A 60,948-nucleotide genomic window follows, 5' to 3' on the forward strand; every position below is an offset into this window, starting at 1 on the left:
CAAAACCTTAAGCTTTAACGCTAGATGGGTTAAAATCATCTTTGAATTCTCTTGAAACTTGAATTTTTCAGATTGGATGTTAATTTTTTTAGATTAAGGCTTGTGAAATTTGATGTTGAAGCAGCTTAGTTTTCTTCTTTAAAACTATGTAATCCAAAGAGCTGTCATAGTTTGTGGTATGTAGAATAAAATTACTCTATATCATATCAGCAATTGAAAAGGGTCTGTTAACTTAGAATCTATTAACTCAATCTTTTGAAGAATTTTTAGGTCACCTGAGACTTAGTCTCATGGTGATCAATTGCAATCCCCTTTCATTGTGCATTGTGCATCTTGTGTCAGTAAACTTTTAACATAAAATTTTGACCTCCTCTGAAAAAACACCTGAAGAGATTTCAGTGCAATTTTGGATAAACTTTTTCAAGTCAAAATATAAAATGAAATAATGAATTATATGGCACCCTCCTCAGGGTTCTGAGAGGCAAGGTCAAAAGCAGTCAAATTGAACTAACTTTTAAAAATCTTCTTCTCAACACCCAGTAGGGTAGAACTAAATGCTGCTGATGGATGGTAGCATCTTACGGTGCTTTACCAAAATTGTCAGTTTTGTGGCCCCAAAATTTCACATTTCCCCTTGGGGAGGGGTAAAATTTACTATAGTTTATTAAGGAAAAGTATATTTTCAAGCATAGTTTGTTTCAATTACATTGGATATATTTCAAACTTGGTTGGAATTATTAGTGAAGGATGACAGCTTGATGGTATGTACATATTGATCCTGGCTGACCCCAAGGGGCTGATGGGTGGTGCCAAATTGGATCAAATTGACTCCAATTTCAAAAATCTTCTTCTCAACACCCAGACATGGTACAACCAAATGCTCTTTATTGTGACACTAATAAAGCTACATACCCTACAACCTTTATATTGAGTAATGCTTAGCTCAGGTGATGGTCAAGCCTACTAGGCTGCTTGTTAGACTTTTAATTTTGATATTTGAATAATAGATACAGTAACTGTTATTTGTAGTCATATATTCGTGGGTTAACTTCTCTCTTGAACTAACAGAGTGGAGATATATACATGTAACTGTTGATAATATTTATAATGAAGCATAAAGAAAAGCTTAGAATTATTTCCTGGATATTGTCTTGACCCACTTTATCAGGTTCTTATCTTCTTTTGTTACAGACCATTATTGTGCGTCTCCTTTGTTCCTGGAAATTTGAGCTTCTAGGTAACCAGGATTTCAGTCACAAATGGCTGCCAGTTTCTAAACCAAAACAGGATGTCAAAGTTCAGTTCTCTAGTCGTAATGCAGCATAGAATGTTGAAATGTTCAACTTGTGATTTATCTGCGATAAGCTATTTGTCCTGACACAAGTGACATGTCAGACAACATTTGCATTGAAATCTTAATATTATATTATATTAGATTTGAGATTATTCTGGATACAATAACACAATGACTGAATAATTGATAATATGATGTACTCAAGAACTGCATTTGAGCAAGAAGATTACTGTACAATTAGTGCTCAATATTTAATGGAAAATCTGGAAGGCTAGGGAAATTAAGAGGATTACATGAATTTGTTTATACACACACCTATGTAGATTAGCCTTGAATTACCCAGATTGTCCAATAAATCTCTGATTAAAGTGCAGAGATAGGCTTTTTACAGGATATTAAAACAGTATTTTTTACTGTATCTGACATGGATGGGCTTATTATTATAAAAAAACAGGGTTATTATTTCTTCATACATAAAGTAAAGACATTAGTCATGTCAACAGCATATCAAAATAATGTGATCCTCAGTCATGTTTTCCTATATACCGGTGATATATGTAATATATTGAAGATGTTATTTAAATTCATATATCAATTCTGTACATAATCAGAGAAAACTTGTTTTTTTAAATCTGCTTTAACAATCTTCAGTAGCCTTGTGATTTTAGAAATCGTTCTGTATCTGTAACATCTAAACAGTATTGAATAACATTTTTTTGCATATTCAGTATACAGGTATGAATAAGTGATGGTTTAATATATATTCTGTTAAAAAGAAAATAGTTTTTCAAGCTGTATGAGCAAAGGAAAAGTGAATATTCTGCTTTTCTCAAATTCCTAATTGAAGAAATTGCTGTACATATTTAAAACTAACTATAGTTTGACTCAAACTTTTTTCTCCATTTCCAACAGCTTATGTGAATTAAAAATTGATTTGGGTGCTCATAATATTACTACTTTTATTATTCATTTCAATCCTAATTTGAAATTTCTACCCTATGTATAGTTTCTCAATTCAAGCACACGAATTCAACCTTTATATAATGTATATTTATGTTCTTGTCATTGTCTAAACCAAGTTTTACTTACATTTGTGACTTTCGTGAAGTCGGAGATGTTCATTGTGAGCAATACAGGACAGACAGACCTTGTAGTAATGTGGATCATTCATTTGATATAATAGATCAGTTTAATTTAATTGCTACATTATTAGATACTATATCTTTTACATTTTATACATCACATTTGTCTTTTTCTGTAATTCAAAGATTCTGCTTCAAATGCATAATTATATAAGTTTTGTATGACAGTATTTTATGTATCTATATATAATGAACAGTTTTTTTGATATTGAAGTTATGATTAGTAATAGCAGTTCATGATATTTTTGTTTTGAGGAAGTAAAATATGTACTGTGCCATAGTTGCATTTCTGTAAAAATAGTTATTTATGTTAGTAATTGTTTTTGCAGTTTGACCAAAGACGTTAAGCAAAAAGGATACATTTTTCACAGAAGTTATGAAATTTTCATGGTATCAAATTCTAGCAATTTTAATGCATCTTTAAAAAAGATTGAAACAAATACCTGATGGAAATATTAGTCTTTAGTGTTTGATCTTTTACAAAATTCTTGTTTTGGATTTCTTGGTTTATTCATAACAACCTTGTGGGTTATTGTCATTTATAGTTTTTCTAAAAGACAACTTTTTTGTAATTATTTGTGTTAACTGATTTGATATTTACTTTTGTATGTGATGTAGTTTTAAAGCAATGTTAACTTAGGTCTGAAATAACAAGCTTAGGACTGTTTCAGAAAAAACATCTTGTCCCCAGGACTCCAAATCAAATCACTTTATCCATAGCTGGGTTTTCTACCTATTAGTTCTAAGTAAATTATGAATCAAATTCTATAGGCAGTAACCCTAGATGAATGATGTCTTACTGGAATAGCCCTAATATTTGTTTTAATGTGTGTTGTTGGGTGTTTTATACTTTTTATGTCTGTTTATGACTTTTTATATTTGATCTGATTTTGCCATAATTAAAAAAAACGTTTCATAGATTTGTTGGAGGTATAGTGTGATAGTCCTCATTATATCATAACATACTTATACTCATTTTTCCTCTATTTTTTAAAATTTGATGAAGAGAAGAATTTCACTAAACCGTGAAAGATAATTAAGAAATGTGTTCTTTAAACTTTATCAAATTATTTTCAATGATTTATTGATTTTATAGATATTTTGCTTTTCACAAACCTTGATGAAAATATTCTGGTATTTTAATGGGATTATGATATATCCTCAAAAAAATGTTTAATAGGCCTAGCATTAAACAGATGATATAGAGTAATTTCATTTATCGTAAGAAATTTGTACATATCTGTGTTTTTCTTTAATGCAGACTTTTAATGTCTTGTCTTGAGAAATCAATTTAAAACCATTCTGTATATATTAAAAAATATGTATTTTACTCGGAAGATTTTGATATGATATTCTTGAATTAGATATATACATCTGTAGGATTTTCTTTTATCTATATGTTACATATATTTTACCTATATATATTGTTGATATTTTTGTTCAAAATTTATATTATTTTGTTGATCACAACTCAGAAACATTTTATTTATTAATCAATTCCTCAAGGACCACAATGTGTCTCTAAAAAATATTCATCATTTTGTTTGGATAGATTTGAATTCAAATTGAGTTACCCTCAAGGTCACAAAATGTGGTCAAACCCTTGGCAAAGCCCTCAAGGTCACAAAATGTGGTCAAACCCTTGGCAAAACCCTCAAGGTCACAAAATGTGGTAAAACCCTTGGCAAAGCCCTCAAGGTCACAAAATGTGGTCAAACCCTTGGCAAAACCCTCAAGGTCACAAAATGTGGTAAAACCTTTGGCAAAGCCCTCAAGGTCACAAAATGTGGTAAAACCCTTGGCAAAGCCCACATGGTCACAAAATGTGGTAAAACCCTTGGCAAAGCCCTCAAGGTCACAAAATGTGATAAAACCTTTGGCAAAGCCCACATGGTCATAAAATGTGGTAAAACCTTTGGCAAAGCCCTCAAGGTCACAAAATCTGGTAAAACCCTTGGCAAAGCCTTGATTTTACGACATTTTGTGACCCCTCAGATGGAATATCCCTAGCCTACATACTGACTTATTAAAGAGTTTTATAATAAATTATTTCATCAATGGGTACATTTGTCATTTATAGTAACATTGCTACCAGGCCTGGGTCTTCATCGTCTGTCAAATATTTAAGGTTCGAGAATATTGACATCTTTGAAATTATGAGGAGGATGAAATTATAAAGTAAGAAATTGTTAAGGAGTTTTTTGTTTGTGGATTACTTTAATCCATACTCTAAAAGCATTATATATGGTAAGGTATAGCTATTTCAAATATTGAAATTAGTAATAAATTGAATTTTGAAGTCATTTGAGAAGAAGGAAGTTTTGAATATATATTGGATTGCTTCCCTCTTTTTCTTTTTATAGCAAATCAATATCACAAAATATACATTACACATATCCTTCTTTTACCTCAGTGTGCTCAATGTTTGTCTGAAGTCATATTTCTTGACGATATTATAAATTATAGATATGTACATACCAATTTCAATCATATCAAGCATATAATTCTATTTGGGGTAGTTTTATAATGGGGAAAATTGTGTGTAGTTTGCCACATTGTTGCACTGATCAGTATTTTACCAGAAGTGAATTTGAATTGAGAAATGGCAATACTCTAGTACTATACATGTAAAGTGGAATCTGTTCCTTGCATTGTGAGACATCTGTATTTCATTGATAAATTGCTACAAACACTGAACAGATTTTGCCAAATGTGGTCAAAATCATCTGTTAGAAAAGAGGAACAAGTTTTGTATAAAGAGTGCATCTTGGCCATGTGGGTCTTGAGGGGCAGGGCCCAAAAAATGGAAATTTAACATTCTTTTAAAGTTTTCTCTGAAACATCCTTGGGTAAAGGGGACACTATTTTGTATAAACGATTGGTCTGATCCCCCTTCAGGCTGAGGGGGCAAATGAATGTACTGTACATATAAGTCTTTAAAAATCCATCTTTTTTCTGTAACAATTTGACCAATTAGTCTCAAATATCCATGGATAAAGTGGACAGTACAATAAGTTATATTAATTGATGTCTGTAGTCAGATTTTGACCATATTTGGTTTGAGTTTTAAACCCCTCTTTTTATGGACAATACTTCACTTTGTCAAAGTCAACTGAAAAATGTTTCAGGTGAGTGATACAGGTCCTATGTGCTTTTTTTAGTTAATGTAGTGACATACTAAAAAACATTGGCTGTTTATTAACATAACAAAATTGACTGTTGATTCTCGTCAATGTGATATTACAGTGTACTAAATTAATTTGCCTCAGTTGTTTTTTTAAACATGATATAGGAACTTTTTTTTTGCCTTCGCATGTTTCTGTTTAGACTAGTCTTGCCTATCTAAATATTTGAATACTCATTAAAGACGTAGAATTAAGTACCATTTATCATATGGTCTAATATGGAAAGTCTAGTTCAAAAAGCTCAGAATCATTACGTGTGTCAGGAAATGTGTGAAATACTTGTTTTGAGTTACGTTGTGGTGCCTTGAAACTTCTTTCACGGATACAGATCAGTTCAAAACGATGCCATAACCTTGTCTTACATGTACTAAGTTTTAATCATGTTGACAGACAGGATGTCTAGTCTAAGATCTAGTTTTGTAATAATTGTATTAACAGAAATGTATTTGTGTATGTTGTAGTAGATGTTAGGTTCTACTTAACAGAAAGATTCACATGTGATAAGAAGTTATTTCGTCAAAGTTCTTTCTGTTTATACTCTCTATGCTGTTAATGTCACAAGAAAATACTGACAAATTGGTAAAAGATTTTACAGCAGTTGCATTCTAGTTGAAGTGACCAAGGTTGACAAGTTCTCACAGATTTTCATGGTGCAAAGTGTTGATCAGTAGATTAGTATTTACCCTAATTGAAAACGCCTGACTATAAGTTTATCCATTGGTCCATGATTGGCTGATGAATACAGTTGAAGCTCCGATTCTCTTTACAAGCTAATTGATAGGTCACTTCTTCTTGCAATGATCTTCTCTGATTGGCTTCTGAACTGATCCTGGCAAGGATTTGAAGACAAATATTTTCCATCGCTCACATATCTCTTTGACTGTGACAAGGTATTCGATGAGTAAAGAACTGATGAATAGATTTTAGCAGTTGTAGATAATTAGTTGAATCACAAGAAAATGACCATTTTGTAACCGTTGATTTGTTTTACACAAAGACATTAATAATGCTTATTGATAATTGTTTCTGTAGTCATTCCATAAATAGGAGGGCTCAAGTGACTGTTGTTTTTATATCAATAAAGAGGTGAAATGAAACAATTCTGCATTTGTTTTTAACAACATACTTTAATGTGCAATGATATGCATAAATTGATGGTCAGATGAGGTCTCTGTTTCACAATATTATTTTGCTTATAGTCCATTATCATCAGATGGTGGACTGTTCAAATCGCTCTGCGTCCTTGGTCTGTCCATCCGTTGTCCGTCCACCTGTCTATAACCAATCACTATATCTTGAGAAGTACTGGATGGATCTTTCTTAAATTTCATATAAATGTTCCCCTTGGTCCCTTTTTGTAAAAAATTAATTTTTGGTCTGATCAGAAAAACAAAATGGCTGACATATGGCCATCTTGTTTTTTGACTTTGCAAGTTTGTTATCATGATTTCTTGAGGACTACTGTATAGATCTTTCCCAAATTTCATGTATTGGTTCCTTTAGATCTGACCATCTGTAATCAATTGTTATTCTTAGAGAAATACTGGATTTGCATTTCTCAAATTGCATATGTAGGTTTCCCTTCATCCCTATTTGTACCAATTTATTTTGGGACTGATCAAATAAAACAAAATGGCAGACAGGCAGCCATCTTGGATTTTTTCAATGAAGTTTGTTATCGCTATTTCTTGAGAAGTACTTCATGGATTTTTCTTAAATTACATGTACAGGTTTCCCTTGGTCCCTAGTTGTGCTAGTTTAATTTTGGATCTGATCAGAGAAACAAAATGGCTGACATACGGCCATCTTGGATTTTGACTTTGCGAGTTTGTTATCACTATTTCTTGAGGACTACTGTATAGATCTTTCTCAAATATTTCATGTATAGGTTCCTTTAGGTCTGACCATCTGTAATCAATTGCTATTTCTTGAGAAGTACTAGATGGACATTTCTAAAACTGCATATGTTGGTTCCCCTTGATCCCTAGTTTTGCCCATCTGATTTTTGGGTCTGATAAAAAAAAGAAAAAAAAAACCAAAACGACTGACAGGTGGCCATTTTGTATTTTAACTTTTAAAAGTTGTTATTGCTAACCCTCCATAAATACTGCAAAGATCTTTCTCAAATTTCATGTATTGGTTCCTCTTGGTAGCCATCTTTAGTTTCAGTGAGTTTGTTATTCCTAAATTTCAGGAAGTACTGAATGGATCGCTCTCCTATTTCATATGTATTTCCCTAGTTGTGCCCATTTGATGTTGGGACTAATCAGAAAAACAAAAAAAAAAACTGACCATTGGTCATCTTGGAATTCACCAAATAAAATTTGTTATTGCTTCTTCTTAAAAATTACTGAATGGATCTCTCTCAGTTTTCATACCTAGGTTCCTCTTGGTCCCTAGTATGATTTTTTCGGAACGGATCAGAAAAACAAAATGGCTTCCAAGTGACCTCCTTGTATTTGGCAGTTTAAGATAATTATCACTATTTCTGCAAGTAATATTAAAAAAATTTTACCATAAAGAGCCAAAACAGAAAAGAGAACAGAAGAGAAAAGATAAAACAAAACAAAAAACAAAGATTAAATATGTTGGGTGCCAAGATATCTCTAGGATCTCGTTTTATTGGTGTATTTTGTAAAGAAAGAAGTCAAGGTAAACATCAGGTTTATTACAAAATAGATAAGTGTGTATAAATGTAGAGTTTTCCTTATTAAAAAAAAAGCATGTAAAGGTATATTCTGCCAAAGTTTTTTAAGATACTTTCTGAGAAAACTGTACAAAACCATCTACTTATAGTCTTATAGAAATCGCAGGACTCAATTTCAACAAAAAATCAACCTTCACTATTTGAGGAAATTCCAGGTCTAGCTAGATCTGTTTACAAATGTTCATGCTGCTCTGATAACTTCAGAACAGTTTTGGGCCTGAATGAAAATGGCGACCCCCGTGTAGACATGTTTGTAGTCACACTTATTTTTCTAACAGGAATATCAATATCTGTTAGTGTCATTTAAACGTAGTTTGTGTTATCATTGACAAATATGACAGGGACAATGTCTTTTACTGATACACTTACCACTGCTTACATCCGATATCATGGTTTTGTTTTTCAGCTTCGCTTCCAAAATGATCACATGAAGAATGCGCCATATTTGCACATTTTAACTTCATTCTTGTCTGGAGAGTTTCCATCAATTTAACCTGTCCAACGTGACCACGGGAAGGACATTTTAACGCTTATGATAATTTAAATAGTAATAATAACATTAAAAACGAATGGAGCAACAAAAAATCTTTGCAACTAAGGTAGAATATACTATTAAAGGATTAAATAAATAAAAAATCTATTATTCAATATTGAGTTGTGTTAACTTTCTAATAGCATATCAATAAAAGGTGAGTCTATTCAAAAGGAAAACCCAGTAACGCTCATTTCAAAGACAGTGATCATCATTATAAACATTAAAGGTGACACCAATGTTGTCAGGCTGTACACTAGACACTTTATGAACAAGGTGGATGCACCTGTAGAATGTTGTCAATCTGTACACTAGACACTTCATGAACAAGGTGGATGCACCTGTAGAATGTTGTCAATCTGTACACTAGACACTTTATGAACAAGGTGGATGCACCTGTAGAACGTAACTTTCTTTCAAGATTGAACTAAATTGATGTAAGTAAACTGTCTAAAATATATGACCAGGAAGTAATTATTTATACTGTAGTTAAATATATAGTTGGTTTCATGAAAATTAATTGCTGTGAACTTGCTGCGATGCAGAAATTGTGAAAGTTGGCAGCCACGAAATGAAGTTTGTTTTTCCAAATTAAGTTCCATACTAAAAGTCATTCTATCTGACAATATATAAAAATGTCCATGGCTGTTCTTTTTCAGTTACAAATGCAGTCATTGTGACCTGAGTATACTCACAAATGCCCATAGATGAACACTTTAGTTACAAAAGCAGTCTTTGTGGTCAAATCATACTTAACAAGAGTACCGCAAAGTGGAACAAAATATGCCCGTGAATATCCAAAACGTCTTTTGTTGGGCGTATAAAAATGTTCACACTTGTGAAGTTTCAATTATAAATGTGCTCACTGTGGCCAGATTATACAGTGTGGTTGGGTGGTACAGTGATAACACACTTGTCTTTCACCTATAAGTCTGGAGTTTTGATTCCAGGAACCGACATGAAAGGGAATGTGGTCACCTGCCAGGCCAGCTTTCCCTGGGTACTCCAGTTTTATTCCAAATCAAGACCCCATTCCAGACAATTCCATTCAGTCTAACAAGAGTGATTAATACAAGTGGTAAAAACTTGTTTCACAATAATTTTTTAATAAAGTTAAGTCTAAAAATTAACTATACATATCAATGCTTACAACTGTTTTCAGGATTTAAACACTTATAGGACATAAGACAACAACTTGTTTCTTCTGAACATGTTTGATAAATCCTAACAGTAACATTTTATCATCCCTATTTAGGATGAAATACATAGATATGAAATATAAATTCTATTCTCACCATGTACATTGTCTATTACTAATATCACAGAACATTAAGGAATATGCATAGCTCCACAAACATATATTAACAGATATATTACAATCTTTATTATTTTTCACAGTGTAATTTATTTATCTGACCATAAACCAATAATAAAGATTTTGTTCAGTAGAATCATGAAAAATATTATCTTTCATTGTCTTTAAATAAGCCCACCCCCTGACTTTGCGTAAATAGGTCAGATGTTTACCACCTAGGCTTACTGCAGCAAAACATGCTAAATATGACCCACATTTCAATATCAGCAACATTGTATGCAAGGGGATGGTATACCCGTAATAGCAAAAATATAAAAACAACACATTTTTTTTTTAAGAGATAGTTCCATATTTAAGACATCCAGGATTTTAAGGTACCCTGTTTAGTACTGTGTAGATTCTGGTTTTTGTTGTTTATTTTCAACTCTTCCATCCAGGATTTGAACAACTTCTCCATCTTTGTTCTGGCTCTGGAATTACCATTGTTGACTGTAGGTAAAATCTTGTCTGGTTTGATAAACTGTGTAAATCGTTTCATCTCCAAGTAACTGCTGTGTTCACTGTATGGGACACCTGTAAGAAAAATGATATCTTCAGTCAGATTTTAATTTCAGCTATATTACCACCATTCTGATCTCCCAGAGTTACTTCCCTTTGTTTCATTCTACCTCTGAAGTAATATGCCACTTGTTCTGGACTGATATTGGTCACATTACCTCTCTTAGTAGCCAATCACTAAGTGTTTTGCATTAGAAAGTCTCAAAAAATAACTCGAGTGTGAAAATATGGATCTTCTAGGTTTTGACCAATCAGAGCCCACCTTACATACACTGTCCAGTATGACAGAAGGATCTGCATGGAAAAGTCTCAACATACAAAGAACATTGTATAATGTCCTTATAAAACTGAACTACAAAGTACCATTAATATCATCCATGGTATCTGATTCAATACTCTTAGTTATGAATTGTATATTTGAAAAATTTACATATGTACAGAAAAAAATCAGTGAATTAGTAGATTTGTAAAACATCATATAGTGATTCACTTATGTAGAATAGTATTGTTCATTCAGGGAACATAAGACAATATGCAGACTTAGAAAAATCGAAGTTCAAACCAATAATATATTTCTAAAAAATATCAAAACATTACTGAAGTCATTGACAAGATGTTTATTAATATGCCATCTGAAGGACAACTATGACATATGTTGCAATGTTGATTATTAGATGTATGGATAAAGTAAACTAACATGAAGCTTGGGGGTTTTCTCTTTCTTTTCATCTAGATTAAAAACATGGAATTAGACCAGGAATGTATAATGTAGACCTGTAATGTATCCATACTCAACAATCTTGGTGGAAATGTAATCAAACCTCAGTATTAATTAAACAAGAGTTCCTCGGAATTGTATGTGTTGCCTGCATAAAGTGTCACGGTCACCCAGAAATTGAACTGGATGTGCAACGATCAACCATAAAGTTGTAATACCAAATTTCATTTCTATAACTATAAGCATAAAGGGAAAACTGCACAAAGCAATATTCCTGAGAAATTTTCTAAGTTGAAAGGGGCAAAACTCTGCCAAAAAGGGTCACAGACAGCCGGGAATCAAACTTAATCTGTACCCTTGCAACGAGAAGCCATATTCCAAACTTTATTTTGATAACTCACAGCATTACCGAAAAAAGTCCGGAAAGCTTTTGTACGGACGACGCTGACACATGACGACGGACAAAGTGATCCCTAAGTGTCCGCCAGCTCTGCAGGCGACACAAAAAGACTTGACATTTTAACCCAGTGACCTACAAAATTTGTCACTGCTTAACAAATTCAAGTAAATTAACAGACAAATTAAAGTAAATTCACAAACAAATTATGATGATTTCACAGATAAATTAACTAATAAATATCGGAGTGTTGTGTTACTACTAATTCCCATTGGTTAGTACTGTTAGCCTACACACAATATACTTAATTAGCAGACAAAAATGGCAGGGTGTTAACAGAAATCCTTGCAGGATAACCCAGTGGATAGAATAACAATAAGCTGTACAGCCAATGGCGGCTTAAAAATGTATTTCCAAAAGACGAAGTTCATAATTATAGAGCAGTGATTAATTTCTGCATTCTTAGTACTTGCTACATAAACAGCATATAAAAACTGCAATTGGTGTAATCATATTTAATGCAATACTTTCAGGGCACAGTACTAAAATAGATTATCTCTAAAATATGTACATTAACAGTAATCTAGCAATGAGGTCTTTGAACTTAACAATGAAGTCCAGTCTTACCTTAAAAATAACTTATCACAAAAAATATTTTTTAAGAAATAAAGAAACATTGAAGAGTAAAGCTGGAACAGCATTTTGCCACATTTCTTACCATATATGTGTATCCCATTCCTGCTGAACTTTGGCCTCAGCTGGTCCAGGGAGGTGATCTTGTTGCTATGGGTCCAACCAGTTGGTTCAAAAGCTATAACCTCTGTATAACTTTTCAGATTTGCCATGTAATCCCCAAGTGTCTAACAAAATAGAACAACGTAATGAAACCAGTGGCATCAGACTGTAATTGAACACAGACTTTGTCTATCAATAAATGTACTCGCACCTATTGTAAAATCTTATACACTGTTTTTTCATGGGACTCAATTTGTGTGGATTTTCTAAGGAAGAAGAGTAACTATGAAATAAATGAAAATAAAAACATGATTTAACAATATTCAACAGAATAAAATCTTGCTGTTACACAGTCCTGTAATGAGTACATTCTGGAAATTATTGGTGCCATGAACTTTCTTAAAATTCATGTCATATAATGAAAATTTGGTTACACTTTATCTAATTTGAATTTGTTAAGAGGTCAACTTTGGTCTGTTTTCATACGTACCTTTGGATTAAGTTTGCCCATCTGAAGGACATGAACCCTAGCTTTACTTGGACTCAAAGTGATGGACTCCTGAAGCTTACGGTCCTCAAGACAATCCAGCACTGTCTTTTTCTCCTCAGTCACACAGATCTTACTGTTCAAGGCGTTGGCAATAGCTGTAATAAAGGACACAGACCTTAATACAAAGGCCACAGATTTTGCTACAAAGGACACAGATTCTTACTTCAAAGGACACAGATCTTACTACAAAGGCCACAGATCTTACTACAAAGGACACAGATCTTACTACAAAGGACACAGATCTTACTACAAAGGACACAGATCTTACTACAAAGGACACAGATCTTATTACAAAGGACGCAGATCTTACTACAAAGGACACAGATCTTATTACAAAGGACGCAGATCTTACTACAAAGGAAGCAGATCTTACTACAAAGGACACAGACCTTAATACAAAGGCCACAGATTTTGCTACAAAGGACACAGATTCTTACTTCAAAGGACACAGATCTTATAACAAAGGACGCAAATCTTACTACAAAGGCCACAGATCTTACTACAAAGGACACAGATCTTATTACAAAGTACACAGATCTTACTACAAAGGACACAGATCTTAATACATAGAACACAGATCTTATTACAAAGGACGCAGATCTTACTACAAAGGCCACAGATCTTACTACAAAGGCCACAGATCTTACTTCAAAGGCCACAGATCTTACTACAAGGCCACAGATCTTACTTCAAAGGACACAGATCTTACTACAAAGGACGCAGATCTTACTACAAAGGACACAGATCTTACTACAAAGGACACAGATCTTATTACAAAAGACACAGATCTTACTACAAAGGATGCAGATCTTACTACAAAGGACACAGATCTTACTACAAAGGACACAGATCTTATTACAAAGTACACAGATCTTACTACAAAGGACACAGATCTTAATACATAGAACACAGATCTTATTACAAAGGGCACAGATCTTATTACAAAGGACACAGATCTTACTACAATGGATACAGATCTTACTACAAAAGACACAGATCTTACTACAAAAGACACAGATCTTACTACAAAGGACACAGATCTTACTACAAAGTACACAGATCTTACTACAAAGGCCACAGATCTTACTACAAAGGACACAGATCTTACTACAAAGGACACAGATCTTATTACAAAGTACACAGATCTTACTACAAAGGACACAGATTCTTACTTCAAAGGACACAGATCTTACTACAAAGGCCACAGATCTTACTACAAAGGACACAGATCTTACTACAAAGGACACAGATCTTACTACAAAGGACACAGATCTTACTACAAAGGACACAGATCTTATTACAAAGGACACAGATCTTACTACAAAGGCCACAGATCTTACTTCAAAGGACACAGATCTTATAACAAAGGACGCAAATCTTTCTGCTCTAATCCTCGGAAATAGCTGTAACATAGGACACAGATCTTACTACAAAGGACACAGATTTTACTGTTCAAGGCATTGGCTAGAACTGTAATAAAGCACACTGATCTTACTGTTCTTGGTATTGGTGATAGCTGTAACAAAGGGCACAGATCTAACCATTTAAGGCATTGGCAATAGCTGTTTAGGGCTAATAATTTGCTGTTCCAATTAGTACTGGTTTAAGAGGATTAACTTTGGAAAGTGATATGTATCCATTGGTATCCATGCACAGGTATATAACATGCATTTCTTATATTCTGATTCACCATAAAAATGTTTGTTATTGAACTTCATCTTTAAAGATCACTAATACATATATTGCAAATTCAAATCCCACACTAATATACAGCACTGGAGAGTATTCGCTGATTTTCTACTTTAAATGAGTTAATGAATCTTACATTCATGACAAAGTCATATCAATTTGAAATGAACACTGTTTTTGTTATATAAATTTAACATGAAAAGGTAACTCAATATCAGATACTCAATACAAACATTTTGATATATTGTGTTCACTGACCCTTGATAACCCATCAGTATTACAGTTGGTATTATTTGCGTTAATTCAAGTGCAAAATTACATACCAAACAATATTTTCAGTGAATCAAATTCTCACATGGATGCAAATTTATAGACATGTGAGAAATTTAATGACCTGAGCTAGCCCAGCATAAAATGGCCCATTTCCAGCTTCCTGAGAAACACAACTACCACTGGTGTACAGTGTTGAATCACACACCTCAGTTTCTTCGCCTGAGATTCGGTATGCCAACACTTTATCCGACATAGCTAATGCGACCCAAAAATAAAAAAGAACTATGCAATACCCAAAATTGTCATGAATATACCTGTGAAGATTCTCTCTTTCCCAATAGTATAACTGCCACATACAACGAGCGTCTTGGCATTTTCCTTCAATTTCTCTTTGACAACAGACACAGCAAAGTCTATGACTTCTTGCTGAGGTGGGAATGTGTAGGTAGGATCACAATAACTGAAGAAAAAATGAAATTTCTGTTTTCAAATATAAGTTCATAACAATGGAAGACATCTTTCTGAAACAAAAATGACTTTAAGTTTTATTAAACCAAATTTCACATTTGACCATTCAGGAGAGAGGTTGAAATACTACTAATCTTGTTTAGAAATTAGTAATTTGTTTACAAGCACTGACCAATAACCATGGCAGACAAGAAGACATTGACTTACGTTGTATCCAGGTAAAGCTGGTTGATATGAATACTGTTCAGGGCTGGATAACTCTCCATAGCTATGCATGCACGGAAATCTCCAGTGTGGAGGTATATCCTACCTCCTTTGAGCTTAAAGAGGAACAGCACGGAACCTGGGCAACTGTAAATGAAGCAAACAGTCACTCAAAGCAGACTAGTATTGTCCCTGATATGAAATTATATTTAAGTTTCAGGGAAAATCATGTTTTCATGAATTTAAAATGTTTATCCTCATCTAAAGCACTGAAAAGACATGAGCTTAATTTGTTTTGAACTGATAAAACTGACTAGCAATATATATTGCAGAAAAAAATTGGAATTTCACAATATAAATTATTTTTCTTAGATAGCAAAATTGCATCCTTATGAGAATTTTTTGTTGGATTTTTTGTGTTTAGTCCTGAACACCAATACCAAAATTTTTAATGAGTCCATTTACAAAGAGATATAGTTGGTTCTCAAAATCTCCGAGAGTCCCTAAGGAAAAGTAGGAGTCCAACACTCAAATATTTGAGTCCCAAAAATCATTTCTCTATCAAGTTATCATAATTTTACAATTTAAGGCTAACATTCAAAATTACATAAAGACTACCTGAAAACTCACTGGTTTGCCTCTAGCAGTGTGACTTCCACTCCTTCTACAACAGTGGGGCAGGCCATTGGAAGAGCATGAAGGTATTGTTGGTCCACTTTCAGTCTTCTTTCTACAAGGTTTGCAGTTATCTGTGGGCATAAATTACTTAATTTCATACGGGTGGATGAAAATATTCTGTATCCATAATATATTGACATAAACTTCCAGTCATTCCTGCATATTAAAGTATGTCTCAAGTTCCTCTCTTGACTCCATAAAATGAATGAAAAGATATGAAAATTAAAAAAATATTCTTATAAAATCAGCAAATATCTCCAGTTTTATCCTGATGTACCAAATTGGCTATTGCAGTGATAACACAAACAAATCTAGATCTAAATAAAATTTCTTAATGCTGTTGAAGAGGTCAAAGTCTTCCAGAAATACACTTACACTGCTATGGTAGAAACTACAAAATTTCAGGGTCAATTGAAGATTCCCAATATCCACCTAAATTTCATCCATCATCCCAATACCTAGGTCATACTGAAAACCATTTTTCTTAACTTATCTTTTTTCTCTCTAAACATTGAAGAGTGTTTTACTGCCTTATTTTTGTAATCAGTCCTTACATAATTTCACATTTTAACTTTGAACTGTATCAGGTGATTTTTGCTATATTATGTACCTTGCTACAATAAACTGGATGTTTGAACTTCTTTGTAAGGCCTCTGTAGTGGTCGGCATGAAAATGGGACAGGAAATAAGCAGAGCACTCTGGTATTGTTCCAAAGCTGAAAGCATCCACAGTAATTCCTGTACCTGCAAAAAAGAATTGGAAAAAAGCATTTAAGATTTTTTCCCAAACATCCTTTTTTTTCTCCTTACCGGAATTTATTATTACCCTGCAAAATGTTAGGAGCCAGCGATTAATTGAATATGAAATTTATTTCATTTCCCTGGATATATATATATGATGAGTTTCATATTTGTGTAAGGATTCTTGCCGTAAATTAATGGGTAAATTTTGAATTCAGTTTTTACCATACTACAGATTAAGTTCAGATATGTAATATTTAAGTAATTAAAAACTACTCACCTATTATCAAATGTTTTATTTAAATGTACATACTGAATAATTGCAAAAATGTTCAATTGAAAAACATATCACATATTCTATACATAGCAGCTTATATGTAAATTCTGAATTTCAACAAGCCTTGAGCTTTGCCAAGCTAAAATGAAAATTTTCTGATGTGTTTCATAAAAAGAGAATACATGAGAATAGATTTCGTATCGATTTTTACGAATAATCAATTATTTTGGCAAATATTAATACTGCTGAAACACATTTTTCCATGTCAAATCTGCAGCCCTCTCGGCTCTATATGTCTGTTATCCTTTGTGATGTTGTAATTTAATCTGAGGATGTATGACATTTTTCTTCATTATCTAATCCTGATATCACAATACACTACATGTGTATTACATCAGGTAACACACATGGGTATATTCATTGTATAAAAGGGCAAACATTTTAGTATATCATTATATATTACCAGGCATTTTCTTGTAAAAAGGACATTGTCTCTGTCCGCCCCACTGCTTTTTCTCTGGTTGAGGAATTCTCATGTCAACGCTGTTTCCCTCAGATCTGTTGCCCGCTGATGTTGATTGTACAGGAACAGATTTATTAGAACTTTCTTCTGTGGTATTTCTGTTTCTGTCCTTTCCCCACTGTTTTGCTTTCATTAACATTGCCATAGCATCCACCTTTCCAGGACTAACCTGGCTTTGAGGAGTTGTACTTTGCCTAGTAATTTTGGATTTTGTTTGGTCCATCAAAATACTGAAAGCATTTTTGTTGTTCTTTGCAATTGTCTGTGACTTTTCTGTGTTTTCCTTTGTGACACACTCTTGTTTGATATTACTTCTTCCAGATATTTGTTCCTTCATTCTGCTACCATCACAGTCATTACTGTTACTTTCCTCCAATCTTTCATTTCTGTGTTGTTTGGTGTCAAAGAGTATATTGTGTGTGTCTGAATCTTTTTCCACAAGGGTTTGTGATTCATCATCAAAATCTGTCCCAATATCTTTCTCTTTTTTCAGGTCAGATCTTTTCACATTAATCACTGATGCTACTTGTTCACAATCACTTCCCTTTAATACACATGATGATGCTCCTTCAACTGAACTGGTATCATCAAGCAATTTTTCAAAAAGAGCTTTTTTGGCATTTTTAGATTTGAAAAAAGACTGCACAGATTGCTGGTTGACTTTGGGCAATTTGTTCCCAGCAGGGTCATCAGTTTCAAGCATATCGTTACCAGAATTCTTCTTAACAGTACTTTTCCTGGTCTTTTTACCTGACAATGAAGGCATAGACTTGGTTGGGGTTGTAAAAGGCAACCCTTTTTCAGTTGGTGAAGAAGAATTCTGCTTCATATCATTGTTTATGCTGAAATAATTAACCAACCTTCCTTGAGAAAAAGATTTGGTGGATGCAGGACTTTCTGCTCTAGGACTAGACAATGGACTGAAACTGATTCCTTCATCTGAATGAATATTTATAGCTAAATTATTGCTCTTACTAGACCCTGCTTCTTTATCTGTAGAAACAGAACATGGTGAGGAACTCAAACCCGTAGTTTTGTCAGAGTCTCCGTCAAAAGTATCAACCAACATTTCATCCATGCCCTTTTCCTCATCTGATTCACAACTATTTTTCTCCTTGTTGTGGTTAGCAGCTGAAGTCACTGTTACAATATTGTTAGAACTTTCTTCACCTGAGACAACTGTTGTAATATCACATGTTTTGTACTTTTCACTGCCTTCATTTCTGGAGTGTCCTGGCCGATTCCCATCCAACAAGTTTATGTTCACATGAGAACTGCTTTGTTGATCTGAAAAATACAACGTATTGGTAGTTTATATGTGTACTAGTGGTTTAGTTGTAAATTTTCATAATCAGACTGATTACACAAACATCACTGGACTAAGCTGTCGAAAACTTATATTAATACTTTTACTTTAATGTTAGTATCAAGATATCAGTGTATGTAAGTGAATGTATTTTCCAAAAGAAATGTGTTTTAGACAGGAGAATTTCCATGGATTTGATACTCTTTGTCTGTGACATGAAGAACTCCCCCCTCCCAACCCCCTTAAAATAGAAGATATTAAAAATGAAAATAAACAAGGGACAAAGGCTGTAATATGAACATGATAAAGTTTAGACATGTACAGTACTATACCAAACAAATGGAAATTGTAATAGAGTTCCTTGTTGATCACTGCAATAACAATTAACTAGGTAGTTAAGTGGAGTTAAGCTAAATGGAAAATGTCTAAATCAATTTAACATAGATTATACGTAAAAAATTAAGTAAAAAAGAAACCAAGTATGAATAAAAAACAACCTAACATTTGCAGGAATATTCTAAAATCAATCTTTTTAGTACCAAAGATCACTGGGGCAAGATACATGTATAGAGATTGTTACAGGAGATTTTACTTGTAGTAGTTGGGTTCAGGAGGCAAGAGTTTGTCACATATCAGGTGAGTGTATAATTCTTCAGATGCACTAGTAGAACAGGGCTGGAATCAAGTAACTAGAGACAAAAAAGTGGCCAAAAGTCAGCTCACTACAGCACCTACTTTTTTTTCTTCTGATTAGTAAAGTTTTAAGAAAGATCCTGAAGATGATGTTAAATTATCAATATCATGTATGGATAAATAAATTATCGACAAAAGTAAACAAATAAATAAATAAGGAAAACTCAGAGTGTAAAGCCAGTATGAAAATATAACTTAATAAAATCAGTCACAAAAATAGAAAATAAAACCCAAAATATGGCAAAATGAACGACATGACATAGGTTCATGGTTCCTGTGCAGTTTCCACACAAATTATTGACTAATTGGCTGTGATTGATAGCAATCTGGTCTAAATGATTCACTAATCTAGAGGACAATGTATATTTCTGCCTTTGAGACAGGTGAAATCTCCAGTCATTTGCCTCAGAAAACCTTCACATTAAACATTACGAAGCCCTTGTGAAGTTTGTTGACAGACAGCCTAAAATGTTCAAATTACATGGTGTAACATGTCAGTAGTCACTAGTGTAATGACGAATTACATAAATACATGTGCCTTGCTTTGGTGTCAAAGTGTAAGTCGTAGCTGCAGAAACTTATAAATCTCCAGCAGGAAAGGCACACACAAACACACGTGTGTGACTTTTATATCATCCCTGTGAACCTACCCATATTGGAACTGAAAGTAGCCTCAAACCAATCACAGCATGTAATACAACCGTTCACCGCCCACCTCACAAGATGGCCAACATAAAACAGACACTTGTCAAACCAGACATGATATCCCTCTGTTAATCTTGGGCTGAACCCCCCAAGAGTACTACTATTATTAAGGGTATGTTCACCGAGTAAGAGCCAAAACCACTACAATTCTTGTCAATATGTGTCATTTAACACCTATGTCAATACAACTAATATTATCAGCCAAGTCTCAGATGAATAAATTCCATCTGTACCACATACTTATTGAAATTCTCAGAATGTGCTAGCTAGAAATAATAGGAAAATACCAGTCACATTCTCCAAAAACCTGAAATTCTTCCATAAAATAAATGACCAAGAATTATTCCTGTAGTCTTCAAAAATTTGTTTTAGTACAATTATTCCCATCCTTCTCCATAGGAGATTTTGGACAAAGTTCTGGTTTGTAGGCATCTAGAACTTTCTTTGATGTACCTTTACAAGAATCCAATATTGTAGTTGTAGTGGCTGTCTTTTGACCACTTCCTCGTAAGCGTGCCAGCTGCCAATGAGAGAACTTCCAGTAGTGACTTGGTAAGGTGTTGTCACATGACAAACCTGCTGGACATTCTGTAAGATAATAGTTAAACAATTAACAAGTCAAAATATGACGTATACAATCCAACAAATTCACAGAAAATGAACTTGCCCTGCAGAAATTTAAGTATTTTCTTCTTCACTTTTCATGCTTGTCTTGTACTTTATAGCAAATGCAGCAAGTAAAGTACTACAAGGTATTGTGTGTAGTAATTAAAATCCAACAAGCTTATGCTGGCCATAGATCACCCTTAAAATGGAAGTGTGGCAGGAACTTCACTACCCACAATACACTTACCGCAGCACACCATGTATACTGTCAAATGATTTAATAGATTCTAAAATAATTTGACTGACAAAATACCTTTTACAAGATTTCGTGTGGAACCTAAAGGTTCAATCGCATTTGCAAATCACTAAAAAAATAAATACTGTTTCACCATATTTGAAAAACAAACTCATTTCTTTTTAAGGCAAATGTAAACAATAATCCTCTCTTCAACCTGTGTAACTCTGAACAGGAAACTAGTGTATATTCATTTTAGAAATGTGGTGAATTTTAAAATCTATTTAAATTATCAAAATCACGAAATAAACAATCATGTGCATGAGTTATCTACATACAGAAACATTATTTATTTCAATTTTTATGAATCATTTTTGTTGTAAGCATGTTACGGGTCTTACTGTGTGGAAATTGCAGACAACCTCTACCTATTCAGGGAATTGAATCCTGGATGGCTAGGTGAATAACATGTGTGCTATCAAAGCACCGCTTGACCTCCACCTGATAAAGATGATGATAATGCAACAGGGTCTAGTTGAAGATGACAACAACAACGATATGTAAAGCATTGGTAGATATGGATATATCCATGTGTCTCTTGTTGAAATCTTGCAATTTAAGCAAATTTAAAAATAGCATTTTTCAGTAAAGACATGATTCAGACAACTCAAAATGTGCATTTTACTGATCAACTTGTGCTTGCTTTTAGGCTTTCATTTGCCTATTTCATATCATGCTTCCAAAATAACCACCAAACTTTATGACATATATCTGTATATATATCATGTTTCTTTGTTTTTCTATATTAAATGATCCTGCATTACAGCATCATTTAAACTCCACAGGTTATGCTCATTATCATTCTTAGCACCCCTGGAACATTTCCTGGAAAAAGATGGAAGGATCCATATGCGATATCTTGAAGGTAAGACAAGAAGGCTATTTCAACATTTGACATATATCACATGAATCTCAAGGTTGCATAACTGTATGTTGTACTGGCTCTGAAGTTGGGTGTCACTCCTTGGTAATCTTCAAAGACATATATGAGTCTGTGATCAGTCAGGTTTTTTCCCACCTGAAACCCACTACAGACCAATAAATTACATCGCTATTATCTTCAATTTTCAAATGTTCTTGAGGTTCAGAGATGGATAGTGAGCAAACCCCCTGGAGTATCGAGGATGACATTCATATAACTAATTAATTACTGATATCAGTAAATATCCCTCAAAAGCAAAGCTATAAACGGGGTTGTGTCCCACCTGGAAACCCTGCAACACAAAAAGATTATTTTACCATTGATTGCCATGTCTCGATCCAGACATTCGTTGATATGCCATGTCGGAGATTTAAAGCTGAGTGCAGCATACGGAACTTGACAATGAGGACAAAATCCCTCGAGCAGTTCTGGACGGCAGTTTTTTGAAGGTGTTTTTTCGTTCTTCCGGGAATGTTTGTCGGTAACCTCACTTTTTTCCGATTTTATCTTAATGCCATTAGTAACTTGTTTGCTTGATTTTGATGACTTCTTTTCCTCAGCTTTCTTTCGTATATTTTTATTTAATTGTCTAGTGGTTCTATCAGCACTAACAATATTTTGACGTGAAAATTGAGATTGCGACTTTTTGTCATTTTGAGAGTCTTTCGTTTGATCTCGCTTTTCCCGTTTCAGACATTTGTATCCCCATATTTCATCGTCACTGTCGTCGTCTTTCGACGAATTGACAACACTTCTTTTCATTTCGATGTGTTACACAACAACTGAAATGTCACGAGTAAGCATATTTCATTCCCGCCGATGTACCAATTGTATCTCCTTTTGCGGAGAGTTACTTGTTGATAGAAAATGCAAAATAGACTACTAAATAAGGTTGAGAAACATAGGTATAATAAGGATTAGAAGCTAAAATCAACATTCAAACTATACATAAATGATATGCTGACCTTAGCTTTTAGTGTCGTAAAAATTCTTTACTTATTATTGTCAATTACTTTCGTTTGTTTTTGTTTACACTACGTTCCGTAAAATATAGTTCGTCACTAATGTAAACCAAAATGGAGAGGGAGAGATGGTGACAAGCGGTGCTCGACTCAAAACAAGAATGGATGGTATTTAACCGGTTTTTATAGAAATGCCTTTAGCGGCATCCCGATCAAATGGAGGAGGATCTACCATAACGTGTCAGACATGTGACCACACGGTTAAGTGTCAGCCTGGATCAAGCCGAACTATATGCCCCAACTGTGGGAATTTCTACAACAGGGATGAGGCTGGCAGGCCACCCCGTGCCCGTGGTCAGCGGAGAAGAGGTCGAGACGAACCGCCACTCCCCGATCTTGATAAGGTGAGGATCAGTTCACCCTGATATCGTCAACACATTAAGCATCGAAATCGCTTTAAATGTATTTAACATTAATGATCACTTCTTATCTGTTGATGTAAAACCTGAGTACATGTAATAGATCACACAGTGTGCATTGGTATTAAGTCTAAAATGTTGGCCATAGAGAACTAGTGTCTAACCAGTACTATATATTTTTCTATCCTGTACAGAGTAATAATCCTCTTATCAAACTTTTTTATTTGTTGGCTCTTCCAGACTTATCTCTCAAGCAAGTTTTGGAGTTAATGGGAAATTTAAGTAGAAAATCTACGATTACAGATGTCCTGTCAACCACCTGAAATTGTGTTATAGCTAGCTAAATGCATTGTCTAATATCATTTTTCTTGACACTGGTCTTTTTTCCTTTCTTTTTTTGCAATCTTTTGTCCCAATAGATTTCATTAGAAAGATCAGTATGAATTATCAATCAGTAAATATGGAACTGACTGCTTTTTAAGACTACAATGTAACATAAGTTAGGGAATCCAGAACCAAGATAATGATATAATATTTCAGGTAAAAGACTTAGATGTATCATTTCACATGACTTTGCTTATTACATAATTACAGATAAAAGTTTGATCAATGGGAACAAATGAAATAAAATCTATTACTGGATAATTTATTATTAGATTAAGAGATTCTATATAACATTCTTAAATCAAATAGAAAAAACCCACAAATATTAATCTTTGATAACTAACTTGGCTTGTACTCTGTAGGTAGCAAATTTCATTTTCTATGGTCATTTAAGTATTTTACTGTACTTCTTAAATTATATTTGTACATTTAATTTAGAGCACACAACTATCAACTGAAAATAAAGTCACTGTTGAAAAAACAATTGTTACTAAATTAAAATCAATATCATTTTCAGTATAATTCAATGATAATCCCAGACATAAACGAAAGTCCACAGAATTTTGGAATATTAAATATATTAACAATCATTCTGTTAATCTGGTTTTCTGTTTGATCCAACATTCAGTTCTGCATATTGTACATGTTGGTACTAATTCTATGAACATCTTGATCATGAGTCAACCATTAACTATGACCAATTGGTAACTATGTAAACAAGCTAATCACTTTTTATTTACCATTTTCTGTTATACTTTTCAATGCCTCTCTTAACTTACTCATGGCTTTTTCTTGACAACTCAGTAAATTCTGAAAATTTGTAAAAAATGATTTTGCGGAATCGTTTGCTGAATAATCTCAAAGTTTATGTATAAAACAAATTGTAAAAATTGAAAGCTCAGAATGATCTTATTTGAAATTCATCATCTGTAGTGTAAGTTTAAAGTTACGGTTTAAACTTCTCTTTAGAATGTCTCAATTTTACAGTGTATACATATTAAACTTTATTTATTTTACAACAATTGTGAAAGAAGTTTTCCCAACTTATATAAATTAATCTTGTTGGCTTGAATATAAGCACACATGGATGTCTTACTGTGGGAGGACACAGGACTACCAAAAGAAAACCAATGTTGTCGTTCAAGTGAGCCCCATACATGTTCATGTTCTTTACAGGAATCAAACCCAAGACACCTAAGTGAAAAGTGTTATTACTGCGCCACCAAATACCTGTGTATACATAGTTTAAATGAGACATGATTCAATGATTTATTGATTTATTGATTTATTGATTGGTCTCAATCTTTTTTCCCTGTCGCAAAGAGAATAAATATTTTATATAATGAGACATAATTAGAACATAAAATATAGCACAAGAATAGAGAGAAAAGGCCATGGTTTTTTCTGCTTCATTCAAATGGAGCTGGGCAACCATTATCAGGGAGTCGAGGTAATAACTTTTAGTTCAGCATCATCAGACAGACATTAAAGACTTTTTATACAGCTTTGATTAATCAAAGGTCTATGGTGTTGCAGTTTAATTTGCTCTTTGTTGAAGTACATCTTGCAAATAATTTTTGTCAGTATGTTTGTTGTAGTATTATGATAGGAAAGAGTAATGAAAAACACCCTGCCCCTGGTGGGGTTTGAACAAGCAACCTTTCAGTCTCTAACCAGACACTTTTCCTAAAGGGAAATTCCCACCAGCCAAGGCTAGTTTATAAGGCGACCTGTGCTCACAACATCTACACTGTTTTCAATTCATGATGAAACATGATCATGGCATCACAATCAATTTCTTGCAGTAGCAGCCAATGAAAAACTCTCTTTGATATATATTACACTACTGACCTATACACAAAAATAACACGTGGGCGAATTCACTGGATAACAAGGAGATTATGTGATAAAGATTTATATTACATTTTTGTACTGAGTGGAAAACATTACATGGCTGACAGATGATCTGAGATCTTCAATTGAAGGAGTCAAATTAGAATTACATGAAAGCGAGCTCTGTCTTGAAAGTGATCAGAAACACATTAAAGAGCAATGAACAATTTGTCATCAAACTAATAATGATGTTATGATGTTAAAGCACCTGAAAAACTTTCTAGGATTCTCATGTTATCAAAGAGTATACAATGAATTCAATGAATAAAATATATATTACCATGGAAACTGAGACAGACAAAAGCAAGCTAGGTAATTAATATAATTAATCCCATCATTGTTGTCATTGGCAGATGAGACGTACGTATGTCAATTCATTCGAAGGCAATAAAGTCTCAGCACGAAAAACATTTGTTTACATTTAAACAGAAATCATGTAGAAAGTTATTACAAGTATTTGCATGAATTCACTTTGAATTATGGTACTCTTTTTTTCCAATTCAAAAGTAAACGGATAAGAAAAAATTACCATTTTTGATTTACTATAATTATTGCATTTCCTCAATTACAGCAGCTATGGTTTGTACTATATCTTTATAAATAAATTTGTATAATTTGTTTTGAGTTCAGGTCCCAAGGCCTCAATTTTCTTCTTTTTTGAAATGAAAATTATCAATAAAAGCTTGAATTATATGTACCAGATTTAAGATTAGGATAAAAACACTTTTGGTAATTGATTTACCTGTAGGTTTAAAGTATAGTAAAACTAGACCATAAAATCATGAATGTATTTAAGTTACAAAAGTAAACTGTATTTACTCTGCAATAAGCCCTGAGGATTAGTTAAGAAATTCTGATTTTATATTCAGAGAGGGCTTTTATTTCTGTACAATCTAAAAGCAATATTGATAGCTTACCTGGTCTAAAGGAGTGATGAGGTAGTGCCATGACACAGCATCCATTACCCATCATCTGTCATCAATACATTAACTTTTTTCTTACAAGTGCTATCAAGTCATAACCATCTCATTTTTGTATAAACATAAACAGTGGTTCTGTCCTCTCTTTCTAGCCATTCTGAGCACAACAATGAACATGATAAAGTTGATTGAAAGAACCACTGAGCTATAATATATATGTTCTGTATGACAGATATTCTTCCCACCCTTCTTAAAAGAAAGAAGCTATAAGCCCTCCCACACACCCCTATAAAATCTATTTTAAAAAAAAAGAAATATGAAGAAACAGGGAAATGGTCATAGCCATTTTGTCATAAAGGGAGCTCCAGTGCAGGATTGGACATAGTCGGTATATTGTTAGTACTAGGTGTTTAAGAGTCTTGCCTCTAAATGCCTTTGCCATATTTTACCACAAGTAAGACCCTACTTCCAACCCCCTGAATGAAAACATTTTGAGCCAAAGTAGTATAAAGAGGGGGCTGAGTTGCAAGCATCGGGCACCCGTAGGGTATATACTAAGAATCAGCCATCATAGATAATTCTCGTACCTTACTTTGACCAAATTTACTTGCTATTACCAACAATTTTTTGAAGTAATTTATTAATATTTGATGACAATTACATTTATTTTGATGATGTTATGACACAATAACCAGAGTATAGAAACAATATTCGAGTTTATGTACCATTTGACTGCAACTCATGGAAAATTATGCAAGGATAATTTGACCCTGACCTATGACATGTGAAAACTTATTCTCAGGCTCATTTGGTTGGTGGAAATTGAAGTCTGCTTGTTTATATATTTGAGTCACAAATCAGAAGTAGAATAATTCTGATTGGTTCTGTGATTAATGATAAAGATGAGATCTCCAACTGTCAAGTTTTTATGTTACTGGTTTTCTAGACAATCCATTTCTTGACCAACATAATAAAAAATATAAAACCACTATACATTTCAGAAGTGTAAGTCACTTTGATATATATCATAACTAGGAAGTATTATACAATATTGATGATGCTGTTAAGAAACATTAAATTAAAAGGAAAACAATATTTTTTTGGAACCCGTTAACAAACTGTGGTTGGAGTTCCAATACACATATATAATGCATAAATTAACATCAATTATCAATTAGCTGTGAAATTCATGAAAATTGTATAGCCTTCTACTATATATGTATCATCAAAGTCATATTCTCAGTATACATGTACATGTGTAATGAGATATCAGTTTTACAATCTGTTTATGTTTCCTTTTTATTATATTCTCCTGTGTTGGACAAGTGGTTGAAAGAGTACAGGAAAAATAATCATTCTTTCTCATCTAGGAGCGCTCATGATAACAGTGGGATTTTAAACCTTAGGAAAGATAGTAAAGTCTCATATTTGTGAACATAATAATTTTTTCCCTTGGATTGAAGACTCACAATCTGACACCCCCAAGAGCTAGGATGAAAGGGGTTTTTTATTAATCATTATGTTGAATATGATAGAGAAACTTTTGGAGTGTGCTTTCTGATTGTTTTAAAGGAACTGTCCATCCACTTTTACTGTCATGGTTCCATATATTAATCACATCAAAATTTCAAATGAAACAGATATACACCAATTTACATGCATTTGTCCTCAAGCAAAATTATTAACATTACTGACTCTTTCCCCAAATGTCCCTGTCCAAGAAGATTTGCTTCTGTCTGTAACAATTTGGATACAAAATGAAATAAATCAAATATGTCACCTAGTGATATCCTAATTCATCACATACAGTATTACATTTCATAAACTGCTACTCAGATGGCTCATCACAATTTGCATCTCCAATCAGCCAGGAAGAATTGTTACTATGTTTGACAAAAGCAGATTATCCTGGGGCTCAGCTACTAGACACTCCATGTGACAATACTCATTAGTTATTAACTTATCCACGTAAATGGCAACTGAGTTTTAGCTTTAGTGCAGTATCTGTCATTTGTCCACCCCAAAGGGCAATTGAGGTTATGCTGTAGCTTGACACCATCATCTTTCCATCTTTCGTCATCTTTTCCTTTGAAACAACTTCTTGATAATCATGAGGCTCATAGCCATAAAGAACAACCAAGTTTGTCCAAATGTGTGACCTTGTCCCACTTTTAAGTGCTCAAAAGGGTTTAAATTAAACATATGACCCCAATGTGACCATACTCACTGTTAGCATATCCACACAAAGTGCAACTGAGTGTTTAAATCTTTAAAGGACTTCTTTTCCATAACCAACAGGCCATAGAAAATGATATTGGGTCAGTAGTATCCTAGGATAAATGGTTACAAATTTTTTATAAGGAATGCCCTTTACCAAGTGATCTTGAAGGTCAAAGGCATCAGAAGTGTTTAAATCTCAAAGCAACTTCTTCTCTAAGACCAATAGGCCCTTGATATTGATATTAAGTCAGTAGCATGCAGGGAGGAAGGGCACTACTAAATCTTCTAAATGAATTTCCTTACTTCTTTATCAAGATCACATGACAGATGTCAAATTCATTCAAAGTTTTTAACAATTTAAACAATTTCATCTCAATAACCAACAGGCTTAGAGTCATGACATTTAGGGACAGGGTCATGATATTCAGGTACAGACTGGGATAAAAGGCTATCAAAATATTTTTATTGCCTTCATTATTTACATGAACACCAAAGTTACCTAGATGATTTCTTCCTATCAAGTGACTTCTAAGTATAAACTGCAGAACAGATAAGTTACACAGGCCTCTCATTGTTAAGTTATTTTCACAAAAAAATTAAATTAATCTGATTTGTTTTTTCAGGATAAAAATAAGCAGCATGGACGATTAAATTCTATTGCAAACTTTTTCCAAAATCTGGGTCCAAGTCGGAAGGGTAAACATCAAAGAGATCTGTCGCCTGCTGATAGTCAAAGTTCTTCGTCCAGCCTGTTGGAAAATACTTCGGGAAGCAAGACAGAGTTACCTCCCATTGACAGTCAAGGTCACTTGACCACCACATCTTCTAGTCGGCCAGTGTCCTACCAGTCTGATAAAAGTGGTAGTTCGGCTATACTGAGCCCTGGACGTTCACATCGTGCTCCATCTAGTTCCTCTACAATAACACTAACTAGTAGCATCCACAACACCAGTAAGAGTCGACTTAGCCCTAACCCTGTTCAGAGCAAGATCGCATACCCTGTTCGAACAAAGACAATTGAACAGATAAGGTAAGTGAGAGTCTGTCCAGAATCTGTCCCTTGCTAATACAAAATTAACCTTTTGGTAGCACACCATCAATATCCCTATCAACTTTTGTTCCATAATGATGCTGGTCTGTGTTTGTCTGTATTAATTAAAAGGTCCATGGGACCAAGACATTTAACTCTTATTCAAAGGAAAGGAAGGTGGGCTGATTTCAAATCAATGATACTGTATAGCAAATTATTGTGGCAAGGATGAAATTTTCACAATATTGTGGGGAAGAAATGTGATCACAAATATTTGATTGGTCAAAAAGGAAGATACATGTAAATTTCACCGGTGACATAAAGTGCTAATACAACTGTTGTCTTGTCAGTATCATCACTAACTGACTCAACAGATTCAAATTATCAAGGAGACTTCTTCTCAATTATATTTGTATGGAACAGATTAAATGATATGTAATGCAGATTTATTTTTTGTGGTGAAAACTTGTAATAATAAAGGTAAATCATAAGGAAATCTCCTTCTATCAAACAATTACATTATTGAAATTAAAATTAGGAAGCATTTTCGATTCACAAAATGTTCATATTTCATTATTTTCAGGTAGTGAAATTTCAGTCTATCTAAGTTTGATTTTCATGATATGGATGAAATTTGTGAAAAGTTACAGTGTAGCATTTCTTGAATTTTTTCTGTACAGAAACAGGATTAGATGTAAGTAGGTAGGTTATCAGTATCATTGGGTATGAGTTTATATGTTGACAGATATGTTTTTATGTTAATTCATACATATACAGAGTTATAGGTATAAAATGAACTTGCTGTTTCACTCAAGGTTAATGTAAGGGGACGTTGAGATTATTTCTTCAAGCTGTACTAAATAAAGAAATTTCTGCTTATGTGTTGAATAAAGTGTTCAGGGGTAATGGTTTGAAGAAATAAATAAAAAATGACTCATTTAAACACTTAAAACAATTGGTTTGCTGACAAATCAATTTGTCAAGACTTTTAATGCAACATTTTAGGCATATACTAGGACATGTAAATACAAGCATCCTAGTCAAGCACTGTTAGAAAGCAAAGGAAAGGCTGTCAATATGTCCTTACTTCATAAAAGAACAGCCCTTGTCTGACTGGCAAAACTGATTAATGCAATCAGCCAAGTTCTTTCCTATGAGATACTTGTGAGTCATATCACCTTAAACTGGAGAAGGGAATCATGGAGAATATCATGTTTTTGTAATATATGTCCTTGATTCCTTCTGTCATTCTGTTACCTTTGTCTGGACTATTCTTCAGTGCTGGTCACTGGAGCTTCACACTTAGGTTATGGATTTAATATGGTAAGGATATATGCATGTATCAAAAATATGTTACCCTGACCTATATTTTGACATTTGACCTACATTAGATAAAAAAAATTGTGTGGGCTTTATCTCCTACACTACTTGTCGCTTCACATAATCTGGGTACAGGTTAACTGTGGTTGTTGTATATCAAAAATAGGTCACTCTAATTCTTACATTCAATTTCACTTTTGGTGTTGGGTGGGGGGGAATATGGGACTGTAATTCACAGAATGGTCTTTTTCACTTCAATTTGGTGGTTTCCATCTTCAAATGTCCTAAGCTGTTGTAAGGATGTCGAAATTCTTGAAATAGTTCTGAGACAAAACTATACACTGATTAAAGCTGTAGACAATTATAGATCATTTTTAAAATTAAACATCAAATGGATTATCTCCGCAGTATATTTGCCTTGATGTCAAGAACAAATTAGAACAAATAGAATTTCAAGGTGTGTACTTTGGTAGGAATTTGAAAATAAATCCCGGTCCAACATGTAGTGTATCTGGTCATCAATTATATCCTGTCTAAGTCTCGCTGAGTTTTTGTGTCAATATTTCAGAGAGGATATCAAGTATGCTAAAGAAACTGGAAATTGGAAAGTGGTCCTGGAATTTTATTCAACAACATTTGATTCCTTTGTGGAAATTAATGCTGTATTCAAGGTAAGTGTAGCATGAGGCAACATAAAATGCCAATGCTGAAAGGTTACTGTAAAGATTCTGGGAAGGATTATGATGTTTGTTATAAAACTTCTCACATCAGTTACATGTGATCATACGGTTTGCTGTGACTTTCCGAAAGAACTACTAAATATTTCAAAAAGAAAGACCATTTGTTTTCTCAGTGAGATATTGAAATAGCAGATTAATTACATATCAGATACAGAAACTTCTTCAAGCAACTTCTTTTACAGAACCATAAGACCTGGATACATGATATCTGGCAGATTTAATATAAAATTTCTAGAGATGAATACCTTCCTTGGTTGTAGAAATCCACTGATTTGTTTGTTTTCTCAGTATTAAGTACACTTTGTAGAAATCCACTGATTTGTTTGTTTTCTCAGTATTAAGTACACTTTGTAGAAATCCACTGATTTGTTTGTTTTCTCAGTATTAAGTATACTTTGTAGAAATCCACTGATTTGTTTGTTTTCTCAGTATATAGAAATCCACTGAGTATACTTTGTAGAAATCCACTGATTTGTTTGTTTTCTCAGTATTAAGTATACTTTGTAGAAATCCACTGATTTGTTTGTTTTCTCAGTATTAAGTATACTTTGTAGAAATCCACTGATTTGTTTGTTTTCTCAGTATTAAGTATACTTTGAGTTATGATACAGCGTAATATCTCATACTTGAATTAAGTTCTTCATTGATTTCATGGTAACTTAACTTTACTTATATCTTACCTCTCTTGAGCTGTGTAACTATCACATTCTGTTTCTCTTCATCATCAGTCTTTCTTGAGGCAGCTTATGTCAAGGTCATTCTTAAGAACAATTAGGTCATACTTCAATTTTCCAAAATAATTTCAAGAGTGAAAATTGCCATTTTTGTTAACAAATTATAAGTCAAAATTTATCTAGGTAATATGGATTTTTTAACATTAAATATGATTTAATGGCTTTATTAATATCCAGGTTTGTAAATTGATCTCTGTTAATGATGATGTGCTTGCAGTAATAATGACAGTACAATTAGTCTATATATATATGAAAAATTAGCACAATCATAGCCAGATCTATCAGTTGTTGTCAAAAGGATCAAATGATTTATGTATTGTTAACTTAAACAAGGACCAGTAAATATCAAGGCCTATTACAGAACAGTCTAGATGGCCTGGCAAATGTTCCGAAAATTCAGGCCCTGGCAAAGTACAATTAAACGCTGATGGAACCCTGATTCCAAATATCATTTTCATTGTATAATTGTTAAGAAATATATACTGACATCTTTCAACACTTGCACACAAACTTTAACATTACACTAGCCACAAAAACTTTAGTTCAAACTATTTCAAAATACAGGGTTTCCCACAAACAGATTCTTGAATAGAACTCCCAGAGGAACCCAGATACTAAATATCAGTTTCAAAGTATGATTATAAAGTGATGCATTGATATCTTAAATTTTCTTGCACCAAAATCCTAATGATTAGAAAAAAAGGCTAATGCCAAGATGACAAGTCCTCAGTTTTCTTTAAAGAGGCGAGCTAATAAAACATCTGGATGGAGATTGGTGACAGAAATAGAGTAAATGTTGCAGAATATTTTAATTATTAAAATCAAACATACCACCAATATTTTATATCAAATGAGATTTTTTGTTCAAATATGTAGTGCACTGACTGGCTTCGTAGAAATTGAATTTTTATCATTTGTTCTTGTGTCTGCAATTCATATATTTGCAAATGTTGGATAATAGTACCACTTGTTCATGAGTAGTCAGGTGAAGCAATGTCTTAATGGATAAGAGATGTTGTGTTCCTTCGAGCAGTTGGGGTCCTATTCCCCGATTAGGTGTGCCATACATCAAAGTTATTGACCTGCCTGTCACAATTACATAGATTTTTTGCAACACTCTAGTCTCCTTCCACTTTTATAAAACCCTACGTGTGCTCTTTCTCAGCAGGAGTGATTAATATAAGCTGAGAAAATGTGTTTTAATGAAACTTTAATTTGTTTTCGAGAAGTGTGTGGCTAACTATCCTATCTAGTTTGTATTTCTCAAGAAAATGACATAAATGACAGTCCTATGCTGCATCAAGTTGTATCCTAGGGTACTCTAATGGTGGGCCTCCCTGATTATATTCAGTCAGGTTCTGTAAGGATGTATTCCTTGATCCCTCAAAAACCCTTGTAGTTCATGAGACTGTAAATCGAACCAGTATGTAATGGAACTGATAGCCTCAAGCCTGTTCACTCTCTCTCTCTCCAGGCAATTAGTTAGGATTGTCTTAGTTACATAAATACATATTATAATTGTATTGAATTCTCAGTGTACAGTAAATAAAGAAAACAATAGACTGAGAAACATGATGGGTTGTAAGACATGAGTGCTTTCATTTTCATCTTCAGATGTTTTACAAAGGTACATTTATATATACATTCATAGTTTTTATTGTTTAATTACTATAAACTTCATTCAATTTACATAGATTAATTTCCAAATAATATTCATCAACCAATTTGTGTTCATCCTTCTTATTGGCTTGGATGAAAACATACTGAATTTCTTGCCGGAGAAAAAGACCAGAGTACCAATTATAAATTTCAATTCAATGGTTCATGTGACACGTATTTTTAAAAGGCAATATATAGTTTATTGACAGAATAGTGTTTAAGCAATTAAAAAAAAAATGAGATTTATAGCCTGAAAAAGTAACGTAATTTTTACCTAAAAGCGTTAACAATTAAAAATACTTTTATTAAAAAAGAAATGCAGAAAGAATAATTAGCAGAAGTCTTTATTAAGGGTATAATCAATAAATAGTATGGCTTCTAGGCTTTTCAATTTCAGTGGAGAATAGGAAAGATTCATAGGAAATGTCTGTACATAGCCATATTGTTTTATCTGGGAAATGTGACCAATTGGTCACAGTGTTCAGCTTGTATGATAACTTTCATATTTTGTGAGGTTTTGTGAAATATCTTAAATAATTGATTTGCTATTTATATCTTTGTGTATACGACAAGTATATAATAATGTGCAAATATTGACAAATATATTTTGACGTAAATGACTGGAAATCCAATACACAAGAAGTTATTGTGTAGACAACTGTTGTTTAAACATCATGACATTTTAGAAAGGTAACACATTCAAATTATATTCTGCTTTATATAAGTAATCAATGATACCTATACACATTTATAATACAGAGTATTGATCGTGTATCAGCCTCCGGACTTAGGACTCTTTGTTGGGTGGATGTACCGGGTGGACTAATGATAAAATGATCAATAAAAAGCAGGATTTTTCAAATCAATAGCATTGTGTTGGCTGTGACACCATATTTACGCAGCTAGATCTGACTACGGGTTCCAGTGCTGGAACTCTGTACCTGTGATTGTCGCTAGGTACTGGTTACAGTATACATGTAAATTACTGGCAATTAGAGAATACCAGCCAACCTGCTATTTATTGAAATTAATTTTTTCATTGTCAATCATAAAAATTACAAAAAAGTTGTGAAGAAATTGATAACTCATCTGCTTTATGTATGAATGAATTCATGTATTTTCATGTTGTGTAAAAGAATTATGTAATTGTCAATATATTTTTTTCAATGTCTATCTTAAAATTTTAACTTGATTTTCTTTTTTCTTAACATTTTTTATCTGTTGTTTCCAGCATTGTTAAATAGTTGTGAAATAAATTTTTGGGGGATAATTTCAAGAATATTTCATAAAAATTGTTCTTTTTTTTTTTTTTTTTAATTTTTGTTGCTGCATTTTTGTATGTATCAGAATATTTAAGATCAGCCAGAAACTTTGTTTTAGATATACTGACTATTGTGTCATTATTTACAATATCTAAAATCTCGTATATAACATATAGATAATGATAACTTCATTTATACTAATGATATAGATTATGTAGATATATGAAAATATATTTTGAGACATTCATACATATAAAAAGCCATATTATGTTATATTATGATCAATAGTATTCTGTCTTTTACTGCAAACATGTCTTCCCACAACAGGTGAGGAGAGGGGGATATAGAGGGTTGAGAGATCAATCCCCCCACCCCCCATTTATTTTACTATCTCATTTTATCATGGGGAAAACATTTATCTCAAAGTTGCTCTGGAAGCCAGAGGTATTGAATTCTTATTAGATGGTCTCTATGGTAATGTCATATTTCATTTTCATTTTCATTCACAATACGTGATATGAAAACAATAACAAAATACAGACAATTTCATCAACAGGATTCAAATTTGCTGAAACTAGGATAAAATATGAGCAAAAAAAAGATTTACATGCACATTTCTGAAAAATTACTGATAATACCAGGTGTTCCAGAAGGGTAAATTTTGTCTGCTGCATTGACGACATCTGTCGTGTAAATCTTTGTGCAGATGCAAGTGAAGCAGAGATCAAAAAAGTCTTCTTGATATGTGTAATATCAAACTATCCAAACTTTTTTTCTGTTTTTTTTTTTTTTTTTATTGTTAATTTTTCATTTAAAGCTGTAACAAAAATAAAATCTAATGGTTTCCTTTTAAATATCATACATGTATATATATATATATAACATTTGTATGGCAGAATATATATACATTTTTCATTCGTGCAATAGATATTCTGTCAAAGATGTGATATATGAGAAACCTTGACCTCTTTCAAAAGAAATACTTGCTGTATAACATGGCAATCTCATGAGAAAAATTAATTGGTGGCTTCAAGGGGTTGACCTAACTATTTGATGAAATGAATATATAATGGTAGAGGTACACAGGTTTTAATGAATAATTGATCGTTGCATGTTCAGTACTAATTAATGTAGAATATGAACTATTATAAATACATGTAGGTAGTTAACACTAAAGGAGTAAGGATGAATTTACTGATGCATGAACTCATTTCAGGTTAGTGAAGTTTGTCAAAAGGTCGCAGTTCAGAAAATCTATATCAGAAAATGATTGCTTTGTTGATTAATATTAAGTGGCTGTAGTTTCTGGTTAATAAGATTTTCTTTTTCCTACCTACTCTTGGCTTCAATAGTTCAGTTGGTACATTGATGGCCTTCTATCCAAGGCGTATGGCTTGACAATCCTACTTTATGACAGATTGTGTTTCTCGGGAAGAAACGAAAACAATATACTTGTGTACTTTTGTAAGACATTTGATTCTACCTATTCTGTCAAATCCCGCCTACTCTGTCAAATCCCACCTATTCTGTCAAATCCCGCCTACTCTGTCAAATCCTGCCTATTCTGTCAAATCCCACCTATTCTGTCAAATCCCACCTATTCTGTCAAATCCTACCTATTCTGTCAAATCCCACCTACTCTGTCAAATCCCACCTACTATGTCAAATCCTGCCAATTCTGTCAAATCCCTCCTATTCTGTCAAATCCTGTCAAACCCTACCTACCTATTCTGTCAAATCCCACCTACTCTGTCAAATCCCACCTATTCTGTCAAATCCCGCCTACTCTGTCAAATCCTGCCTATTCTGTCAAATCCCTCCTATTCTGTCAAATCCTGTCAAACCCTACCTACCTATTCTGTCAAATCCTACCTATTCTGTCAAATCCTACCTATTCTGTCAGATCCCACCTACTCTGTCAAATCCCACCTACTTTGCCATATCCTACCTATTCTGTCAAATCCCACCTGCTCTGTCAAATCCCACCTACTTTATCAATTATATTTAAATAATATTCATGTAAACTTAACATTACTTAACATTAAATTTGACTAATAAACTTACATGATATCTCCTTTATCTGAGGGCGGTCAAGATGGAGCTTTCTCGAACTTGATATATATATTTTTCTGAGGTCCCTCATTTCCACATGATCAGGTTTTGATGTTGACATAAAAATGGTGGACATTTTATCATTTTTTGTTATTTGACAGTGATAATGTTTAATTTCAACATGTCTCTGGTTCTGTATAAAAAAAAAATGTCCAGTTTAAGATTCAAAGTCTCTAAACTAGACAGTGACAAATTGTTTATTTCAGATTCAAAGTCTCTAAACTAGACAGTGACAAATTGTTTATTTCAGATTTAAAAATTAATGTAATAATTTTTTCTTTACAGCGAGATCCAAATAAGGAATACAAGACACTTGAAGAGTCTGGCCTAAAGTTAGAATTGATCAACTTTGTCTATGACCTTTTGCCAAATCTGGTAAGTGTACTTAATATTTATGTCATAAGATTTACAGCACAAAATTTTGTTGTGTCTCTTTTGTCATATTCTTGCTATGCGTTGTTTTATTACAATAGATACCGAACACATCGAAATCACTAGAACTATTACACAAAAATTAAGGAGAGGGCTTAGACCTGTCAGTTCATATAACTTGTGCCAACCCCTTGTCTATCTGCCACAACTTTAGATGATCATAGGTCTGGTTAAGGGTCAGAGGTCACATTTTACAATGCAAATTTGTCATCTCTGACAGACAATTTCCAGTTTACATGATATATCTGAGGACCAGAGGATAAAAATTCTCGATCTTACTGTTTCAGCCTCAGGATATCCAAAAATGTGTGCTAAAATCCATTATCAACAGCTTGCTGAAGGACAAAAAGTAAGTGTTTCAACAGTCAAATGGTTTGGTTTATTTAGTCATTGGGAATTACTCAGTTAAATCAGGTATGTATCATAGAGTAATTAAATTTCTCGGAAAATTATAAACGGAGCTGATGATTTTTCACCTTGTCTTTTATATTTGTGTATTTTTTTTAATGACTTTTTGCAAAAAAGTACAAACGGAATTGATGTAAAAAATCTAAATAATTTTTTTAGTTCAATTTTAAAATAAATATCAGTTCGTAAAATTCACAGAAGAAACAGAACTTACAAAGAGAAAGTCTATCGACTAAATTTGAATCCCGAATACATTCTTGTCAATTTTTTTTATCAAGTAGTGCTTTAAAGAACATGTCAGTGTGTTTTGATCAAAAGGCTATTAAATTCCAAAGGAATGTGAATAATTACAAAACTGCTTGTTACAATATTTCTGTAGTATAATCTTCTTCATGCTAACCACATTTAAATTCTGTATTAGTATTTCATTTTGTCTTTTCCTCCCACTCTTTTTGTAAATAGATACAAAAAGTCAGTTGTACCAAAATATGTATTGTTACAATATACTGTAGTTGGCAAGGATGAAAAAAGGATGTTATTTAAGGTTTCAAAATGTTCTTGAAAAATAAAACTATGTTTTGATAATACCTAAACCCATACATTTTCATGGGTCTCAATTTTTGTGACTTTTTTATTTTATCTTTCGTTTTGTGGAGGTTTGAGGTCTTTTATTAATACTAACATCACGTTGCTCAATGGATTTATTTGTACTTATGTTTGGGTAAAGAGTACCCATGAAATCAACAAAAAAAAAAAAAACCATGAAAATTTATAGTTTTACAGTATATAATTGATTTAGTGTTATCACATTGCTAACACATTTTTTGAAATGTGTTTTAACCACTTCAAAGTACATCAATCACATATGGTGTGCTTTATTTTCTGAAAGCCTATCTAACAAGGGCAATTTTTTATGAAAATTCTGCATTAGAAACACATTCTGAGAGCCTGTCAGTGAAGCATTATGATACAATAATGTCTCCAGTACATTGGCGGTATCGTTTGTAGACAACAAAAATAGGTGCTTAGAAATAAAATATTAATTCTCCTACTACTCTTGAAAAGAGTGGTATTGATTTCAGCGAGGTTACCATTACTCAAGGTATCTGCGTAACCTTACTATCTAAGTTGTAAGCCTATTACTATAGGCAGGCACAGAGCTCATTAGTTAATCGGAGGTGGTCATTATATTGTAATGATTTTCTGATGAATACAGACACAAGATGTACCTGTACAAGATAACACACTTTACTTTTTTTTTCTTCATTGTCTGTACCATCTTGCAAACTGAACTGCGATGTAAAAACCACATCCTTCACAGCACATTAATCAATTGATCTAGAGTCATATTCAAATTGTTTTTTCTAGATAAAACTCAATAAAGCACCATGGATAATATCAGACTTCTTTAATAGGTCTAGCTTAAACATCTTACTTAATACAGTCAGCAGTAATCCAGTGCTGATCGATAAACCTACCAATTACTTTACCTGTACAATACAACGAAAAATGGCATTAGTAGAATTAGCCCATCCATATATGATGTATCATACCTTTTTTTTTGTTCTGTTATTCATAAAAGTATTCACCAGAGAAGGTGATATTTCCCTATAACTGAAGGAAGTATCACCTTATCAGGTTAAGAAATCCTTGTATTCACCTGAAAACAGGTCAATAAATGTTTTGTCATATGACAATCTGACCCAAGCTTCTGATTGGTCAAAAATTGTGGCTGACAGGTTGATTTCTGGATACTGGAGTCACATGACGGTGTGTAATTGTTATATTCACCTTGCATGCACAGTTTAAGTGTAACATTGCAATTTTTTTAGATCTATGAGAAGTGATCTGACCTTGTAAAGGAAAAATGACATTTAAATGATAAATTATTTTATTTATTCATCAAGAAGCCTAGTGTTTAAAAATACAATTATTTACTTAATGTCAGCTTGGGATGGGTTTATATTAAGACAAAGAAATCAGTCTTTATGTAACTCAAGAGACCGTTGAAACAGTTGTGTTAATTCTTGTTTTAAGTAAAAATTGATAGATTTATGTTTTCAACATTTGAAGTTTATTGCCTACATATTAATCTGAATTCTTTTACATGTAATCATCATACAAGTTTGTGCATTCTAATCTATACACATTATCGGATGGATACTCAAATATCCTGCAATAAATCCAGCAGAGTCCTAATCATTTCTTAATACTGTACTCGGAGTAAAGGGATAAGCATATTACAGGACTATTATACTGCATTGGTTTATAATCTTCTAGATATCAATATTCAATACTAATTTCATGATCAGTTATTAAATACACATCATCAATTCATACTCATTTATCATTGCTTTTGTACATGAACTGTGAAATAGTTTGTGTTGTTTGTTTCTTGCTTTATGAAAATGATGTTTCCAAATCAGTAATTTGGATCTGTTACAAAGAATTTTTAATGTCTATAGATAGAATACCACTCATTAAAGACATTCATTAGGCTGGTAGTGGTAAATTACCTCTAAATGAATATTGTAACAATATAAGATAATAATTAATCTAATATCAGGATTGTATTTATAAATCTCTGAGTCATTCTTGAAATCATCTTTTGGGCAATTTTGGCATCAATTACAGTAATTTATTTTATTTCCTGACAGATAATTCCTGTTGATATAAAACAAAAGAGCATGTTTAAGATGCTTACAGCTAAAATAGCACCCAATATTTTATTCTAATTTCAGCCAGATATACTAAGAAAATCGTCTTTCAATAAATAAGATTAAAAAGTTGACAAAGTTTCCGATTGACTCGTCGAAGTTTTTCGGTACTTCACTTTGATATATTAGTATTATTTTTCCTACTTGCCACCAAAATGGCTCTGATAAGGCTAGGTAGATAAGTGTGAAGGAGAACGTGCTTTGATGACTTCATGGCTCAGTGAACAAACATAAGAGCTAATGCCAGAGAAGTCACCACTTGGCCTAGTTTCTTATCCCTCTATATTATACATCCTTGTCATAGCTAGTGTATGAAAACCCCTATGTAATTAGGAATTTTCCTCCTTTCCTTAGGTTTTATACAAGAGGTGGAATATTTTTGCAATAGCATACATATATTTATTTTACAACACTCTGGTTTCAACATAGTTGATCATATTTTTTATAATATAATATAAACTTTATTTATTTCACAACAATTGCGAAACAAGTTATGTCAACTTATACTAATCACTCTTGTTGGCCCGGATGTAAGCGCGCGAGGGGTCATATTTCTTCATAGACAGGGGGCAACCTTAGTGAAGTCAGTCTGGCGTTGACCTAAGCAAAGCTCAGGTGTTTAGTATCTGAGATGCATGGTTTGACACTTCTCATCCTTTGCAGTTTGTTTCTCAGCAAGCACGTGAGAAATCAACCAGTCTGTGCTGTTTTGAATGTGTCTTTGGGCAAGACAATATACCACGACTTCTCTGCATAACATTGTGGGCCTTCTGTATTTAACGTGATACAGTCACCAGCTACTATAAGGAGATCCCATCTTAAAATGAGCCTGGCAGTTCACATTGTGATTAACCCAGTAAACAAAATGACATCATAAAAATTTTAGTCTATTATTCTACTACATCGTTCATTTAATAACAATATAATTTGACTTCTGTGTCATCTCTTCAGAAGGCTCCTTCAGGGTCATCCAACTCAACCTAGTTTAATTCAGAGAAGATGCTTTAACCCCTTCCAGGTAGCTTGTAAAGTGAATGACTATTTTTGGTAACAACTGCTTGCTTAGCCACCATGAACAGTAGACATACTGTAGTTTTAAGATCTTATTTACAGGTGTTGCTTGGTGTACCAGGCCGGGTCTACCATGGTCTATTGGAACCATCTGTTTAGATTCGATTGAAGACACCATTCTCACAAAACATTTTCGTGATTAGAAAATGAGGTTACAAAAACCTGATTGAAGATCTTGATGAAACGACTCTAATAGGTTTTCCTATCGCGTGTAATGGAATACATGTAGAACAAAATACTTACTAATTTATAAGTATGTGCACTCATGTGACGTAGGTAGATACATTGTGCCGCACGATCAATATACCTTTATACGTATATTTCATATACCTGGGTACCTCATGGGATTAAACCCAGACAGGTATATGTCTATAATGGTCTTCCTAAAACCTTTAAGCTTGTTATTTTACATTTTTTGCTGTAGTTGTTGAGAAAATATATATACCTGTTAAAAAGCCCACCCTGACTTCTCTCTAATTTTATATTTGAAAAATTTAGGTAATTTTGATCTGTGTTTGAATTCTGAAATCATTAAGGATATCTGTTGTTTTATATAATACTTACAACAATTTAGGTAATTTTGATCTGTGTTTGAATTCTGAAATCATTAAGGATATCTGTTGTTTTATATAATACTTACAACAATTTAGGTAATTTTGATCTGTGTTTGAATTCTGAAATCATTAAGGATATCTGTTGTTATTATACAACAATTTAGGTAATTATATTTACAACTGTTGTTTTATATAAACTATAGTTATCTGTTGTTTTACATTATATTTACAACAAACTATAGTTACAGATTACCAGACACACCTGTAGTGTAATCATTATTTTTTCTGTTGTTTATCTCCAAACCAAATGATCAACAACAATAAAACATTTGTGAAAAATGTCCAATAATTTTTACCCAATGTCTCCCAGTTGCCCTCACTATCTTAAGGGTTTGGGGTAGGAGGGAAGGGGGCGAGTGAAGGATATATAGCTGATTCTGTCCCATAATGTCCCATCCTAAATCAGTAACATACCTATGTCCCATCCTGAATCAGTAACATACCAATATCCCATCCTGCATCAGTAACATACCAATGTCCCATCCTGCATCAGTAACATACCAATGTCCCATCCTGAATCAGTAACATACCAATGTCCCATCCTGAATCAGTAACATACCAATGTCCCATCCTAAATCAGTAACATACCAATGTCCCATCCTGCATCAGTAACATACCAATGTCCCATCCTGCATCAGTAACATACCAATGTCCCATCCTGCATCAGTAACATACCAATGTCCCATCCTGAATCAGTAACATACCAATGTCCCATCCTGAATCAGTAACATACCAATGTCCCATCCTGAATCAGTAACATACCAATGTCCCATCCTAAATCAGTAACATACCAATGTCCCATCCTGCATCAGTAACATACCTATGTCCCATCCTAAATCAGTAACATACCAATGTCCCATCCTGCATCAGTAACATACCAATGTCCCATCCTGAATCAGTAACATACCAATGTCCCATCCTGCATCAGTAACATACCAATGTCCCATCCTGAATCAGTAACATACCAATGTCCCATCCTGCATCTGTAACATACCAATGTCCCATCCTGAATCAGTAACATACCAATGTCCCATCCTGCATCAGTAACATACCAATGTCCCATCCTGAATCAGTAACATACCAATGTCCCATCCTGAATCAGTAACATACCAATGTCCCATCCTGAATCAGTAACATACCAATGTCCCATCCTGCATCAGTAACATACCAATGTCCCATCCTGCATCAGTAACATACCAATGTCCCATCCTGAATCAGTAACATACCAATGTCCCATCCTGAATCAGTAACATACCAATGTCCCATCCTGAATCAGTAACATACCAATGTCCCAACCTGCATCAGTAACATACCAATGTCCCATCCTGAATCAGTAACATACCAATGTCCCATCCTGAATCAGTAACATACCAATGTCCCATCCTGAATCAGTAACATACCAATGTCCCATCCTGAATCAGTAACATACCAATGTCCCATCCTGCATCAGTAACATACCAATGTCCCATCCTGCATCAGTAACATACCTTGAAATCATCTGAACAGAATTTGGTTCCTATTTACTCATTTTGTTTATAATCATAGTTTATTTCACAAATGGCTTTGAAAATATATTCATTCAACCTATGATATTGTCTATTATCAATTAAGCAATTGGTTTTGTTTTCTATTAAAACTAAAAAAGGATAGAAGAGAGCCGGATGCATTGGTAAGACCTAGAAGTGTTGGTGTCATCATTATATAGCTGTATTTCACTTAGTGGTCTGTAAACTTGATCACTTGTCATTTTTAAGAAGTCCTGATATTCTTGCAGAATAATTACAGTGTTCACTTGTCAAGTTTCTTTCATTCCATATTAAATCAGAAACAAATTTGACGTCACAGATTTCATAATTCATCAATTACTCAAAGTGTTTTATAATTTTCAAAGAACAGAAAAATAATTATGAAAAAAAAGTAATCATGATTATTATAGAAACTTAAATTCCTTGGCCTTATATCTGTTATTATCGTAATACCAGTACCAATATGGAAAAGAAAAGAAAAAATAAAACAGATAATTTTAGTTTTTTTTCATTTCTAACTAAATGAAGATCATGGCTGCCATTTTATTTGTTAGTCAAATATGTGAATCACAAATATAGAGTATTTTATATTTGGGCTATATTGTCACTCTCACTGTCAAACTTCACTATGTTTTATCTTGAACCTTCTCTCCTTTCACTATTCCCTGGGTCAAGCCCCTTTACTGCCTAAATATCCACCAGACTGTCACCCTCAGCCTAATATGTAATATATAATGTGACTGACATTTCAGCTCTCCTCTTTTTCCTAATCCCAACCCTTCCACCCAATATGATTAGCTGTACCCATTAGTTCAATAGGCCTCCTCACATATACCTGGGTACTTCTAGTATATCATATATAAACACACCTGTAACTTTCACCATTGGCGTTGCTATCTTTATTCCCTCCACCCCAACACCTTAAACACTCATGGCTCATGGACTACTTGTATCTTGTGTTTTAATGTTACCTTCATCACTTCCCCATCCTCCCTACTCTCCTCTGCTTTTTAATCTTACTCACACTCATAATCACCTAGTGTAACCTCCATCATCTATAACCCTACGCACACTATCTCTAGTGTAACCTCCACTCATAATCACCTAGTGTAACCTCCATCACCCCCTCCCCCTCCCTCATCTCTATAACCCTACTCACACTCATAATCACCTAGTGTAACCTCCATCACCCCCTCACTACCCTCTTGTATTTTCTAACCCTACTCACACTTATACTTACCTGGTGTTATCTCTCTCACCCTCCCTCATCTCTATAACCCTACTCACACTTATACTTACCTGTGTTACTTACCTGGTGTTATCCCCCTCCCTCATCTCTATAACCCTACTCACACTTATACTTACCTGGTGTTATCTCTCTCTCCCTCCCTGTACTTTATAACCCTACTCACACTTATAATTACCTGGTGTTATCACCCTCCCTCCCTATAACCCCTCACACATCTGGTGTTATCTATAACCCTACTCACACTTATAATTACCTGGTGTTATCCCACTCCCTCATCTCTATAACCCTACTCACACTTATACTTACCTGGTGTTATCTCCCCCTCCCTCATCTCTATAACCCTACTCACACTTATACTTACCTGGTGTTATCCCCCTCCCTCATCTCTATAACCCTACTCACACTTATAATTACCTGGTGTTATCCCCCTCCCTCATCTCTATAACCCTACTCACACTTATAATTACCTGGTGTTATCTCTCTCACCCTCCCTCATCTCTATAACCCTACTCACACTTATACTTACCTGGTGTTATCCCCCTCCGTCATCTCTATAACCCTACTCACACTTATAATTACCTGGTGTTATCTCTCTCACCCTCCCTCATCTCTATAACCCTACTCACACTTATAATTACCTGGTGTTATCCCCCCTCATCTCTATAACCCTACTCACACTTATAATTACCTGGTGTTATCTCTCTCACCCTCCCTCATCTCTATAACCCTACTCACACTTATAATTACCTGGTGTTATCCCCCTCCCTCATCTCTATAACCCTACTCACACTTATAATTACCTGGTGTTATCTCTCTCACCCTCCCTCATCTCTATAACCCTACTCACACTTATACTTACCTGGTGTTATCCCCCTCCCTCATCTCTATAACCCTACTCACACTTATAATTACCTGGTGTTATCTCTCTCACCCTCCCTCATCTCTATAACCCTACTCACACACTTATACTTACCTGGTGTTATCCCCCTCCCTCATCTCTATAACCCTACTCACACTTATACTTACCTGGTGTTATCTCTCTCACCCTCCCTCATCTCTATAACCCTACTCACACTTATAATTACCTGGTGTTATCTCCGTCCCTCATCTCTATAACCCTACTCACACTTATAATTACCTGGTGTTATCTCTCTCACCCTCCATCATCTCTATAACCCTACTCACACTTATATTACCTGGTGTTATCTCTCCCCTCCCTCATCTCTATAACCCTACTCACACTTATAATTACCTGGTGTTATCTCCGTCCCTCATCTCTATAACCCTACTCACACTTATACTTACCTGGTGTTATCCCCCTCCCTCATCTCTATAACCCTACTCACACTTATACTTACCTGGTGTTATCCCCGTCCCTCATCTCTATAACCCTACTCACACTTATAATTACCTGGTGTTATCCCCCTCCCTCATCTCTATAACCCTACTCACACTTATAATTACCTGGTGTTATCCCCCCTCATCTCTATAACCCTACTCACACTTATACTTACCTGGTGTTATCTCTCTCACCCTCCCTCATCTCTATAACCCTACTCACACTTATAATTACCTGGTGTTATCTCTCTCACCCTCCCTCATCTCTATAACCCTACTCACACTTATAATTACCTGGTGTTATCCCCGTCCCTCATCTCTATAACCCTACTCACACTTATACTTACCTGGTGTTATCCCCCTCCCTCATCTCTATAACCCTACTCACACTTATACTTACCTGGTGTTATCTCTCTCACCCTCCCTCATCTCTATAACCCTACTCACACTTATACTTACCTGGTGTTATCCCCGTCCCTCATCTCTATAACCCTACTCACACTTATAATTACCTGGTGTTATCCCACTCCCTCATCTATATAACCCTACTCACACTTATAATTACCTGGTGTTATCCCCCCTCATCTCTATAACCCTACTCACACTTATAATTACCTGGTGTTATCCCCCTCCCTCATCTCTATAACCCTACTCACACTTATAATTACCTGGTGTTATCCCCCTCCCTCATCTCTATAACCCTACTCACACTTATAATTACCTGGTGTTATCCCCCCCTCATCTCTATAACCCTACTCACACTTATACTTACCTGGTGTTATCCCCCTCCCTCATCTCTATAACCCTACTCACACTTATAATTACCTGGTGTTATCCCCCCTCATCTCTATAACCCTACTCACACTTAAAATTACCTGGTGTTATCCCCCTCCCTCATCTCTATAACCCTACTCACACTTATAATTACCTGGTGTTATCTCCGTCCCTCATCTCTATAACCCTACTCACACTTATACTTACCTGGTGTTATCTCTCTCACCCTCCCTCATCTCTATAACCCTACTCACACTTATAATTACCTGGTGTTATCCCCCCTCATCTCTATAACCCTACTCACACTTATACTTACCTGGTGTTATCCCCCTCCGTCATCTCTATAACCCTACTCACATTTAAAATTACCTGGTGTTATCCCTCCCCACCTCCTTCATCTTTTTAACCTTACTCACATTTATAATTACCTGGTGTTTTCAAATTTCCATCTATCCAATTATTTTTTCCTTTAAACAAATACTATAATCAGATAATCACTTTCACCTCACACAAAATATATTCTGTAACAATGTATACTTTATACACCAGGAATGAATATGTATGTTAAAAGCTGCTATAGGCAGCCATTTGTTTGTTTTCATTCTGATATTTACTGACTTTTTGCAGATCCATAATATTTTTCTATATATTCCTCTGTATATGATATATACCATGTAATATATGTTTATTCCACTTTTATTTCAGGAAAAAATGTTGTTCATACATAGATGCATTAAGTAGAGTGAAATGATTGAAATATTCTAAATATCTAAATATCAAGATTTAGGTACCGGACAATTAAAAGATAAAATTATTAAATTATGTAATATTACCCAGACTTAAGATTTTTTTCACACATTGCCCTGTATTACATATATAATAATAAAATGAAGTAATTTCGAAAAAGTTTACCTGTAACTATTGAGGCTTCATATTATGATACATCGTCAGCATAGCTTTAACCTGTTGTAACTCTGAAAGGACTTTGTCTGATTAAATTTAAAAAAAAAAAAAAAATATATATATATATATATATTGACATCACAAATGTTCCATAAATTCAGATAATCAATTTCAAGTCATAATTTGGATTTAATATGACATTGTGTTACATAAATTGCCGTCTAAAATTTGTTCTTGCTAATGGTTAGATTTTCAATGTACCTACATCATTACAGAATGTAGTTTGAAACTTGTAGTACTGGATTCTTATTAAAACGGAAATGCAAGATAAAATTTGATTTCATGCTGTTTCTAAAATGACTTGAAATTCGGGTTATTCTTGTAAAGCTGTCCTGTAATGCACATGTATAATAATTTTGTTGGCATCGAGGTTCAGATTACAAATCCAGGGAGGGAACTCCCATTTCCTCTCTGCTTCTTAAATGTTGACAGCATTCTGGTGTGAATGTATTACAACGGAATTTACAACTGTAGTCCTACTCCATTGATATTAAAATAATGCTCACGTTTGATGCTGTTGATTTCAGCGAAAGGGATGTCAATTTTTTTGCTTTAAAATTGCATGGCTTTGACCTGGTTGTCTGCAGTGTCGCAGGCTATAACGTGTCGTAGCTTCAATGTTATGCTATTTTACCATTAACAATATCACTGTAATAAAATCAATTTAACTGTTTATAGAGAAATTACCTCGGCCAACTTTCAAGGTCACAGGAATGACATAACTTTGAAAACTTTTTAAACAGCTGCAATCTCTTCTTTTTAAACTGAAAGCTAATTAAAGTCTCTGCCTTGAAAATCATAGTTTGTAATATTTTATAAAATGATTTCCATCTTTTTCTTCTTTAATCATTTTTAATTATCTAATAACATTGTAAGTACAACTTGTAAAAAAATTGTGAAATGGAGTATTGTGACCTAGCCAGCTTGATTTCTTTTTATTAAATCTATTTACCAATACAGATGAGACATGAAATCTGACACTGGTTTCATTTCACTACATTTTTTCACTGTATTTATTTCTGTTACATTTTGTTGGTATCTTTGCATGTTTGATAGAGTTTTATTTATTTTCAGGCCTCACACTAAAGATGACCTGAGAGCATACCTTATCCTCTTACAGGTAAGGAAATTTAACACTGCAGGAACTTTCAGGAATGTATGCATGTGCTTTCATCTGATCACAAATAGTTTAATAAGAAACTGACTTATTATAACTAGACACTGAAAACATAATTTACATCTCTCAGTCAGATTCATAAAATTCTCAGCAGCATAAAACATGTAGCAATTCAATCTGAGTCTTCAGTTTGCAATCATACTAGTATACATGTTTTTTCGCTGCCACTTTAAAGGGAGTTCAGTCATATTACCTACATAAAGATTGTTTTTATTCATCATTCATTCATAAAAAAATAATATTCACTGCTATTCAGGATTTCTTTTTTTTGCTCCATTTTAAACTCTGTTAAATTTGTATTTGCAGAATCCTCAGTTTGAGAATTTATCCACCTATGTGATATTTGCCCACCTACTTCGACAGATAGCTGCACTGAACGATCATGACCACCATTTTCTTGTACATTGGATGAGGAGGTACCATATAATCAAGTTGCTGATATGAAAATCTGTCCAGTCTGTAAAGTGCAGGAGTCATAATCATTTCATTTTCTAATCCTATAATATGAGATTTAGACTCCAGGCCTGTAGCCATTATGATGAAAAACTTCAAATTTGTATAGTTTCATATGAAATAAATATATTTCCTGTAGGTTCCTTTTTTTTCTTTTGACCTCACTGTAGTGAGTAGATTAGATATTTGTTTAGCTAGGACACTGTGTGATCAGCATAGATTAGATATTTGTTTAGCTAGGACACTGTGTGATCAGCATAGATTAGATATTTGTTTAGCTAGGACATTGTGTGATCAGCATAGATTAGATATTTGTTTAGCTAGGACACTGTGTGATCAGCATAGATTAGATATTTGTTTAGCTAGGACACTGTGTGATCAGTATAGATTAGATATTTGTTTAGCTAGGACACTGTGTGATCAGTATAGATTAGATATTTGTTTAGCTAGGACACTGTGTGATCAGCATAGATTAGATATTTGTTTAGCTAGGACACTGTGTGATCAGCATAGATTAGATATTTGTTTAGCTAGGACACTGTGTGATCAGCATAGATTAGATATTTGTTTAGCTAGGACACTGTGTGATCAGCATAGATTAGATATTTGTTTAGCTAGGACATTGTGTGATCAGTAGTTCACTGGATGATAAATCTCTCAAACAAACAAGATACCATCTGACGTTTTAATGATTTCACTTCTTCACTTTTATAAATGTGTTTATGATATTTGCCAATATTTTTCTAAATATTATTTCTATCAATCTGATCTCAAGGAATATATTACTTGTAAAATATTAATTTAGGCCAAATACATGAATTCATATGAAAAAAATCACTTACCAAGCCTTGAATACATTAAAACAATTGATAGAACTGGCCTTGACCTACCTGCCATATCTAACCTGAAATAATGATAATAATAATAGGGGCTAACCCAAACTATAGGATTGGATTATCTGGGCTTATAACAGAACAATAATATATTGTTTTCTGGCATCACTACATTACTATTGAAACAATTGTAGGTAGACTTGAAAAACACTGACATTCAATAGAATTATTTTAAAAAGAATTGTCACCAGTAAATGTAAGTCTTGAGCATGACTCTGTAGTGCCATAAGCAACACTTTATATTCAATCAGGTCAACTCTCTGTTACAGGTTGAAATTAGGAACATTTTCACGAATCCTGCGACGCTTACACAGTTTCATTGTACAGCGGTTGTTCCCCACTAAGCCGCAGGATTTACCTCCCCTGGCTAAGTGTACCTGGTGGATCCCAAGTGCGACTAAAGTCATGGCATTATTAAGTAAGTGCTCAGAAGAAAAACAGACATTAGCACCCTGTGATAAATCTAAGGATTTCTTCTTATTCCGAAATCAGAATTTATTTTTAAGATACCTAAAATAATTCCCTGATTTCCATTTGATGCCTTTAGAAAAAGAATTTTGTATCTTTATTTTGAAATTTGGATTAAAACCAATATTTCTACAAAAATATCTGATTCACAAATTATAACTATGATTTTCTTTTACTGTCTATTAAGTGTCTTTGATTTAACAATTTGTCCAAATGTAGAATTTCAAATTTGTTTTGATTTTTTTTTCTATCTCTTAAGCTATACTATCAGTTTTCCATAAAATGTCTTTTTATTTGTTTTAGATGCTGCCAACAATTTGTCTAGTCCCCTGTTAGTGCCAATAGCTGATTTTTACAATAGTAGCCTCGACTTTTTGGACCTCATGGCTGAGTACTATACGTGGCAGAATCCTAGTCATTGTTCAGGGTAAATTCAACTATGCAGACTTAACAAAAACTCACTATCTGAAAATGTTCATAAAGCATTGCCATGAAAACAAGCATCCTAATACATTGACTTTACCATAAATAAGCAACAGGTGATTTTTTTTTTTTTTTTTTTTTCAGTTTTCATCTTTTGAAATTTTGTATAGATGCTAAATGCTATAGATATTATTTTGATGCAATAAGATTTCAGTGTAATATCCATTTTGAACTGAGAAAACTGTATATTAGAATGACTAAACCAGTAGGTCTACTCTCTGTTTCAGGTTTTCGTTCTGTCAGTATCCATTTATCCTAAGTATATCAGCCAAAAGATCTATATTGCAGAAAGACTCAGAGCAACAAATGATAATCATGGCAAGGGTGAGTTAATTTACAGTGATTTATAGGTATTACAGTTGGGACATAGACCTTATCATGCTGGGGACATAAATCAGGGTCATTTACCTTCCTTGACATTGACCTTGCTTAGGTGAAAGGTCATCTATTGATTGGTTGACATGACCTTGACATTGACCATGCCCAAAACCATTCATGAGGTGTTTCTAAGTTTTATTTCTTAAAGTGTTTTACTTGACCTTACCTTTTAATTCAGTTTTGCACAACATGATATATCTATTAATTTACCTTGAATGCAAATATTTATATTGATTGACCTAGTTTTCCAATTTTCAGAGATATATATGATATTAATGTGATTTATTTGACCTTGAATTTTTGTCAGAGTCACCCATACATTGATTAACCTACATATACTCTGAAATTTGTTTCATTCTCAAATTGGCTTTGCAATTATTCAGGTGTAATTTTCATTGTTAATGCAAATTGATTGTGACTTTAGTCATACACATGTGTTGCATGTCAAAACAGCAGGCAGAAAACGTTTTCCATGGACATTGGCCTTGTTCACATATTCAAGGTCAAAGGGTGGAAAAAGGCCAAAGGTCAAAGGGTTAAATATAAGTTACCTGGTAATTATGCACATAGTACATTTCATCACACCAGTGTAAGTGCATCTTAAAATATTGTAATTGATATTGAATATGGAAGCAATCTTTTTATAACTGTAGAATCTATGTGTTATAGATGTTGAGGTCTCTAGTTGTCTGTGTCATTTAGAAGCTTGAACTCTTCATTTCCCTGGTTACAGAGAAGCTTGGTTGCTAAGGTACAAAGAAGACAACTACCAGATGTAGGCATGCTGTTTCTGAATCTCAATGTGAGGAGATCTCATATAGTGTCTGATTCTCTGAATGAGGTAAGGGCTAAAAATTCTTCAGCATTGTTTGTTTTCTCATAATTAATGAATGTTGAACCTGAATATATAACAAATATTGATTACTGAATATGCCTTCACTAGAGGTAAAGGTACACACTGAGCTTCATAATCTGGAATAAGAATTTTTTATCCTTGTAAATTTTACTCAGTGTTTGTGTAACAACAACTTGTTGAGTGTTGTGACACTGTCACTTATGATCAATAGATTGCGAGGAAACAGCATGACTTGAAGAAGAAATTGAAAGTGACCTTTGTTGGGGAAGCAGGTCTAGACATGGGAGGTTTGACCAAGGAGTGGTTTCTTCTGTTAATACGACAGATCTTTCAATCAGATTATGGTAAGTTTTAATCAACTCTTAAATCTGGTGTGAAGTCAGACACAGCTGTTGCATGTTAGAATTTGATATAAGTGTACAATTGAACCATCCTTTAAGCCAAGTAGGCCACTTTTTTATAATAAATACCCTGTCTATAAAGACCACTGGTTTCAGGTTTCAATGTAATACTTTTTATGGTACATGTAATTAATGGAACCTCTTTATTAAGGACACACATATATATAACAAATACCTGTCTGTAAGGGTTGTCTGTATATTACAAATACCTGTCTATAAAGGCTGCATGTGTATAACAAATACCTGCCTATAAGGGTCACATGTATATAATTAATAACTGTTTTTAAAGCTGTCTTTATATAACAAATACCTGTCTATAACGGCCTCCTGTATGAATTAATAATTACCTGTCTATAATGATCAATAGTTTCAGGTCTCAATATAAAAATAATTCCTAAAAGCTGACTCTCTAGATAAATGTCACTTGCCAAATTTCTGTTTTCTCTTGAATGACCTTTATAGACAGGTTCAATGGGATGCATGATCATTTTCTGTTGATAGAACTTTTGAAATTCAGCATAAAACTTTACTCGTTTGATGAAATATTTGTCAGGAAGGTGAAGAATTCCTTATTCAGTGATATTTTGATTGGAGAAATTGATGAAATCACACTCATAAATGGAAATTAAAAACCCTCTGATGATATACGCTGTTATGTTATTTTTTTTACAGGCATGTTCACATATGATAAAAAAGCTGGGGTTCACTGGTTTAGTTCGGCACCATGTGAGAGTTACCAGGAGTTCAACCTCATGGGAGTGGTATCCTTTTGTTTGCTACTTGTTGAAATAGTTCAAGAAATAGATTCTACCTGGAATATATTAATCTTATAAATGTCAATGGTTCTTACCGTATTTTAAAATAGAAATTTGCTAATCATTCTGTTTAGATTTTAGAAGTTTGACAATCTTATTTCTTCATCTCTTAAGAAAACATTTATTACACATGATTTAGAATTGAACATGTAATTATACAAAGGGACTTGGCATGCAAGCATTCCCTATCCCACTGTCCATATTTATGTATAAGTACTTATATATGGACTGTGAGAATTTGCAGTGTCTGTGTGATTGTCAGAAATAGAATATGGAAAATCAAATGTAGGCTATGAAGTCAAATCTTTTATTTTCTTTTTATTTTAACAGTAAATATTGATATTCTATCTTACTGTAAAATCATTCATTTTTGTGGGTTTTCATTTTCATTGATTTCCTGAATACTGTTATTCCATGAATTCATATGCCCACAAACTGTTGAAATTAGTACAAAAAGATTTGAGCTATATTTATCCAACGAAATCTTTGAAATGTCTTCTTTTATTTTTTTATTTTCTAAGCTAAAAAATTTAGTGCCAGGAAAATATTATATTTTAAAGTATTTGGTAAGTATTGTGTCAAAAAATGTTCTGTTAATACAAGTATATAATAAAAAAAGGTTTTACACATTTCTAATAGGACAAGAATTGTACAGTGCTGTTACAAACAAAGAAAAGTTGCTAAAGGGTCCTTAACTCTTGCCTAGCTGATGGGTCTAGCAGTGTACAATAGTATAAACTTGGATATACGATTTCCTTCCTGCTGCTACAAAAAGCTGCTCAGTCCAGCAGTTGTGCCATACAACAATCCCAACGCTGTTGTAGGAGTCACTCAAGTAACCATGGAAGACTTCAAACTAGTACAACCAGTGAGTATTGTCTGATGTACTGATATTACAGATTTGGAATTGCAGATACATGGAACATGTACAAAATGCAATGACAAGAAATCAAGATGTATTTAAATGGGCATCTGAAAGATTACTTACTCTCCATACAGTATGTGAACACAAATTATTGAAAAATAATCTTAATTTGCTGATTTGGTTTTGGTAAAAGTGGCAAATATTTAAGCCATAAAAAAACACCTTGACAGCATTGTAGTGTATTCTTGACTCGTTTCTTAATTCTCATGTAAATTCTGTCATTTCATAAAGTTTTCATGTTAGCTGTGATTATTTATTACATTATTGGTTTGTGTGCGAAAATTGCATAATTTTCTCACAAATTTATGATGTTACTCTCGTGAAAAATATGTTGTTACAATAAATATACGTCTGTTCACATGGGCAGATAACTCTACATGACAAAAAAGAGAGAATTATTGACTTAATGTAAGATAAGATCCTATCAAAATTGTTATTATTGAAGACCTCTTTTTCGCTCCTTAAAAAGATTGAATAACATTTTGGGGACAAGATAATACCTAGAAAATATAAGTTATAGACTTATAAAATGAAGTCTATGGGTAAAACAGGAAAAAATTTAAACTATAACAAAAAAGATATTTTTAGTATACATGTGTATATATATATTCATCAGACTTGAGTACAATCATGACAGGAAATTCAAATCTGGAACCATCAGATCAACCACATTTCTGTATATGATGCATTTTGTAATTTATACTTATATATAAACTTGGTACCTAAATCACAGTGATGGTTTGTTATGTACAGGTTGTGGCTGCAGGTTTAGAGGATCTGCTGAATTACGAGGGAGATGTAGAGGAGGATTTCTGTATGACATTTCAGGTAGGATTTAATACAAAACATTTTGGACTTTCTGTAATATATTCTATATTATGACTCATTTCTGCCAGAAATCCTCATAGTTTGAAACAGCAAAACTAGACAAGATAAGAGGGGCCATGATAGCTGAGTTTCTCAGAAGCCTAAGAAACAGACCAGTCTTTGGAGTTGTGGTTGTGACCTAGAGCAAGACCAACCCAGCAAGGGAACAAGCAAACAAAATAACACAAACTCTATTCTAAGTCTGAATTTTCATAAACACATTTAATCCGACAAACAAATCTGTAAAGTATTACAAATCTACGTTTTTGAGGGAATTGTGTTTTTTAATAGTTTTATTTTATTCTATTTCTTTTCTATTTAAGATGAAGAGTTTGATGTTAATAGAAAAAACAATCAAAAAGAATATTGTATCAAATGGCATGAAAGAAAATTGAAAATCATGCTTCTGTTCCAGATTTCTCTCACAGAGTTTGGTGATTTACGAACCGTTGATCTCAAAACTGGTGGTGCTAACATTCCTGTAACCAATAGCAATAGAAAAGGTGAGCTTTTGTAATAGAATATCAGTCAAATTAGGTAACACTGAATAAGTAATAGGTCAAGGTTTTAGATATTTGACCAGAACATGCTAGGGATGAATTATCATAACCTTGACCCAGTTTAATGGGCACATGGGTCATATTTGTTGAGATATTTGAATCTCTTATAAGCATTTGATGAGAAACATACTTGTATGAAAAAAAGATGTCATGTTTGTTAAAATGAATGAGCTGGACTCCAAGTGAATGTTACAGGGTAATTAAATTTGTTAACTGAATTGCTTATTTGATTTGATTTAGTATTTGACATTTGTCCTAACAATGTTTGATACAAAGTATGTCACATATACAGGACTATTGATACAAAGTATGTCACATATACAGGACTATGGAACAGTTTTTGATGTCCTTTGCAACAAACACACAATGTTAATGTATAAGTCAGTACCTGCATTGTCACATTAATAAGAGTTTATAATGACGTTGGTTTTGAATAATTGGATATGGTCTAGAACATTTTATGTTCACAATGATTTGTCAATAATAGAACTTACCAATGTTTAAACAACAGCATCCTCATCTAGCTAAAAAAACCATTGTTAATTTTAACAACCCACCATTTCAACAACAGATATTCATTATAGACAAATCATCGTTTATTGATTTCTCAGTATACTATTAAACGCCATTCTCAATTGGTACAAGATCTTTGTAACATTGTCACAGCTGTTTCATGAAAATTGATGCAAATATCAAATACTGAAAAACTTGACAGTTTTGTTGAAATCATTGTTTTGATATTATTTAGGATAAATCAGACTTAATGCTATCGACTGAAATGTATTTAATTAAAAAGAAAAAAAAAACAACAAAAAAATTAAACAGAATTAACACAAAAAAAAAAAACTCACAAAAAATACTTGTTATTATTCTTTATGTTTCTCCCTGTCAGACATTTCTCACTTTATTACAGAAGGAGGAGGCATTTGTGTGACTTAAATACATGAAAACTTGTGTATATATTTGTCAGTTAAAGTATTTAACACAGTGGAATCCTAGCTATATATATAACATTGAGTAACACTCTCTGTTTCAGAATATGTACAGCTGTATATAGACTGGATTATCAACAAGGCCATTTATTCTCAATTCAAAGCTTTCTACCATGGTTTTCATAGTGTCTGTGCTTCAAATGCTCTCATTGTAAGTACATAGAATCAAATTTGTATAATAAACATCAAATTCAAAAGCTAAAACCAAATTAATCACATCTGATAACTTTGACCTTACTGTGAAGTGATACTGCAAACAGTAATCAGATAACCTTGACCTTACTGTGAAGTGACACTGCAAACAATAATCAGATAACCTTGACCTTACTGTGAAGTGACACTGCAAACAATAATCAGATAACCTTGACCTTACTGTAAAATGTCACTGTATACAGTAATCAGATAACCTTGACCTTACTGTAAAATGTCACTGTATACAGTAATCAGATGACCTTGACCTTTCTATGTAGCATTCACAGTTTGAAGTAATAAGATAACCTTGCCATTACTCTGTAGTGACTCTGTATTCACGATTAGATGTCCTTGACCTTGCTGTATAGTGACAGTGTTTACAGTAATTAAATGACCTTGACATTGTTGTTTCATATTTTAGTAGCTGATGTACTTTGACCTTGATGTTTTAGCCTCTTTTTTATTACTCTGTCTTCATCATACAGATGCTAAGGCCACAGGAAGTTGAGATGTTGGTGTGTGGCAATCCTCAAATAGACATGAACCAGCTACGAAAAGTGGCAACATACGATGGTTACACAGCACAGGACTCGACCATCAGGTAGTTGATAAAACACCAATTTAGCATGTAAAATGATTTAGATTCTAGGGTCTAACTTTTAGGTACATAGGGGTTTCTGCTACAGTGAATATATGTTAGTGCTCAGTTGAGTGATTTTACTTTATCATTACAGTATGAAATAATAAAAACTGAATAACTCAGAAAATAATGCTGCTTCAAAGAGAAAACATTCTTGGACACCAAAGTTGACCATTTTCGGAAATTGCTTTTAGCAATAATACACCTGAAAAATAGAATATGAACATTGGCAAATTTGAAAACAAAGAATCTGACTTGCATAGACAATTTGGATACAAATAAAAATTTAGAAAAAAATTGAGATTTGGAAATTGAAAAATCTTTAATTGCATGTTTAATGACTTATGTAATTAGGTTAATCATTCTCTTTTGTCATTTTTTCTGTTTTAACTTTGACCGATGTGAAACAATGTTTGTAAACAATTTGGACACATTAAACTAGTTTAAGGAATGTTGTGTAATTGTTTGTTGTTTTCGATAATGTTTGTTTTGCTGTTTTAGATATTTCTGGGACACTGTCTTATCCATGACTTTTGACATGCAGAAGAAACTACTCTTGTTCACAACAGGAAGTGATCGCATCCCCATTGGAGGCATGGCTGAAATGACCTTCAAAATTTCTCGCATTGAAGGAACAGATCTGTAAGTAGAAAAATACATAGTGTATGTTACAACCATGGCATATACATAGCTGGATTACCCAGATCAATGCTGAAATAAGCCCAGGGGTCCTAGACTCAACGTCGTTACTTTTGACCAGAATTCAATGATGGGCTCATTACTGGACAAGTAAAAATGAGTAGCATTTTTGTATATCTTACTATAAACTATTTTCTATAAGAGATCAATTTCTCTGTCATATTATTTAAAAAGACAATCAATCATGCTGGTATTTAGAAATTGTTTTGATCTGAATATAAAATGCCAATGCTATTCACAGGTACTAATTATGACTATTTTTTCTGATGGAATAGCAGACTACCCATGGCAAAATAAATTGTGTCTGATAACTAGTGTGTACATACCATTACATCACTTTTCATTCATGACATGAGTTGTCTCCCTTGTGTTCCAAGTTGTGATTATCTCCCTTTTGTTTCAGCCTCCCAATGTCTCATACCTGTTTCAATCAGCTTGTTCTGCCAGCCTACCGAAGTCGTAAGGTCCTCAAGACAAAGCTTGTAACAGCCATCCACAATGCAGAGGGGTTCGGCCTGGAATGATTCAGAAGATTTGACAATGAATTTATGTTCAAATGGAGTGTTCTTTATTTTAAGATAGAAACTATATCTTGTATAATGAATATTTCAAGCAAACAATTATGTTAATGAATTATTATAGTTCACCTAGTCTATATGTTAACACATTTGTATAGAACAACCATGATATGATGATGAGGTCTTCATTAGTGGATGAGGGTCTTGACCTTGATTGGGGTTGGTGACCTCAGTCTTGATGTCATGACCTCAAAGTTGGAGTCATGACCTTGATCTGAGGGTCAACCTGGTGAAGCTTCTCATTTATATAAACACTACAATGCTATAACAGATAAGAAAAATAATTCCTACATATGGCCTTCAGCAACTGA

General features: G+C 33.5%; 3 protein-coding genes across 3 annotated transcripts in view; 2 read left to right on the forward strand and 1 right to left on the reverse strand.

The window, feature by feature from the left end:
- The window catches only part of LOC132552857 (putative cytochrome P450 120), a 12,413-nt gene extending 10,091 nt beyond the window's left edge, over window positions 1-2,322 (forward strand). Inside the window, exon 12 of the mRNA XM_060217046.1 lies at window positions 1,192-2,322. Within this exon, the coding sequence (XP_060073029.1) occupies window positions 1,192-1,326 (135 nt within the window). The 3' untranslated portion in view covers window positions 1,327-2,322. The remainder of the gene's footprint in view (window positions 1-1,191) is intronic.
- Window positions 2,323-10,164: 7,842 nt separating this feature from the next.
- LOC132552839 (DNA cross-link repair 1A protein-like) lies at window positions 10,165-23,275 on the reverse strand. Its single transcript, XM_060217030.1, has 10 exons — window positions 22,831-23,275; window positions 21,144-21,278; window positions 17,927-19,273; window positions 17,056-17,189; window positions 16,398-16,516; window positions 15,771-15,914; window positions 15,410-15,555; window positions 13,074-13,228; window positions 12,567-12,708; window positions 10,165-10,748 (listed from the first exon to the last, which is right to left on the reverse strand). Exons 1-10 carry the CDS (start codon window positions 23,273-23,275, stop codon window positions 10,528-10,530), a joined length of 2,988 nt encoding a protein of 995 aa, XP_060073013.1. The 3' UTR covers window positions 10,165-10,527.
- Window positions 23,276-23,666: 391 nt separating this feature from the next.
- Window positions 23,667-60,583, forward strand: LOC132552861 (probable E3 ubiquitin-protein ligase HECTD2). The gene is made up of 20 exons (XM_060217051.1): window positions 23,667-23,879; window positions 29,935-30,341; window positions 32,230-32,332; window positions 38,454-38,543; window positions 38,888-38,949; window positions 50,335-50,380; window positions 50,744-50,853; window positions 52,053-52,201; window positions 52,555-52,678; window positions 52,962-53,058; window positions 53,846-53,953; window positions 54,180-54,312; window positions 55,042-55,130; window positions 55,891-56,052; window positions 56,863-56,937; window positions 57,392-57,479; window positions 58,573-58,679; window positions 59,206-59,321; window positions 59,862-60,002; window positions 60,463-60,583. The coding sequence occupies exons 1-20, from the start codon at window positions 23,667-23,669 to the stop codon at window positions 60,581-60,583; spliced, it is 2,541 nt and encodes an 846-aa protein (XP_060073034.1).
- The last annotated feature ends 365 nt before the right edge of the window (window positions 60,584-60,948 follow it).

This window comes from Ylistrum balloti, unplaced genomic scaffold (assembly GCF_031769215.1).
Source record: "Ylistrum balloti isolate Yb309-2 unplaced genomic scaffold, AGI_CSIRO_Ybal_v1 Utg370282, whole genome shotgun sequence".
Taxonomy (NCBI): Eukaryota; Metazoa; Mollusca; class Bivalvia; order Pectinida; family Pectinidae; genus Ylistrum; species Ylistrum balloti.

Bases quoted from the DNA above. Each gene is read 5' to 3' on its own strand.
- LOC132552839 (XM_060217030.1), bottom strand. From the start codon at position 23,275: ATGAAAAGAAGTGTTGTCAATTCGTCGAAAGACGACGACAGTGACGAT. The intron at 16,517-17,055 runs GTACATAATATA...TTATGCCCACAG, and splicing joins ATCCAGTTTATTGTAGCAAG to ATAACTGCAAACCTTGTAGA. The intron at 13,229-15,409 runs GTATATTCATGA...CCTTTATTACAG, and splicing joins GAAAGAGAGAATCTTCACAG to CTATTGCCAACGCCTTGAAC.
- LOC132552861 (XM_060217051.1), top strand. From the start codon at position 23,667: ATGCCTTTAGCGGCATCCCGATCAAATGGAGGAGGATCTACCATAACG. The intron at 53,954-54,179 runs GTAAGGGCTAAA...TATGATCAATAG, and splicing joins TGTCTGATTCTCTGAATGAG to ATTGCGAGGAAACAGCATGA. The intron at 60,003-60,462 runs GTAAGTAGAAAA...CTTTTGTTTCAG, and splicing joins CGCATTGAAGGAACAGATCT to CCTCCCAATGTCTCATACCT.